The 69623-nt window shown below is 54.1% G+C and overlaps 1 protein-coding gene across 1 annotated transcript; it reads left to right on the top strand.

Annotated features, from left to right (window-relative positions):
- The first annotated feature begins 1250 nt into the window (after positions 1 to 1250).
- AJAP1 (adherens junctions associated protein 1) lies at positions 1251 to 40048 on the top strand. The gene is made up of 6 exons (XM_069874615.1): positions 1251 to 1360; positions 19218 to 19882; positions 30087 to 30174; positions 32564 to 32806; positions 34158 to 34288; positions 39078 to 40048. The coding sequence occupies exons 1-5, from the start codon at positions 1332 to 1334 to the stop codon at positions 34228 to 34230; spliced, it is 1098 nt and encodes a 365-aa protein (XP_069730716.1). The 5' UTR covers positions 1251 to 1331; the 3' UTR covers positions 34231 to 34288; positions 39078 to 40048.
- The last annotated feature ends 29575 nt before the right edge of the window (positions 40049 to 69623 follow it).

Genomic DNA, 69623 nt, shown 5'->3' on the forward strand with positions numbered 1-69623 from the left:
AAGACCAGCACACTCGCTTGGTTGGCATTTTCCCTGCAGAAGAGACATGCGGGATGAGGAGTGGAAACCTGTATTTTTGGGGTGGGGAGCAGGATACCAGCGGCGAGGGGGCTCTCCGGGTAGCGGGGATGAGGCTCCTGAGCTCCCTCACCTCAAGACCAGGGTGTCTGTACCTCGGGACCAGGGCTCCCACAGCTCCCACACCCCGGGATGGAGCTCTGGCTGCTCCCACACCCCGGTTTGGGGCTCCTGTACCCCGGGATGTTGCTCCAGCAGCTCCCTCACCCCAGGATGGGGCTCTTACACCCCGGGCCGGGGCTTCTACACCTCGGGATGGAGCTCCCGCAGCATCCACACCCCGGACCGGGGCTCCCGCACCTTTCCCGCAGCAGAGGGGTGCGGGGCTGGGGGGGCTGCGCCTTTCCAAGCACAGAGTAAAGCTGCATCCTATTCCCGGGGCTCTTGAGGAGCTCGGTCCTGGTCTCGGCAGGCGCTGAGCGGTGCGGGAGCCGCCGCTCCCGGGATGCGGGGAGGAGCGGGGAGTCGCCGGTTAAACGCGGTGTCCTGGGCAGCCAAAAAAGCCCCGCGCGGAGCGGATCCATCCCCATCCCCTGCGCCTATCGCTGCGCGGAGCGGAGGAGCCGCGCTCCGCTCCATCTCCATCCCCATCTCCATCCTCTACCCCAGCACGGAGCTGGGGTCCCCGCACATCCCCACCCTTGCCCCCATCGCTGCGCGGAGCGGAGGAGCCGCGCTCAGTCCCTGTCGCTGCGCGAAGCGGACCATCCCCTGCTCCTAACGCTGCGCGGAGCGGAGGAGCCGCGCTCCGCTCCATCCCCATTTCCATCCCCATCCCCTACCCCAGCGCGGAGCTGGGGTCCCCGCACATCCCCACCCTTGCTCCCATCGCTGCGCGGAGCGGAGGAGCCGCGCTCAGCCCCATCCTTTGCCCCCATCACTGCGCGGAGCGGAGGAGCCGCGCTCCGCTCCATCCCCATCCGCTGCCCCATCGCGGAGCGGGGGCGCCCCGCAGCTCCCCCCTCCCCGCGGAGGAGCCGCCCCCCGCCCGGGGCCGCGCTCCGCCCCCGCCTCCTCCCCTCGCAACTTCTCGGATCTGCCCCCCCCCCCCCCCCCCCCCCCTTTCCGCCCCCGCCCCGCGGGTGCGCGCGGAGCCGCGGAGCGCGCCAGCCCAGCGCAGCCCGAGCGCAGCGCTCGCCCCGCTCCCCCCGCTCCGTCCCCCCCGCGTGGGGCCCGCGGGGCAGCGCCGGCATGGAGCGCTGAGGCGCTGAGCCCCGCGCCGCGCCGGGACGGGCGGGCCGGGAGTCGGGACGATGTGGATGCGGCGGCTCCCGGGAAGCAGGTAGGGCCGGGGCGGCGACCCCCGCGGGGCCGGGGGGGTCAGCTTGGGGTGGGGGTGGGGGGCAGCGACGGTCCCTGCTCCGCGCTGCCTCCTCCCCTGCCCGGGGAGAGAGGACTGGGGCTGCTCCCCCTGAGCCCGGTGCCTCCGTCCCTTGCCGGGTGCCTCCATCCCTGCCCGGGGCTGCTTCCTACTCGCCGGGTGCCTCCATCCCTGCCCGGGGCTGCTCTCCCTTCGCCCGGTGCCTCCATCCCTGTCTGAGGATGCTCCCCCCTCGCCCCAGAGCTGCTCCCCGCCTCGCCCGGTGCCTCCATCGCTCGCCCGGGGCTGCTCCCTCCTCGCCGGGTGCCTCCATCGCTCGCCCGGGGCTGCTCCCTCCTCGCCGGGTGCCTCCATCCCTGTCTGGGGCCGCTCCCCCCTCGCCCCAGAGCTGCTCCCCTCCTCGCCCGGTGCCTCCATCGCTCTCCTGGGGCTGCTCCCCTCCTCGCCCGGTGCCTCCATCCCTGTCTGGGGCTGCTCCCCCCTCGCCCGGTGCCTCCATCCCTGCCCGGTGCCTCCATCCCTGCCCGGTGCCTCCATCCCTGCCCGGTGCCGCTCCCCTCGCTCGGTTCTCCCCGCACGACGCCGGGAAGGGTCCCCCCCGCGCCGCCCCGGGGTGCTGGGGGGATGGGGGGGTGTCCGGGACCGGGGAAAGGAGGGGCGGGCAGGCAGAAGGATGGATGGATGGATGGATGTGGTTTGGGAGCTTAATCCAGGATCGTAAAGCGGAGGAGAGGGAGGCAAAGTGTTATGTAACGCGTTTTCATTACCGCTGCGAAGTCATCGGAGCCCGAATCTTGTTATTTCCACGGCTCCGTGTGCGGAGAACCCCCCTTCCCCACCCGCTGTCCGCCGGCCCCGAGAGCCACGGGGGAATATCTCGTTTTCCATCTTTTGTTCCTATCTTGCTGGAATGCATTTAAAGTAGCAGCGTGCGAAGCAAGCGAGACCATAGGGAAAAACTACCCTGCCGTGCGGTGCGTGAGCCCTTCCCCTGCCCCCCAACCCGTCTAGGGGTTTGCAAAGTCCTGGCTCGGGTCTGGGAGCGGTTTGTGTGGGGCAGGGGCCAGAGCCTGCTGCTTGCCCCCCGCCTCCATCCCCGCGTCCTGCTCTGGGGGTTCTGTCCTGGTGCTGCAGTCAGGGGGTCCCCAGGGGATGGTCTCGCACCCCCAGCTCACACCAAGCCCTGTGGCTGCTCCATGGGGAGCAGGGAGGGGTGTTCTGGAAGCTGCGGGGCGAGTGGGTGGATGCAGCCCCTCTGCCAACCCCCCCGGCGGCTGGGGGGCCATGAGCCCCCTCTGCGCCCCACACGGTGCACCCACCATTCTTGGGGTGCTTCAGGCAGGGCCCCCCAAACACTGTGGGAGCTGCACGCAGGATGCGAGCGAAGCAAGAGGCCTTTGTCCATCGCCCTTCGGAGTCGCTGGAGGCTTCGTCTCTGTGCCTGAGCTCTGGATGGAGTCCTGGAGGGTGAAACTTGAATGGAGGTTTTGTCTGTGCTCGGCTCCTGTTTGACACTCGTGTGTGCAGCGGGTTCCAGGTGCACGTGGCGAGCGAGGTCCCGGTGTCCCCTGGCCTTGTCTGCTGCCCCCAGCCCCGACACACGCGCCTTGGTGCTGTCGCCTGCGACGCCCGTCGAGCCGCCGAGGATGCTCTGCTGCGCGCTGGGACCAACGGCATCTTGGGGAGCCTGCAGGGTGTAGTGACCTCAGGGATTACTCCTAGGGAAAGCACCCGAGATGTTTTTCAGGGTGCCTGGTGTCTGGATCTGTTCCGTGGCGGCTAAGAAGCCCGGTGGAGCCCGAGGGCCGTTTCCCGAGGCTGGAGGCAGCTGGAGCCAGTAATCTTGGAAACGGAGGACGCCCTCTGCTTTTTTATTTTTGAGAAGAGTATAGCAATGAAAACAGGAGCCTTCCAGTCGCTTCTTGCCTCGGTTCGCCTTGCAAATTTCTTTGCTGTGTCTCCTGGATCCTCAGCGTCGAGCTGTCCTCTCTGCTCCCTTGTCAGCTTCCAGTCCCTCCCTGTTTTATTTTTAATAAGAGATAACTTTACTGCTAACCTTGCCTGCTGCTCTCGCTTCTCTCTACCTCTGATTGCTTCTGGCTTTATTTCTGACATTTCCCATGTCATTTCCCCTCGTTTTCTTGAAGACTGCTAGAAAAATAGCTCCAAGAGAAGCAACAGACCTTTCCAGCGCCCGCTTCACCCCGCGCAGTCGCTGCCTGGAGCTGCTGCCTGGCACGGGGAGATGGTACCTTATTGCACCTTTCAACTCCGATTCCTTTCGCCCGGAGTGGCAGCAGCTTCGTGACCTTGCAGACGAGCTTTGCTCTGAAGCCGAGGAGGGCAAGACCTGCAAACCCGCATCGCTCTGAATTACTCTGCTTTTGCTACTGTGAAGGGGAGCTTGCTGCTCCCCGGGTTCTGAGCGTGGCCGGGTGTGCGGCGCGGGCTCTCGGAGCCCCTGTGAGGTCTCAGGGATGCTCCAGATCCAGCCCCTGTGAGGTCCCAGGGATGCTCCAGATCCAGCCCCTGTGAGGTCCCAGGGATGCTCCAGATCCAGCCCCTGTGAGGTCCCAGGGATGCTCCAGATCCGTGCGGTGAAGGGCAAAGGGGATTTGGGAGTGGACGGCAGCTACTCTGTGAGTGTGCACCCACATACGTGTGCGTGCGCGTGCGTCAGTGCCGGTACGCCAGCAGCGAGCCGTCTGCCTCGCTCTGGCTGAGGACTTCCCTTCCATAGCCACAAATAGAACATTTTAAACTGTATGCCACGTTTTTTTTACAGCGTTAAGCGCCGGCGTGATTTGCAGTATGAGTAAAAAAACAGTTTGCGATTTCTTCTCGATTGTATAAAACAACTCATTAAAAGCATACGTCCCTGCGCATTGGCACCGAGGAAACTTTATGGGCCTTGCAGTCACTGCCAAAGCAAACATCTTCCATGAATTTTGCTCATCAAGTTCACGCTGTCAAATGTAGATTCAGCCGCTCGTCAAAGATGCAAGCCTTGCAGTCTGGGACGTAATGAGAGCAGCGAGCGGTGGGAGTTAATGGCCTCCACCGAGGTCCTTACTCATCCCGCATCCGCGCAGGGGCTGAGCTGGCTGCTCCCAGGTGGATTGATTGCCGCCGAAATTCATCTGGTGTCACCGGGGATGATACTTAACGGCTACAATAATGCTCGAATAAACTGCGCTTTGATGCAGCGGTTCGTACTGTCTAACGGGCAGCAATTTCGCAGATGAGGCAGGGAGCGGTGCTGGTCTTTAGCAGCCCCACAGCATCAATAATTGTTGGAATAACGCTGGAGCTGTTGTGGGATGATGGATGGGAGCTGTGGCAGTGGTGGAGCTTGCCCGGGATGCTTTGGGGGTCACCTCGTGTCACCGGCTGCCCCCTCACCTTCGGCACGCGGGATGTGGGAGCTGCCAGCTCCAGGTGTTGGAGCGCAGCAGCCTGGGTTTGCTTTATGTAACCGTCATCTGCTGGGAATAAGGAGCTGCTAATGCCCCTTCAAAGCCCAGCCTGTAAATGGGAATAGTGGCCAGGTGGAGGCCAGCTCTGCTGGTGGCCCGATAACCTTGTTCCTGCCTCTCCTCGGTCCAGCCCGTGCAGTGAGTTCTTGCTTATTTACATTTGTACCTGCGTGTGTGCACACAGGGCAGCGGTGAGCTCCGAGAGCCGCTCTGTAGGGTGTGAATAATCCATATGACATCCGACAGGTCTGAGGTTCATTATGGAAATGTATGCATGCTTAAGCCTTTAAATATAGCTAATAGGAGAAGGGCTGGGAGGGAAGATTATGGGAATCAATATGCGGAACCCGAGGAGCGGGAGCTGCTTCGCCCCAGGTTGCAGTACCTGTTATTCTTGTTGAGGGCTGGTGATGGCGAGGTGGGTTATAGTAGTTCGAGCCCAATGGAGTCTGGGTTTGAGATCAAAACTCTTCCGGTGGGATAATTCCCAGAAGCCTAGTGTGTTGGGTGGGATCAGTGGGGAGGATGGAGCAGCTTTGTTGTTTTTTTCACCCCCTTGATGAAAATAAGGGGGTTTCCTTCCATCTGTCTGTCCTGCCATCCATCCTTTCTTCCCACACTGGATGGTGCTGCTGGGAGGGGGCTCCACAGCCAAGCCCAGAGGCCCAGTGGCCGCCACGGCTCTTCTGGGGATGCTCTTGCTGCTGCAGCTCGGGCCCTTCTTCCCATGGGTACCCGGCTTTCATCAGAGAGAATTCTTTCACTGTGATAATGTAAAATTCTGGACCTGACCTGCCTCCTTAAAGATGGAATTTGAGATGATATGAATATTTCCTGTGGCTCTTTTTACCAGGACCCGCACCTACAGACTTTGATAGCTTACATAATTTCCTGTGATGGAGATGTACTTCATCTAATTTCACTTTGAAATGCATTGATTAAATCAGAACTGCTGGGAGATTTAAACTGAGTCTCTGTGGCCTGAACTTAACTGTGGGAGGTTTACCTGCCTTCATCCTTCAACATTAATTTGGTTTTATGAGGATTCCTCACGAAATGAGGTTTTGCCTGCCACTGAATTGCTGCAGCTTTCTGGGTTTATCGGCTCCTTTCTCTGGCCTCGGTGGCTCTGCGAGTAGAAGCGGCTCTAAAGCCCTTTTTCAGGGCTGTGTTGGGTGCCTCTGCGTGGAGCCACGTGGGGACCGATGTGCGTTGCTGACGAGGCTTTGTGTCTCTGCGGTTGTGGGTGGCAGGGCTGGGCGATGCTGCAGTCCGGGGCTGGGGTGCAGGATGGAGACCTGCAGCCGTAACCCTGAGTGCAGGAGGATGTGTCCTCTCATCAGTGCTGAGTGATTCAGCCTTTCTGGTACCAAGCAACAGTGATAAAAGGAAAAAAAAAATCTGGCTTGGCTGGAGATGGATGAGCAGTTGCATGGAAATAAGCAGGGATGGGAACAGCGAGCACTGAGCACCCCAGTGCAGAAGGCTGAAGCACCCACCAGGGACTCACCTGAGGGTGTGTGTCCCCAGCAAAGCCTTTGAGTGTTGCACTGGTTTTCTGTCCCAGACCCCTGTCTGTCCTTGGGCCAGCATCCCACCAACATTCAAGAGCAGAGGCTCCCCCAGCCCTCAGCCTTTGCTGGTTCTCCTGGTGAAACCAAATGGACTTCAAACCCTCCAAAACATATTACAAATAGGCCAAGTTGGAGGGGGCTTAGAGCCCCCTGATCCACTGGGAGGCATCCCTGTCCATGGCAAGGGGTTGGAGCTGGATGGGCTTTAAGGTCCCTTCTAACTCAAATCGTTCTAGTGTTCTGTGATTCTACAAAATAAATCATTCATAAAGTGTTCATTTTCAGCTCTGATCTGCAAAATGTCTCATTGTGACTTGGAAATGACGCGTAGGTAGGAGGTATGCTCTAACATGTGATGATTTTTGTTTAAATTTGCTCTGAAGGTCTTTCTCAGCAGCTCCTCTTTTCTGGGAGTGGTGTTGCGTCCCCAGTGGTGCTGTGTCCCTTGTGCCGGTGCCTGCTGGTGCATCCCAGGGACTGATGCTGCTGTGCACTCCAGCAGCATCCAGGCTGCTCAGTCCTGCCTGGTGCAGAAGCTGCTCCTGGTGCTGCATCTCGCAGGAAGCCCTGGCTGGAGCGGGTAACGAAAGCACCTTGCTGGTTCCTGCTGGCAGTGAGGAGAAGCAGAGCCTCAGCTGCAAATCTGCTCTTAGGCCCAGGTGAAGCTGTTGGTGGGATGGAGGTTCCGAGGTGGGATTGATGAAGGTTTCCTCTGCCTGGCTGGGTTGCAAGTGCTGCAAACTCTGCCGGCGTCTGAATAAAGGCTGAGTAAAAGCTGCTTCAAGAGCTACCCCCACTCTGGGAGCAGCGACATATGTCCTGCAAGAGAAATGCAAGTCTGGACCCTTGTGGTGGGACAACTGGAGCTTGCTGGAGTGTGAGACGGTGGGGACAGGCGGAGAGGGGTGACCGTGTGCCTCAGGACACCGGCAGAGCAGCAGGCACCGTGCAAGAGACTGCGCTGTTCCACAGAGGAAAGAGAATTTGTGGAGTTAAGCTGCGACCTCACTGGGATTGGACACTCTCATCCATAAGGGACTTGTGACACCCACTCCAGCCATAGATGTTCAAGAGAATCCCCTTGTGATACCTGCTCCAGCTGCGGATGTTCAGGAGAATCTTCTTGCGATGCCCACTCCAGCCATGGGATGGATGCTCCAGAGAATTGCCCTTGTGATGCTCACTCCAGCTGTGGGATATCTGGGACAATCTCCTTGCGATGCCCACTCCAGCCGTGGTTTACGGTCCTACAAATAGGAAATGTGGCCGTGGAATGCTGTCTCGGTATCTGTGTGAAGCTTTAGTGGCTCGGTGTGCTCGTTGCTCAGGGCACGGCATTTGAGGCTCCGTCAATAAGAGCGTATGATGCTAATTGGTCATTCAGGTTAAAGACATGACAAGGTCAGAGCAGAGAGCCTGGGTTTCCCTTCCCCCTGGGACTTCCCTGCCTGGCGAGCCATCCCTGCCGCATGCGCAGCTTCCTCGGGGACACGTTCTGCTAATTGCTGGAGTCCCTTGCGTGACCCTAGCCCTGCTCCTGGTGCTTGCGATAGCATCTCTGCCTCCGTCTGCAGGACTCGAGTAATGAAGCGTCAGTTAATTGACATGGATTAGGACATCCACTCAAGTACCCACTGAAACGTGGGAGATTGATGCCAGGAGCCACGTGGCCACCGTTCACACCAGAAGTGTGGTCAGGCTCTGCCTCTCCCCAGCCGAGGCTGAAGCTTGGCTGAGCCCATGGTGTTATACAACGAGATGCTGCCATTTCGGATGCTGGCAAGTGTGGAGCTCCCGAGAAGCATAAACTAATTTTCTACTTCCATTGGTTTTCTTATTAAGTTTTCTTTGGGAGGATTGAGGGCTCATCTTCTTGTTTCCTGGCTTTGTTGGAGACTCTACTCCTTTAGCGTGTTCCAAAGCGAAATATTCAGACTCTTTTCTGGGTTCCCATCACAGCGACAGGAAAAATTGATGTTGGATGGATGAGGAAGGAAACGTTTCTTATGGGCAGTTCCTTGGGGATGTTCTGTTCAGGTGTCCAGTGGGCAGGGATGTGATGCCGTGTTCTTCCCTTTCATCCTTCCAGAGGTCTGGACGCGTGCAGCATGAGGCTGCTGCCGTGTGGACCCCGTGCCGAGGGCATTTGTGGGAAGCTGCGATACTGTGGGAGATGCTATATATTGCAGAGGCTCACAAAAAGCAGCGAGGGATGCGGGAGCTCTCCTTTTGCTGCCGATCGCCTCTGGAGATAACGCTCGGAAAAGTTTAATCGCTCCCGCAAAGGGGATTTGTTAATGAGATGCAAAGCCCAGTGGTATCTGACTCATTGGCAATTAGGCTCCGTTGGGTGTGTGCCCACAACGCGCGACGTGTTTTCCAGGCGCTCGGAGCCTCTGGTGACTCATGTTCACCTTGATCTGGCAGCGTTTCGCTCTCGCTGGAGCGGGAGAGCCTGCGAGCTGCCCCGATGCTCTCTGTGTGTGTGTGATGAGGTGGCCGTGGCGGGGAGAATCGCTCTCCTCCGTGGAAAATAAATTGTTCAGTGCTAAAAGGGGATTTAAACCTCTGTAGGAAAGGATCAAGAGGCTGTGCCCCAGATTTCATTTTGGCTATTTTGGTTTGTCTTTTTTCTCCCTCGCTTTGGGCTGTTCTCTTTTCTCCGTGCGGCGTGTCCCGCCGTGGGGTGTCCGTCCCCTGGGAGCGCAGGGGCTGCAGCCTCGGCCGGGCGATGCCGTGCCCTGCCTGTGCTCCCCTCCCTCGTGCCCCAGCTCCGCTGCCTTTCCTTTCTCCAGGCATTTCTATTGATGTTTCACACTTCCAAAGAGCGCTCTGCTGCTTCTGTTTTTCTTTTGTATTGCATTTCTTGCTCCATAAAAGCCATCTGGCTGTCTGCTTTTAGAGCCTTTGCTTCTCTCATCTTCTCCATTTCTGTAGGAGTTACTGGATCTGTTTAAACCCCTCACGCTTTCCCCGTGTTCGTTCCCGTGTGCAGCCGCTGTGGTTCCAGGGCAGGGAGTGCATCCTGTGCTGCAGGGATTTCCCAGGCAAGAGCCAGGTTTACATCTCTGTTACTCCAGTGGAATCAAGACCTGGGATGGTGGGGTGCCCCGGGGGACCACAGGGATGGTTCAGTAGTGGACAAGTATGGTTGGACCCGATGATCTCAAAGATCTTTTCCAACCAAACGACTCTACGAGTCTATGATTTTCCTGTTGAGTGTTTTCCCCAGTGTAGTATTTCTCATTGGTGCGGATGCCACTGTGGACTCCAATGTGCAGCTCCTGTGAAGCTGTGTTGCAATGGACCCATTTTAATTATTTCGTTTCAAAGCTCATTAAGCTGCTACTTTATACGTACTGAGCTAACTTATCTTATTTTTTTGATCAAAGCATTTCCTTTGTACGTTGTAATGACACACTTGAGCACGTTAATTTAGAAAATAAGATAAGCGCTTGGGTTATTCACCAGTGGAGCGGTGAGGTTAAAGGGCGATGCAAGCAGCAGCTCGTACCGTGGTCTTCCTCAGGGTTGAAATGATCGCTGTCTCTTAAAATCACCTTGCCCTCGTGGATATGGGCTTCAGAGAGAGGAGGAAAATCCCTCCTAAGGCTCTTGCTCCAGCCTGGGATCAGGTGGGATTATCACAATCCTGGTGTTTGCTTGGCTCCCGGTGGGGAGAGCCCCGTTCCTCCTGTCCCGTCCCGCGGTGCTTGGGCTTTGATCCCACTCGTTCTCCCTGGTCCCAGCGTTTGGTCAGAGCCTTCAGAAACCTTTGTCCACACTGCGATTTACAGGGGCTGGGCATGTGGCAAAGGAATAAAATCCATGAGCAAAGCAGGGAAAGGAGCAACTCCTTCATTTGTGGCTGCGGGGGAAGCGCTGCTCTGCCTGTATCCGTGTCAGGGAGCTGCTAAACCCAACGGCTGTCCTTGCTTGTCCGTACGGCTTTAGGGATGATCTCTAAGCTCCTGGGTTTAGGGCCCTCGTACGTCTGGGGCCGAACCTTCCCTTCTGCAAACTGGTTTTACACGTCTTTGGTACAAGGGGGAGGTGTTCCCCACTTTGAAGTGGTGATGGGAGAAGCAGCGCAGTCCCACAGAGACCTCCCAGGAGGTCTGAGGCGGTAAAGACTGAGATGTGGTGCACATAAGGTGATGGAACACGTGCGGAGGTTTGGATAGAAGCTAAAATAAGGGAGAAAACCACAAATTTCCTTAGGTTTATGGGATTTTTGAAAAATATCACCAAGAATGTAGCTTGAAGCCATGACTCTTTGACAAGATTTTTGGTGGATTTGGAAGTCTGAGAGAAACTTCCCAGTAAGTTGTGTCTGAACTGAAGCTCTGGCTGCTGCCTGGTCCTCAGCGCTGGCGCAGAGTTCGGGGGGGACAAGTGAAATAAGTGGGCGACAGGTGCAGGTTTGGGCTGGGAAGCCAGCGCTTACAAACCCCCTTTATCCAGCGGGACAAAAGCCGAGTGTTATTTCCGACGGTTTGATGAAATGCCCCACTGTCCGGCCCTGCCACGCTAAATGCACACAGTGTTTGCCGGCTGGGTTGGCGGGGCGCTGGCGGCGGGGGAGGCCATGCTGTGCCTGCTGGGGAGGATGCTCCAGTGGTACCCGGGGCTGCAGGGGCTCAGCCTTCTCCCCTGGCGAGGGAGGATGCTCCAGTGGTACCCGGGGCTGCAGGGGCTCAGCCTTCTCCCCTGGCCAGGAAGGATGATCCGGTGGTACCTGGAGCTGCAGGGGCTCAGCTTTCTCCCTTGGCAAGGGAGGATACTCCAACAGTACCCAGGGCTGCAGAGTCTGAGTCTTTCTCCCCAGACAGGCAGGATGCTCTAGCGGTACCCAAGGCTGGAGGGGCTGAGCCATCCCCTCTCGCTGCGGTGTATGCTCTAGTGGTACCTGGGGTTTCAGGGACTAAGCTGTGCCCCCTGGCCAGGGAGGATGCTCTAGTGGCACCCGGGGCTGCAGGGGCCAAGTCGTCCCTCCCTTTCAAGTGCATAGGTTGGTTTGTTGCCCGGTGGGGGCAGGAGGCAGCGTGACTGCCGTGTCCTGCCTGCAGCACATGGATGAGCAGCGCAGGCAGCTCGCGACATCTGGCAGGTGAAACCACAGCCTGCTGGGTCTTCCTGGGAGTGCTAGACCATGCATGGAGCTCCTTCTGCCAGAGCAGCGGTGGGGGAATCGCCGATCACCCGTTCTGCACAAGAATTTGCTGAAGGCATTTGTCTTTAGGTGCACGCTGACTTCTGGGCTTCCCGCTCCTGGTGCTTTTCAAGTTCTTTCTGAAAAAATCCCACAGGATCAGGGAAAATGCTCCACAGCAGATGGGCCCTTTCAGAGCAAGTTGAACTAGGCTGGCAATCCTGGATGATGTTTGCCAGCTCGCTGTGTTAGCTGAGCTCCTGCAGTCATCCTCAGGCCAGCTGCAGGTGCTGAGCACCCCTTAGTCCTGTTGGCATCCTTTAGAATCTCTGGATTTCATTTGGGACTGAACTTGAAACCCAGGGTTAAGGGTTGACTTGGCTTTGACAGTGATCAGGCACGTGGAGCAACCCTGCGTTTGCCTTTGGAGCAACCCCACCTGAGCACTTTCTGTCTGTTTTCTCCTTTCCCTTTCCCACATTCCTCTACAAAACCATGGGATGTGCCGGAGGGTCCTGTGCTGGTGGGCTCCAGCCCTGGGCTGCTGCCCTTGGGGCTTTGCCCTTTCTCTGCCTCTAGCGAAGGACGGGACCGAAGGCGCCAGCAGCCGGGGCCGCGGCTCTTCTGCACCAGAGCTGCTCCCTGACAGCCTTGGCAGGGTCTGCGCCTACCGCATCAGCATATTGGCGGTACCGCTGGGTATTAATTATGCCTTCCGCACTCGCGGCTATTCAAATGTTAAAATTGTTTAGTTGCAGCTGGGTGAGCTCGAGACAGAAGCAGAAAAGCCGTGTGCGAGCAGCTCCCCTCCACCGTGGCCGCTCCCTTCGTCTCTGTGGGATGTGACTCCCCAAGACAGGGACCAGTCCGGCTGCCTTCGCCCTGGGGAGGAACCGCTGCTCCCCAGCCCCAGACAAGCTCTTTCTGCCCCATTTTGCCAGGGAAATGGGTGCTGATTGCCTGGCCGCGAAAGCGCGGTGGTGAGGATTGAGCCTATTTCACCCTCTGCTGATTCCCCTCCATGATAAATCCCGGCCCCGGTGCTGCGGGAAGCAGTATCGGTTTAATTACTTGTGGGGAGAAGGGGAAGAGCAGAGGAACTTAGGACTTGTTTTAAATATCACTTTTATTAGCAGGTAATCCTGAAGCTCAGTTCTGTAATATAGACAGGTAGTGATGTGGCACATTTAATTTACCCATGTGCTACTGTGTGTCAGCTTTTGTGCCTTAATTCCCAGTCCCGGCTTTAAAGAGCTTGGCCAGCCGTGTTTTCTCAGTTTTATAATCATCTTTGAAGGAGTTGTGGCTGCAGACAGCACAGGGAATAGTTTATTCCCAGTTCCTGTTGGGTCTGGATACATAGGAACTGGTCCTGGAGCAAAGGAACTGATTCTGGAGCAAAATGTGGCTTAGGAGAGAGGTGCCTGGATCAACAGTGCCCATGGTCCTGTGCCTGCGCTGCCTGGGGGAGCAGGCACAGGGTGGGATGTGGTGGGCGGTGTGCTGGGTGGCCCACGGGGTCTTCTGATCCCACAGCGTAACTTGCCATATGCTTTTTGGCACTGCTCGGTGCCACCTTTCCCTGGGAATGTGCCGCTTCCTCCCAGCCCCGGCAAGCATCCTGTCCTGGCCCAGAGTGTGGTGGTGATGCTCTTATTTCCATGGCGATGGCTGGTGGTGTCACAGCAGAGGACAGCTGCGGCGCTGCAGGGATAGGGAGGGAGCGGGGCAGGCGCCGGGTCTGCAGTCCCCACCTTGGCAAGGACATGCGATTGTGGGCCAAGTATCTGCCACCGCTGCCGGAACGTTCCCCTCTTTCCCTTGCTCCAGCGTGAAAGTCACCCACCAGGATGCAGCGGCCTCGTTCTTTCTCCGCATGGAGCCAGAGAGTTCCTGCAAACACTCTTGTAGCGTGTCACGCACCGAACGCCTTTGTAGGACACGCAGCCGCGCGGCCAAGGATGCTTTCCTAGAGGATGGTACCCGCTTTCCTGCCGTGCCCTGCAACGGGCAAGCAAACATCACCTCAGCCCTCCTGCCACGGCTCCCGCGTGCACTCCAGGTGTTTGCCAGGATGTTTTTGTCTCTGTCTCGCTCGGTGGCTGGATATGAAATGCTCAGAGTTCGTAAATCATCACAACAAGGACATAACCTTGATTCCCCATGCACTACCAATAGATTACCTAACAGGAGGCATGAAATGGAAGAATGGCTCCATTTGTATAATTCTGCATTAAAAATCAGCCTATTCTGCATTTAGTGCTGCTTGTGAAGTGCCTCCACAGTCAGAGGAGAAAGGGGCCGATGCTGGAGAGCCAACGAGTACTGTATGAAAGGGCTGCAAATAGGCATCCCTGGCTGGGGCTCACGCTGGAACGAGCCTTTGGAGGCTGCGGGGAAGCGGGTTCTTTGCAAACGGTTTGCAAGCTGCTGACGGTTTGTGTTTTGCAGTTTGTCAGAGCCGCTCGGTGGCCGTGATCGCAGTTAATTGCTTGGACAGATTATGAACTCGAGGATTTCTGGGGGCACAGCGGTCGCCTGGGTTTGCAGCCGCTGGATTAACCCGCATCCCGCCTGCAGCATCTGGGCTTGTTGGTGCTGCCGCCTTCCTCCAAAGGTCCCTGGGACAGGGATGGAGGCATTTCCCTCCTGCTCCATGCACCTCCTCTTGTGCCTCGCCATGCTGGGTGTTCCTGCTTTCCCTTCCTGCATGTGTGCAAGTGCCAGTGGCCGATTTACGAGGCAACATTGCAAAGTGGCATTGGTTTTTGCAGCCTTCAGAGCTCCATGAATTAAAACCCCAGGCATTGTAGCGAGGCGACAGCTTCTCTGGAAGCTCTCGTTCTCACTGGGGCATGGCAGGCTGGGCGTGAGAAGTAGCCTGGCACAGGGGTGAAGTGGCACTGAGCCGAGGACCCAGCACTGATGCGCTGCCAGACCTGGGCTCGGGGCATCTCGCTCCCATTGTGCTGCCAGACCTCGCACACCCACAGCCGCCTCCACCCTGAGAGGGCTCACGCGGCTGCCTCTGTGGACAGAAATGCAAAATAACGTGTGTGGGAGGTGAGGGAACAGGGGTTTTACTCCATTTGTCCTGAGTGCTCTCCTCTTTTGTCTGTGCATTGTTTTTCCTGTGGGTTTCTGACCCACTCCCATCCTGTATTGCTGCGCCCACACATGCAGCTCTGTTTCAAAAGCACTAAGAAACCCTCAGTACTCCTTATTGATTTGGAAACACCGTGTAATTGAGGCTTCTTGCACGTGCTTGAGTCGCAGCGGCGATGCGGGAGCCGTGGCTGCGGAACGGCAGCCCTGGGGCCAGGGGCTGATGCCGAAGGGGCTGCGGTTTTGGGTTCTTGGCCAGGATGCAGTCAAGGGGGATCAGGGCTGCCATTCCAAGCCTGGTACTTACCATGGTTATAAAGCAATCCCGGAGCAGAGATAATCTTGCATTTTCAGCTCTGCCGTAATCCAAGAGCACTAATTGCAAAGCGTTTCTCTCATGCGTGCGTGCTCCTCAGAACACTTGCGTGCTTCAACATGAGCCAGCAACATGTGCTCACAGCCCAGAAAGCCAACCGTGTCCTGGGATGCATCAAAAAGCAGAAAGAGGGAGGGTTCTGCCCCTCTGCTCCACTCTGGTGAGACCCCACCTGGACCCTGTGTCCAGTTCTGGAGTCCTCAGCACAGGAAGGACATGGAGCTTTTGGAGAGAGTCCAGAGGAGGCCATGGAGATGATCCCAGGGCTGGAGCACCTCCCGTATGAGGACAGGCTGAGAGTTGGGGTTGTTCAGCCTGGAGAGGAGAATGCTCTGGGGAGAACTTAGAGCAGCTTCCAGTATGGAAAGGGGCTCCAGGAAAACTGAGGAGGAGCTCTTCATCAGGGAGTGCAGGGATGAGACGAGGGGAACGCTTTTGAGCTGAAAGAGGGGAGATTGAGCTGAGATCTTAAGAAGAAATACTTTGTTGTGCAGGTGGTGAGGTCCTGGCCCAGGTTGCCCAGAGCAGGGGTGGCTGCCCCATCCCTGGAGGGGTTCAAGGCCAGGTTGGATGGGGCTTGGAGCCCCTGATCCCGTGGGAGGTGTCCCTGCCCGTGGCAGGGGAGGGACTGCATGGGCTGTGAGGTCCCTTCTGACTTAAACCATTCTGTGTTTCTATTCTTTGATTCTGGCTGCATGTGAAGCTTTTTTTGGAGTGGGAGGGAATCAGTCAGCCCAACTTTCTTGGTGGGGAAGGAGCTGAAGGCACATGCAGTTGGTGGGAAGAGCTGTTTTGCCGCTGCCCATGTGTGTGGTGAGGCCGGAGGATCTGGGCAACATCACCACGCCAGCCCTGGACATGAAAGTGCTCCAGCAGCCTCTTCCCAGCCAGTGAAGACGTAGGAGCTCGAGCTCCAGCCTCCTTGAAATTAATCTCTCTCTTAAGTGCCAGCTTCCCTCCTCTTCAAAGCAAAGGGCTGCATCTGAAAGGATTTGAGGAGAGTTTTTCACACTGCAGAGAATTCTGAAACGCTGCGATGGCTCCATTTGAGGCACCTTCAGTGCCCACAGGTCCATCACCTTCAAACCAGGGACTGGTTCGGTTGGGCATAGCATAGCAACCCTGGAGCTCTTAACCTGCTTAATCCCTGTAATTACCCGAGTGGTTTCCTTGCAATCTGCTCCCATCCTCCTAACGAAGCGCAGGTAAATATTTGTAGGAGTTTCCCTTGCTGTGTGAGAACGTGCCCGCCTCTCCCTCCATTAAAGCTGTGGGAGTGGATTTGTGGTTGATGGGAGCAACGGCTTTGGATGAGGAGGGCAAAGAAACGATTTCATCTTCTCAAATATCTCCATTGCTCATTTCTTTTTTTAACCTAATTTCAGAGTTTGTTTGAATTTTCCCTTAAACTTGGGAAGTATTTGGGATAAAGCTCCTGTTCTGCCCCAAGGGGGGAAAATGGCCCACACTTGCCCTATCTCTTTGCAATGGAAAAAGGTTCTGTGTGTCGAGGCCAGATCCTGAATCATTAAAACTCTGGTTTCCAGAGGGTTCGGCAGGCGCTGTGATCACAGCCCTGCCTGGTGCATCCCTCCAGCCACCACGTAACCCCAGCTGGGGTTGGGGTTGTGTCCCCAGACTAAGGCAGATGGGTGCTAGCTGCATGGCCAACTGATTTATCCTCTTCCTTACAACAGAACCCTCCCTTGGAGTGCAGCTGGTGAGTTATTCCCTGTCCTGAGAGCCGTGAAGGTTCCTCTTCCCTGCTTTCTGGCTGGTGATGTGCAGCTCGTGTGGCTGGAGGAGGTTTTGTGCCGCTTGTGTGGTTGGAGGAGGTTTTATGCTGTTTGATGTCTCAGCAAAGCTCAAACATCCTCCCGGGCTCTGAGCCGTGGTGACCTTCTGCTCGCACCTCCCGAGAGGCGAGCGGATGCTCTCCTGCCTCTTTTGGCACTGGGGAGGTGGGGGCGTGGAGTCTCCCTGGGGATGACGGCGTGTTGGGAGCTGCAGGTTTTTGTGGGACAGCACAGGCTTTCAGGGGGCGAATGCAAGGTGGCAGGACCTCGGGGCTGGACGTGTCCCCGCTCCCTGGGCTGCTGTTGGGATGCTTCTCTTTCGCTGCCTCCTTCATCTGGGTGGTCGGGTGGGACTAGGGGAGCAGGAGGGGAGGGAAGGGTGGTCCTGCTTGGAGCCCGGGGTCCCTGGCTGCCACCGGCCCCGCCATGCGCTGCTGCATCCCCACCGCCACGCAGAGCACATCGCGCTGCGTTGCCTAGACAACGGCAACTCCTACATGCTGCTATTTATTCTGAAGGACACTTGCTCTTATCTGTTGTTGCAAAGCCCTTAAAAGATTGCATGCCACGCAAAATTCCTCCGAGGTAACCGGACTCATCGCTCCTGTCCCAGAAGCCTCCTGCTGGGAATGTGCCAGCCTCAGGGTGGCTGGGGGATGCTCCCTGGGTGACAGCGCCTTGGCCAGCATCCCTTGAAGGGACACAGGTGGGAGGGTGGCTGGTGCTGGCCCTGGGGGAGGACGGGGGCTGCTGGGAGCTCCGTCTGCCTTGCGCTGCCCCATATGAGCCCCAGCATCTCCCACCGTGTCCCTCCCTGTCCCCAGTGGCTCTGTCCTGGGAAGTGATGCTGAGAGCAAGGGACACTCCTGGGTTTGGGTGTCACCTGCTGCTGCCAGACCAGGCTTGGGCACAGCATTTCTGGCCTGCGTGAAGCCAGCGTTTTCACGTTGCATTTTCCGCATGTCCCCATGCTGCGGGGAGCATTGCAGCGATGCTCAGGCAGGTCCTGCTTGGGACCAAACCCCTGCGAGCCCAGGGCTGCAAGTCCCTGCTGCTTGAGAAGGTCACAAGCAAGCAGGAGGAATTGGGAAGAGGGGAAGAATTCTCTTTTTCCTCCGAGCTGCCTATCCTGAGGACCAAGGGCTGGCATTTTGTCTTTCCGAAGCTTCCTCACGGCAGCTGGGATTGAGTGAGCACCAAGTTTGGGCTGGGTACATCTTCCTTCTCCTCGTCCAGTGGCTGCTGGAAACACCCACCATGTGCGCTCCGTGCTCGTGGAGGGCAGGGAAAGGGTGCAAGGGGTGGTACCAGCGTGAGCGTGGTGCCAGGGATGTGCTGGCATCCCTCCTTCCTTGCGAGGAGACATCAGGGAGCCAGGCAGAGGCTGAAATTGAGCCTGCTGGTGCTGCTGGAGTGAATGTGAGTGTTGCGAAGGTGAATCTGTGCTCGGTGCTCCAAGCTCCTGCCTCCTCGCCGGGGGAGCTGGGGTTGCCTGTGGCCCCGCCGATGCGTGGCACGCGGGGGATGCTCTTCGTGCTGCCCCCTCTGCGCTGCCACCACTCTGCCAGCCTCTAAAAAAAGCCACCGGCAACGTGTTTGGGGTGGTTTGGGTTTTTTTTGAAGGTTTGAAATCCTTCCTCCCCCGGCCTGAACTATTTTGGTTTTTGTTGTCTGTTTCTGGCTCTTCCCTTTCTCCTTCTGCGCTCATTCCCTGCTTCGCCTTATTCTTCCCCAAAATAAATGTTGTTACGCTTTGAAAAAAACCACCCAATTAGGGAAAAAGGAAAAAAAAAGCAGAAAAAGGCTGTTCTTGAGTATCCAGGTCAGCTCCTTTAGCTTAATTTGCTCACGCATGGAGGGAGGGTACAAATGCTTCTGTCAACCAGATGCACATTTTGTCTTGCTACCAAGGACTTTACGGGGCGCAGCGCTGCGGAGAATTAGGCTGTTTAGCCACGGAAAGCTCTCATTAACTCCTGCTGAGTTCGACAAAAGTCTTTCTTGTGTAAAAGCGGAATAAAATGGAGTAAAGATTTTTGGGCTTTGGCCTAATGATTTTTTTTTCTAGGGGAAAGAAACCCAGAACAAGGCAAATGTTTGTGCTGGGCGTTTTCTTATGGCCAAACGCCGTGCCTCGCGTGGGGTGGTGGGGTGTGCGATGAGAGGAGGCGCAGGGGATTCCGTTCTGATGCTTCAGGGGTGCTGCTGGAGCATGGGGAGGGGGTGGCACCGCTTCCCTGTTCTCCCAGGGGGAAATCTGGGGATCTGGGCTGCTCTGGGCAGGGAGGGAGCACTGGGTTGCTCCCCCACCTTTCTAACGTGGTCATGTCTGTCTGCAGGTCAAGTTGCCCGCTGGGAAGCCATGCTTGGATTTTAATAGCCATGTTCCACCTAGCCATGGACCTTGCCAGCTGCCAGCCCGCGGCCGGCGGTGCTGGGGGAAGGCTCTCGCCACGGCCGGCACTCCGGCACAGACTGTCCCGCGGATCGTTATGGGGCGCGGGGAGCGGGGAGGAGCTGAGGCGCCCCGGACCCCCTTGGACCTGCACCCCTGTGCCCCTCCTGCCGCGACCCCGCTCCCGCCGGCCGCCCTCCACCGCCCCGCTGCCCGCCGGCCGCCCCCAGCGCCGAACCCGCTCCCGGAGAGGCCGGCGGCACCTGCGTGGCCGCGGCTTTGCCCCGCGGGATGGGCGCCCCACGGCGCTGCCCGAGGTCATTGTCTGGGGCCCCACGGGCGAGGAGGACTCCTTGGAGAGCAGCACGCTGCCCAGCGCCTTCACCACCGCCGCCACCACCACCGCTGCCGCCACTACCACCACCACCACCACCGCCGTGGCCACTGCCGCCACGCCGCCCCACGTGCCCCCCAGCACCCCGGCCCCCGTGCCTGGTGGGGACACGTCCCGCAGCAGCCCCGGCCGCACCAGCACCGCCGAGCCGGCTGCCGGCCACAGCAGCAGCGGCAAGGATGCTCGCCCGCCGCGCGGGCTGGGAGAGAGCACAGGTAGGGGACGTCACGGGGCTGGGGCAGCGACAGGTGGATCGGGAGGGATGGGGTGTCCTGGAGCAGGGGGGTCACCGAGCACGGGTTTCCTGGTGTCACCGTTGGGCTGGATGGGCACCAGTGTGCGATGTTAAACAAGAGCACTCGGGAGGTGAGCGGCAGCTCTGATTCATCGCTTTTATCTGAGGCGTTTTCCAGCAGCTTGCTGTGTTTTTCCCATTAGCGGGATCCATCCCCAGCCCATCTCCTGTAATCGTGTTTAGCACAGCGCGCGGGCACGGCGATGTGTTCCCCTGCGCTCTCTGCTGCGCGGACATGGATGGGAAAGCTGTTTCCCATTTATTTCAAATTATATTTGTTATTGCTGGTGTTAAACTGTGGGAAGTCGCTGGATAGCTTACAGAACTTGTTCACCGTGCGTCGACTGCTTTTAGCCCACGGTGCTGGTCTAGTCGAATTGAAGAAAAATTTTATGGCCTAATCTTAATCCCAATTAATTTGTCGAGCCTGCCCTGCTGGGCAGAGAGGGAACGGCCAAAGAGAACGTTGTTCCTGACCTGGAGGAGCTGCTTACAGCAGCAAAAAATCCCACACTTTTGAAAAACTGCTGGAATTGGCTGGGTAAAGGAGCAAAGGGCTGTCGATGGGGCTGTGAGCTGGGTGATGAGATCTTCACCTCATCTCCAGGCTCAGTGGTTTGTCCGGTCAGGGTGCATGGGGTCCGGTGGGCTCGTGTCCCTCGGCCGGCTGTGGCAGCCTGTCCACCCACTGCTTGCAGCACGTGGGAGGGAGGCTCTGGGCACGTGCTGGGGCTCAGCAATTTATTGGAGTCTCATTTGGGTGAGGATGAGGCAGTGGTGCTGTCTGTATTCCTTGCCGGTGCCACCGCCGCTGCCCTCCCTGGCCGAGGATCAGCACAGAGCTGCCGGGCAGCCTCCTGAGGGGCCAGTGGCTCTAATCTGACGGCTCTTAGCTCTCATTAGGGGCTTTTTCTGGGATCAGACTTTTTGTTCATTAATGTATTTCTGCCACATGAATACGATCAGCTCCTTCCCGGGAGTAAAGGACCTTTCTGATCCCAGCCCGGCCACCCTAGATTGCAAAGCGCCTGAGCTCCAGGGCTGCTTGTTCCACGGCCGCTGTTGAGCACCCCGGAGAGCCCTGGCAGCTCCTGGTGGGGAGTGCTGAGCCCCTCTGGCACCTGGGGCCAGCGTTTGGGGAGCCAGTGGCCAGCGCCAGCCGTGCTGTTGTGTTTTTCGGGCGATGAGCTGTGTGAGGCCGAGCATTTGTCAAGCCCGGCTCCTCTCTGTTACATAAGCTTCAGCGGCTGGAAGTGTTTGTTCTCTGCTGGGAAAAACATATGGCTACAAATTAGGATTAGGTAACTCATCTGATAGATATTAGGGAGAAACGTTTTGCTGTGAGGATGGGGAGGCCCTGGCCCAGGTTGCCCAGAGAAATTGTGGCTGCTCCATCCCTGGAGGGGTTCAAGGCCAGGTTCGATGGGGCTTGGAGCCCCTGATCCAGTGGGAGGTGTCCCTGCCCATGGCAGGGATGGGACTGGATGGGCTTTGAGGTCCCTTCCAACCCAAACCATTCTGTGATTGCCGGGAAGGGATTTGCTGCTGGGTGATGGGTGATGCTGGTGGGGCTGTGGGATCCGTGGGGTGCAGCCAGTTCAGCGAAGGCAGCAGAACACACTCAGATGAGCTGTTAAAGCCATCGTGCTCAGCGAGATTGTCAGCTCCTCGCTGAAGAAGCAAGGGAAAACAAGCCCAAAACAACATCTCTGTGAGTCACCGGCAGCAAAAACAACCTTAAAAAAATTCCCCTGGAAAAGCGAGGAGTGCTGCACTCGTGGGTAGGAGAGGAGGCAGACGAAGGATCGCGTGTAATGCCTGGAGAGAAAGGAGAGGCTGGTGCGTGCGGCTCTGGGTCGAGGTGCCGTGGCTCAGGTGCGCGTGTCCCGGTGCCACCCCGGCTGTGCCGATGGCAGTTAGATGTGTGCACCCAGGCGTGGGTTATGCTTATGCTTCTCAAAATTCGCTTCCTTTTTTCGGGGGCTGTCATAATCGTTTCACGGTGGAGCACGGAAAGAGAGAAATAATTAAAATTCCAGCGTGCTGCAAGAGGCAAAGGCTGGAAAGAGCTTTCACCAGGGTGGCCGCGTAGGTGCTCTCCGTGTGGATGTTCTCCGCGCGGGCTGCCCTCAGAACATCCTCCTCTGCTGTGGGCTCAGCCAAATAAAAGAAGAAAAGAGAAGAATGAATCAGAGACTCGGAGCTAAGGCATGAATTGCATTGCTGGGTTGTCTGAGGCTCTCCTTTAAGTGTTGTTAGAATAAAGTTGTCTTTAATTAAATCTTTAAGTGCTTTATAAGGCAGAAGACTTTATGTGCCGTCTGCTGCTCTTAATGGTGTTGTGATCACCAGTACACAACGCGTTTGGCATCATGCTTGGCAAGCATCGTGCTCATGAAGGGTCGGTGCTGAGGAGCAACCCCATCCCGGGGCCGAGGCTGGGGCTGGGTTTGCCGTCCAGGCACCCTCCCCACCACTGCCCAGGAGCTTATTTGGAATAAATAATAATAATAATAGAGGCATTCGCTTTGCGACTGGGAGATGACCCTGCCTTAAAAACAAGGGTGCAGGAGACAGGGTGCTGGATGCGAGGAGGTAGCGGATGCAAAAGGCTTCAAAGGAATTAATTATAAAGATTAAATGTGTTTAAAAGAAGACCCTGGGCAGTCAGACTGGAGTCGCCTCTTTGATCTGGCGTGCACAGGCGTGGGGAGCCAGCGCAGACGGGGGCCAGGAGGAGGCGAGGGGCTGGTTGGTGTCTCCTGGGCCAGCACCCACCGTTCCTGGGAGGTTCCCAAAGGATCCTTTGTAAGGGCGTGCAGTTTTCCATAAGGATGGAGGATGAAGGCTGAAGCAAGAAGCGAGTGTGGCTGCAAGTTGAGCTCTCTGGCAAGAGAGAAGGGACTCTCTCTCTCCCTAGGATTAGCAGATGCTGTGCGTGTATGTGTGCCGTCACTCCTGTCTGTCTAAATGAGCCAGAAACTCTCCTCTGCTGCTCTCAGAAGTATTTATTGCTCGGTGATATTTGCTGTAACACCTGAGAAGATAAGTCCCAGTGTCTTTAGCATAAGCCTCTAGGATCTTCGTTCTTGGCAAGACTATTCCTCAGCAGCGGCAGCAGGATCTTCTCCTTCTTTCATCAGCCCAACCCGAAATACCAGGAGGTTTCCAGGAACCTTGGTGGGTTGTTTTTTTTTTTTCTGAAGAGCTGCGTTTTCACTTCAGGATGAGTAATGCTCACGGGGCTCGTTTTCCGAGCTGATCGCCCTGGTTTATGAGTGGAGTGGAAAACTGAGGGGCTTTGCCTGCCCAAACTCAGCTTTGAAGGCAAGGGGTGTGTGAAGGGGAGTGGCCCCAGGACAGTCGCCCAGCGCAGCCGCTTGGGCAGTGGATGGACTGGCTTTCTAAGAAGGCTCCTGCTGTATTTCTTCCCTTCTACCTAACCCTCCTGTTTATTGGAAATTATTTTCCATCCAAGCTGTTAACCGGCAGAGGGGTTTGTGTTCCGGCAAAGCCTGCCTGATCCCCCCTGGGAAAGACCGTTGCTGGCTGCGGTTGCTCCAGAACGGCCACACAACGCTCCTGATTGGATTTTTTATCCAAAAGCAGCTTTATGAGCTGGATGAGGTTTGGAGGGTCAGATGTGTTTTCTGATGGCTGGGGAAGCTTTAATGCCCCTCAAGTCCGGCTGGTTTTCCCCAACCTCCCTGCGATGCTTGGGAGGAGGTGGAGGTGTCCCAGTGACCCCAGACATGCAAGAACGGAGGAAGAAGACTCATGGTGGGGATGGGGAGGATGCTGAGTGCCTCGGGAGGTCCCTTCTTCAGGAGAGCCTCTCCTCGGGTAGCTGCTGGCACTGGTGTCCCTGCATCCAAAGGCAGCGGGGGACGATGCCCAGAGCAGGCAGAAGTGCTGGCCTCGCGTGCCTGGTTGACTGGGCTTGAGCAGAACGGATCCTTTCTGGTGGTTGTCATCTCACATTGCCCGTTCCGCTGCCTGGAGGTGCAGTACCCAATGCTCTGTAGAGCCTGCCAGCTTGGCCTTTCCCTGTTCCAGTATCGCTGGGCTATTCCAGGTGTGTTTTCCCTGCTGGGATGCCGGCAGGGAGCCCGGCACGCGCCGCGGGCCATTGCTGAGCCACCTGGGAGGAATCCTTTGCTGGTACGGTTGCTCGAGGCAGCGGGTACCGATGGGCTGGGGATGTGGCATGCCGGCTGCCCGGGGTGCAGCTGCGCTGTGAGCTCGGACAGGGCAGAGCAGAGGCGGCTGCGACAGCGCCGGTTGTTGGTTTCTGCCTGGGCTGTGATGCGCACAGCGGAAATTGCTTCCAAGGTTATTTTGGCCAGGAACAATTGCCACGGCACCGGTTCCATCTGCGTTTTCATCATTTCCCTCTCTGTAAGCTCTTCAGCCGCTTCCAGGGGCCAGTTTCTTTTCCATGCTCGTTACTGGGAGTCTGTTTAGGGTGGTCTCTTCCTTGCTAGATGCAATGTTTTGGTTGAGGAGCTGGAGGGTGAGGCTTTAAGACCTTCCTGTGCACGTAGAAATCCTGCTGCAATCAAGGACTCGCCTTTGGCTCACTCTGTGATACCAGGTGGAGCATCCCTGCTCCGTGCCATGTGCCACCAGCCCTTGCTTATTTAGATCTGCCTTCTTTCAGCTTTCGGACTCAAACTGGGAGTTGTGGTAAGGCTGAGGCAGAGGTGGGAGAAAGGAACAAGGAAGCAATCCATGTGGCACGTGTTCAGGAAGGACTGAGGTGCTCCTGCAGCCCTCCAGGCTGGGCTGTCGCAGGTATTTGGAGCAACTGTTGTTTGCCTTCCACTAATGATAACTCAAGATTCTGCTCTGCAAAATGAAATGGAGCTGTTTTCCCCCTTTCTAATTTTATGTAGATTAGGGGCCTTGATGAGGGTCTTCAAAGAGGTGCATCTTGGAGCTGTTTTTATTGAGAAAATGAAAAATATGGTCTCCCTCACCAGAGCTGTTGAAGTAAAGGCCCTGGGGGATAGAGGTTCTCTTTGTTTTTAATTAAGAGCTTATATCTCCTGTTTGCTGCCATTGTGCGCTTCTGCAGGAGAAAGACATTAGACTGCAATGGATTTTCTCATGGAATTAATTCCGTTGACGCAGGGGTGTCCGGGAGCCGTTTCAAAAGGTGGCCACAAAGGCCAAAACTCAGCACTTCCATCTTGGAGGCAAATATATGGTCTTTAAGCATATGAAAAGAAATCCCTGGTATTTGCTTGCTTTGAGAAGATTGTTTTTCCCTGGGTTGGGGAATGTGGAGCTGCATTTTGTGAGTTGGTGCTGGGGCTGCGTCTCCCACTGCGGCAGGGGATGAGAGTCATAGAATCACAGAACGGGTTGGGTTGGAAGGGACCTCAAAGCCATCCAGTTATACCCCCTGCCATGGGCAGAGACACCTCCCACTGGATCAGGGGCTCCAAGCCCCATCCAACCTGGCCTTGAACCCCTTCAGGGATGGGGCAGCCACCACTGCTCTGGGAAACCTGGTCCAGGGGCTCCCCACCTCACAGAAGTCCCAGCAAGAGCGGTGTGCGGTTGGGCAGTGCGGGAGTGGAAAAACCCAGCACTATTTTAGCATTTCCAAGGGTTCAAAGAGTGCCTTTGAAGAGCTTTCCCTCCTGGCAGGCAACACATTAAATTCTGCTGCACTAGCAGAAGCGCAGGGGTTTGGACACACTTTCAATTCCATTAAATACTTCTCCTGTAATTACCCTCCAGTTAAATGGTCACTGCGTCAAATTGCCTTGTAAAAGCCTTGTAAGAGGGAGCTGCTCGCCGTCCCCTCGCAGGGATGAGGCATTTCCAGCTGCCGGGGCGGCCGCTCGCCGGGCATCCCTCCCCGCTCCCCTGAGCCAGCTCTGCCCTTCCTGCACCTTCTTCCTTCACCAGTTATTAACGTGTAATTAAGTGACTGCTGGGCTCTGCCACTGGCTGGGATCAGAGCTTTGCTGTTTGAAATGTTTGCTGTAGAGATGAACAAACAAAACCGAGCCACCATAATTCCTGCGTCTAGGTTCTTTCCCGCGTTTTGGGGGTGCAGGCTTTCACTCTGAGTTACGCGTGCGCCAGAAGGCTTCCCGCGCCAGAGGAGGAGGGTAATTTTGCTTTATGAGCTATTGATTTTATCCTCTAGGTCCCTTTCCTCCAGACAGCTTGGGCTCCTAGGGCTGCGATTAATATAATGCTTCGCTCTTCGCAGCCATCTCTCTTTCATCTCGCCTGGCCCCCTGGGAGGTGGCTTTTACGGGATGTTCCCCTCTCCCAAGACGCTCCATCCATTAACACCTTCCTTGCAGACTGGATATTTCAGTTCGATTTTGCTATCTCTTTGAAGGCCTGGAGGAAGGGATCTGAAATATTTGTAAAGGAAGAATAAAGACCTATTAGTGTTCCTTGCAGTGGGCATTGCTGTAGGGATGCCCAGGGCATCATTCCCATTGCCCACCAGGTCCCTTCGCCCCTTTCCATCACTGATGTGGTTGGTGCTGCTGGGAAAAACATTTCCCATCCCCTTGCAATCCCTCCGGGCTCTGGTGCAGAATTAATATGCGAAGAACTTTCTTCTGTGCCGGTACATATGGCAACTTATGTATGTGATGGAGTCTAAAATTATCCAGCCCTTCTCAAAATCCATGTGTCCTGCTCGGAAGAGCTGCCATCCTTCCCAGTGCTCAGCCACCTGCAATCTGTTCTGCCTGCGCCTTTCCCATTATGTAAGTGCAAGGATTAATTGCATCGTTAGGTTCTCCCCTGGCCCTGCTGCCTCTGCCTTGGCTCCCATCTTTGCAGAAGGTCTCGTTTCCGACGCCGCTTCTGTTTTCAAAGGCATCGGGTGCTGGGCTCTTTTTTATTTTATTTTTAGAGTCTTCCCATTTCTCTTTTCCAGCAGTGCCCCACTGGGAGCTGCTCCAAGATTGCCGCCAAGGCTGTGGCCGTGCTGGCTGCACCGCGCTGCTGCCGGGTGGGTGTCGCTCCTGACCTCAGCACGCGCCGGAGCACCGAGGCAGCAGGGTGGGTGTGAGCTGGGAGCTGCTGCCTGCACTCCTCTGCTCCATTGGTATATGGATCCCATCACTACAGTCCTCTGGGGACCCGAAGTGTGGGGCCAGAAGCTTTTCTCCTTCCACCCTCAGCCAGTGGGGTTCTGGCAGGAGGTGGGGAGCCCTGATGCCTTCTCAAAATCCAGAGGCAGAGCAGCCAAGGAGGAAATAATTTGGCTCTGACTGCTGAGTCGCTCGTGGGAGGTGGCCGATCTCCTCAGCTGCAGCAAGGACCACTCTGCCAGCCCATGCAGCTCTGGGCTTGATGGGTCCGGAGCGATGCTGCCTGCCCTGGGTGTCCCAGTGGGTGCTGGCTGTGAGTTCAGAGCTGTAATGGGCTCTGCAAGGGGTTCTGTCCTCAAGGGCATGATGTATAGTGGCTGCTCCCCGGCATCAGACCCCTCTGGAGATGGAGCTGGTTGGAGGAGGAGGTGGGTGCTGGGTCCTCCCTGTCTGCCACCAGTGTCCCCAGCCCTTGCGTTTGGTTCCCCTGCCCTGCTCTTTGCGCTGGCAGCTGCTCCCTCCAGCATTCTCAGAGGAGCCTTGTCACAGCCTTGTCACCGTGTTTGAGCCAATTGAAGCGTAATTGGGAGTAAACGGAGGAAATGGGTCATTTGCAAAATAGGTGCTTGAGTCGAGGGAGAAAAATAACCCTGACACAGCAGGGTTGGGCTCTGCCAGGGCACAGGTCTGGTAAGCAGCTGTCCGTCTGTCTGTCTGATGGCTCCCTGGGGAGGTGTCGCAGCCCTGGGGAGCAGAGGAAGGACCCCAAATCTGTTTGGTTTGTGGAGTTCTGACTTTCCTGCGTTCTGGTGGGCTCTTGCCTTCTGCTGGCTCAGCACTGGGGCCGTGGCAGGATCTATAGGGTTGGCATTTTGGAAGCGTTTATCTTCGGGAAGTCATTTCTCTTTAATCCTGTCTCTCAAACCCTTTTGCTGGTGATGTCCGTGCACGGCTGAGCTCTGCCACCACCTCCCTATGGGGACCACGTCCTGTCCTTAAAATCGATCTGGATCTCTGCTCTTTTCTCCATCCCTCCTCCTAGATCCCCTCCATAGCAAAGCAGAATAAGCACTAGGAGATGCTGGGTGTGTACTTCCTTCCAGAAAACCTTTTGCTTTTCCTTTGGAGGTGATTGCTTTTCCATCGTTGTGTGCCAGGTCACCCGTCCTCCTGCAGCCTGGTGTCGGTTGCTGCAGCCACCCTGCGGCTCAGAGCTCCGGGGCAGGGAGCGCAGCCTTCCCGGCGAGTGATTGCTGCCCCGGTGCTTGGCACTGGGTGTGTTTTGGTGAATCAGACTCGCCAAAGGTCACCTTGGTTTTATTATATTAAACTGTCAAGGCTCGCATTTCTGAGCATTTGATTTACGCCTGGGATGCGTCCTGGCAGCCAAGTCTGCAGCGCTTTCTACAAAGATATCGCTGCTGGCTGTCCTCACTGCTCAAAATCTGGGGTTTTATGGGTCTCTGCATCCAGAGTGGGAATCTGTGCCTCATTCCCTTCGTGGCCAGTGGTGAAGCCTGTGTCCTGCAGCCTGGGCAGTGCAGTTAAGCTGACAAGGACGGGTTGATGGGGGGTCTTGTGCAAGGATGCTCTGGTGGCGAGGGGTGGTGCTGGGGCATGTGTGCTCGTGGGCAGGGCTAGGGGAAGCCGGGGCAGCCCCTCAAACCCCGTGGTGCGATGCACGCTTGTGTTGCCAAAAGCTGGGAAGCCGTGTTCTGGATATGGCCCTGGAAAGGTGACTTGTATCCCTTGGTGCACCCGCGCCGAGTGGTTTCCATCTCCCCTCAGGTGTCATCACGGGTCGTGGCAGCCTTGCACAGCTCTTCTCCCGCATTTTCCTTCATGTTTCTGGGGGATTAGTGGCTCTTTGGAGATGTGTGGGCTGGGGAGGCGTCAAACACTGCGTGCCCTGGGAGGTGGCAGCTCTGCCCTGGGAGTTGGGCTGGGCTTGAGCAGCTTTTCTCCCTTGATGAGTTGTGTTGGCAGCGTGGGCGTGTGGGCAGGGACCCGAAACCCCCAGGGCAGGGGGAGACGAGATAACGAATTTCAAGGGAATCCAAACTTTTGTCCTTTGAGAGAAGGCAGTGGAGCAGCAAGCGTGGTTTAAAATGCCACTGATAAAACTTGTCTGGTCTAATTATCCAGCCTGGTGCCCAGGCCACTGCTCGGAGTCTTGTGCGAGTCCGCTGTGGGAGCAGGGTCTGCTGTGCCCAGAGCAGGGGTGCCCTGATCCGCTGCTGAGGAGCGTGGGGAGCTTTGGGTGGCATCCCTGAGGGAGTGTTGGGGTGCTCTGCGCAGGGACACGCGCTCTTGTGGGGGACAAAGCAGCGATATCCTTGCCGTGCACACCCGCAGGAGCTGCATGTATCGCACAGCTGCACACACATATATATATTCAGATATATACATAAAATTGCTTGTTTTCCTGTCATACTCACATTTATTTATTAAAACTACCATCCATCAGGAGCTGCAACATCTGCTTGTGAAAATAGCACATCCTTGGGCTGCAGCCAGGAAAATCATTTCATTATGAAATTGCAACTGTAAAGCAGCACAAAATCGCAAACATACTGTACATCGAGATGCTTTTGTTTCCAAACTGCTCATTAGGAACGATGCACGAGCCAAAATTATACCCTGCGTAAGGTGAATTAGGAGAAAATGAGCCCACCCGACCTCCTAAGCGAGCGGCAGTTAGTGCGGTAATTATTATCTCTGGTTAATCCCGCACCCACTGCAAGGCTGCGCTCAAGTTTCCCTTTCCGTCCCGGAGGGGATACGTCTTAACATCTCTTCCGTTCTTCGTGCCTAATTCGGGCTGACAAGGAACATACTTGAGAGGATAGGAAATGAGAAGCCTGGCTTAAAGATTATTTGATGTAAGGCAGGAGAGAGGATTGTGTCGCCGCTGCCGGGGGCTGCGTGTGGCCCCGTGCGGGGAAGAGCTCGGGGGGAGAGGGGTTTGCGCGTGGTGGGGGCTTCGCTCACCACTGCCCGGGGTCCCCGTTGCCTCCTGTCCCCACTCTCTCTCGTTTCTTTTCTCCACAGGTCTGGCGGTTCATCAGATAATCACTATTACTGTGTCCCTCATCATGGTCATAGCTGCTCTGATAACAACTCTTGTCTTAAAAAATTGGTAAGGTCCCTCCTGGGTCTGGTTGGCTTGGGGGGTGGCGCCGGGATGGGGACAGGGTGGGAACGGAGACACCTTTCCAGCTGGGAGCACTAGAGCCCCCGGCATCCACAGGACAGCTTTGGCAAGGCAATGCAGGGGAAAATGGGTTCTTTTATACTGAAGGCTCTAGGGGAGCTTGAAGCACCTGGGTCCCTCTGTGCCCCTGCGGCTCCCCTGTCTCTCACGGTGTGGTGGGCGGCTTTGGGGACCAGCACGTGGCCGAGTCCCACACGGGGCACGTGCACATCGCTGCTCCGGGATTGCCTCGCTGCAACGTGAGGTCAAAGCCGTGTGTTTGGCCGCAGCAGGCGTCCCCACAAAGTACCAGGACCTGCCCTGTGCTGGGTGTCGTCTCCTGGGCCGCCTGCCTTAAGCAGCTTTGTGCTGCTCCTTAAACCAGCCCGGCTCGACGAGCAACGATTGCGTTTTCCGCCCTTCCCACACCTCCAGGGACCGAAGGGCACCTCCTGAGCCCCTCGGGTGCTGCTGGTTTGAAGCATGCCCCATCCTTTGGAGCACTTGTGTGCTCCTCCAGCTTAATTTGCTCCCATTTATTCTCTTGGCATGGCTGGGCGTGTGGCAAAATAGGTTAGCTTTTTGCTTCAGGCGCTCGTGACTTTACCTATTTTCCCAGGGAAACTGGCCTACTTTGAGGTCAGTGTTGCTGCTGTAGCGATGGGGCTGCAGCCCTAGGCCGGCAGGAGAGCTGCCATGCAGTGCGGCCGCGCTCAGCGGCGGCGATTCTCTCCTCTGGCCATCCCGAGCTCTCCCCAGCTGCCGCAGCAAATCGATTCCTGCACCCAGGAGGAAATTAGAAAACTGGGTTGATGAAGAAGCCTGCTCGCTCCCCGGGATTAGAGGAAAACCTATTTGCTGAGCTACAGAGGCATCTTAATCTCAGCAGAGTTGTAACGAAGCGTTGCAGCTGGCCGAGAGCGCAGAGTTAATCGCCCCACGGATGCATGAGGCTTTGCTGAGGGCAGACCCGTGGGACTGCAGCTGGTGATGCTGGGTTTGTACCTCAGACTGGATTTACTTTACTGAACTTCCCCAGTCGCAGCAGTATTTCAATGAAACAGTGGAAAATACTGTATAAAGCACCCGTGGGAGTTTTCTCTCACAGTGGTCGTAAGCAGGATGTATCCTTGATCCGGCAGAGCCCGGCGGAACAGCCCAGGTAACCTAATGCTGGAGCCAAAAAATGGGGAAAACAAACGCAGTAATCAGTGTGGAATAGAAATTGTGTACAATAAGTGGAGCTGGGAATTCCCTGGAGGATCCCTGCCGGTGAGGCTAGTGGTCAGACTTGTCACAAGCCAAAAAGCAGCACCCCAAGGAGTTTGCTCAGCTCTAGCATTTGCCCAGCTCTGCTCTGGTTTTTCATGCAGTTTTGGGCTCCCTGGGGCGCTGCGTGTGCAGCGAGGGTGGCCGTGTGCCAGCTGCGGGCGGCGTGGCAGAGCTGACCCAGGTCACCCTTAGTCCCCAGCCCCAGACGCAATCTCTACCCCTGTCCTTTCGCTTGTCCCCCTCGGGCGAGACGGGTGAGCGATGGCTGCGTGCCATGGACGTGTCCTTCTTGTCCTTACGCCGTCTGCGAGCGTGCCGCGCTGGAGCTGGCGTTTGTTTTGGTGGCTGTCCCTTTCGGTCATGTCAGCAGCGCTGGCAGATGCTGCTGCCCCGGCTGGTGCCGCTCCCGGAGGAGCTTCTGCTCCTGGCCCCGCGGATCTCCCTCCCGCCAGCACCTCTGCCCAAACCACCAGTTTTAGAGAAGGGGCTGTCAATCCTGTTTGGGAAAAAGTGACATCTTAATTAAATCAACATCAAGGACCAGCCCAGTCCAGGGCAGGTTCCTGCCAGCTGGAGTTCTCCTGGTTTCACACGTGCTGAACCAGAATTGCTGCCTGGCCACGAGATCCCTTTGGAGCTTCGGGGTCTGGTGGAGTCCTCGGGGAGCAACAACTGCCCTGTCAGAACATGTTCTGAGCTTATTTATCCTGAGCAGTTAGAACCTTTTGGTGCCTCCCAAACAGAAAGAATTTAACTTCATTGTTCTCACCTACATCTTTTCACTTAAAGATAGGCTTTCATTTCCTACAGGTATTAATGTATGTCTTGCTTAGTAATTCCTCTGGTACTAAAAAGCTTGTATCTAAAGTTTAAATTCGATCCTTAAGAAAAAAAAAAAGGCAAGGAAAATGACTGCTTGATTGCGGCTGATCTTCCCAAAGTGCCTGAATTCTAATCTAATGTTGAGCGATGTATAATTAACGGCCAATAATGCAAGTTCCCCTGCCGAGCGTCAGCGACGTGCAGTGCATCGTGTCCCTTCTTCTCTCCCCCACGGCCCCAGCTGCGCGCAGAGCGGGCGCCCGCGGCGCAACAGCCACCAGCGCAAGCTGGACCAGCAGGAGGAGAGCTGCCAGAACCTGACTGACTTTGCCCCCGCCCGCGTGCCCAGCGCCCTCGACATCTTCACCGCCTACAACGAGGCGCTGCCGTGCTCCCACGAGTGCGTCCGGACCCCCGTGCCCGTCTACGCGGAGGAGGTGTTGCACTCACCCGGGGATTATAAAACCACCTTCAATGGAAACAGGTGAGGTTGGCGGCACGGTTGCCCTGTGGGTTGGGGAGCGCTGGCCCATTCTGGGGGTCTGCTGGCCCCTCCTTTCCCTGGGAGCACACGGCAGAGCTGCTGTACTCTGGCTCTCCAAGCCACCGTGATGCTCACCCGCCCCATAGCTCGGTGTGGACACGGACACGGCACCTCTCCTCGTGCTGGTGAGGATGGGCAGCCGGCTCAGCACGCCCTGGTATTCAGCACCGCACGTTTTTCAGTTCCCGGCTGCTGCCGCCAGCACATAAATGCTGCTGGATCCATCTTCCAGTGTTCGTGCTGTCTCCTAAGTGGCATCGAAAGAGCTGCTGGGTTGCGAATGAGCGGGTGATTAATGGAGGAGCAGGCGGTGAGAGCCAAATAAACCGTTTGTCTGGCATGAAATAATGATGCGTTAACAAGGGGCCCTAATAGCAGCTGGCAGCATGGTGAAAGGGATGCGAGCCCACGCTCTGCACCCCTTGCCGGCATGGGGAATGGAGGTGGTCAGGGGCGACCTGTCCACACACCCTGAGCTGGTCCTAGAGCCCTGTCACTGGGCACTGGGGCAGTTTGACCAGACAGTAAATGCTCATCCCTCATTAAAGCTAGAGGAGAAGGAGCATTTGGAGGAAGAAAATGGGCAGCTGGAGCTGCGGATACCCAGCCTGGTGGGTGCCACCCGCACCTGATGTCCACCTGCATGAAGGACAGAAGCCTGGGAGGCAGCAGCTTGTGCGTGCACGTGGGGTTCTGCTGGTTCACATTTCTGGGAGGCTTTCCTCAGTCTTGGAAGGCAGAGAACTGGCAGGGGTATTTCAAACCATTTCATTGAACGTCCATGTGTGTTGGTTTGGTGTGAACCCCAGCCGAGCGAGGCGGGGTGTCCTCCTCTGGAAGGGATTCTTTGCTTTTCTGCCATCAGGTGATGCTTTCTGGTCCCTGCTGGCCTCGGTGCCCACCCAGCCCCTGCGCAGGCGACGGGCACGGCAGACCGTGTGGGACGTGGGGCAGTGCTGCTTTTCTGGGGTGGGGGACAGGGAGACAAGGACACGGCACAGAGGAGAGACCCTGCTGCTGTTCAGGGCTACGTAACCGCAGAGCAAGTAGCTGTGTTGAAAGGTGCTTATACATGGGGTAAAAACCTTTGGTATTGCAGTCCATCTTTTCTTGTCTCTGCTTTGCACCCCTCTGGTATCTGAGGCCAATGAGCCCATTCAAAGCATTACTTCAGAGACACATAATTGTTTTTTTACCTATAAATAAGCTGGTTTTTGCAGCAGGCCTCCTCGGCTTGCTCCTCAGGTGTTACATCCCAGCACATGCAAGCTCCTTTTTCTGCTCGCTGCAGACCCTCTTCTTCTGACCGGCATCTTATTCCCGTGGCCTTTGTGTCTGAGAAATGGTTTGAAATCTCCTGCTGACTGGCCGAAGCCTGTTTGACTCCTGGGGGCAGGGCAGACGCCATCGGGCTGTTTCCTGGTACGTAATCGCGCTCCCCCGCGCCCACCCCCATCCACCCCGTGCCCATCATCCCCTGCCTGGTACCATCCTCCTGCTCGCGCTTCTTCTGGGACGTTGGACCCAAGCGGGGTGGCTCCTGCCGAGGATGGGATGCTGGGTACCCAAATGGCTTTTCCAGGGAGGTGAATTACAGACAGGCCTGAGCTAAAAGGCAGGGACTGGGATGGATGTGGACTTGAGAGCAAAGGGTCTCTGGGGGAGCCTTGAACTTCAGCTGATCTTGTGCTTCCAGCCCCTCTTTAAAACCCTGACAAGTGGCAGTAATTTTGCAGTGAACTCACCTGCTCTGTAATTAACCTCTTGTTGCATGCTGGGCAGCCCGCCCTGTTCAGGAGTGATGCACCCAGCGTGCACGCTCCATCGGTACCCAACATCTCGCTTGGTGATGTTTGCTGTCACAAACACCTCCATGCCCCCGCTGCGAGGGTGTCGGGGACCTCCTCGTCCTCCTGCTCCCTCGCTCTGTGGGATGCTGAGCCCGCAAGCCCGTGTGCGCAGTCCCCAGCAGCCGGGCTCATGCCTCGGGCACTGCTGCAGCCGTCTCGCGATGTTGTCCTGCTTTCAAAAGAAGGTTGTTCGGGGATTTTTTTTCTCTTTTTTTCGAGTTGGCTTGAGCCGTTTGCACCTCCTTGTGTTGCTCCTGAAGGTGTTGTGGCCGATATTGGTGGCAGGAAAAGCAATTAGGGTTCATTGCGTGCCAGCTCACTGTTGGGCAGCAGTGCCCGCCCGAGCCGCGCGCTCAGGTGAATTAATTGGTCTGTCCCAAGTCCCTGCTGTAATGAATCATATATTCAGTGTAAATGAAATTTCCAGCCTTCCCTGACTGCTGCTTACTCGGAATAGCCTGTTTAACATTGTGCTCAGCAAGTGAACACAGAAATATAATTAGATTAGAATGGAAGGGAATAAAAAGTTAATGGTCTCAGCTGTGCTCGGGGCTGGCTGTGTCTGGACAGGCCGGGCGAGGGGCGCTGCTCGCGGAGGGCAGAAAGCAGCAGGGAAGGGTTCAGCTGTCTGCCTGCTGGTGTCTTTGCCCACAGGGTCCTGCTGGCACAGCCTCACAGCTCAGCCAGAGCAGCTCTGCCCCCCGAGAGCCTCTCCAGGCTGGGAGGGCTCTGTGGTTACATTGAAAAGGCTCTCAATCCCCATCTATTGATGTTTGCTCATCGTTTCTCTGACCCTTTTGTTGTGGTCGCTGTCTCGGAGTGACAAAGTGTGAAGGGACATGGCCAGAGAGCTGGTGTGAGTGAGCAAGGGCAGCTGGAGGACAAGCAGAGAGGTTCTGCAGGGGCTTCCTCAACAGCCCATGTGAACACAAGCTTCAGAAAGCCAACAGCAATAGTCCACCATCCCTTTTCCACCGTGAGCTTTACCGGTGGTGCCTCTCCATTGGCTTAAAATGACTTCTTAAAAACAAACCAACTCAAATCCCAAGCCACTCATACTTGGATGCCACCAGCAGCTCTGGTGCCTGAATTAGAGGGAAGGAGAATGAGCAGCTCTGAGCTGCTGCCTGCTATGGGACGCCTGTGGAATTCCCACCGCTCCTGCCTGAGGTCCTCTGAAACTCTGGGCCAAAGACCGTGCCCTGATCATCTCCATGGATTTCTTTAAATGGCCCAAAGCCGGTTCGTTGTGTGTTATTAAATCCTTGAAATTCTCATTGAGCCATTTTCCTGGAATCCATAAAAATCTTATTGATGCGCTCGGGAAAAATCTATCCGAGTCATACCTGCAGCATTAGCTCTGTAATAGCATTTCAATTATTTATACAGTTCTGGAATGTTTGGTTTTATTAATGTTAACAAAATGAGATCAATCCAGAAACTGTCTCTGGAATGTGTGCATTTGCCCCAGGGTATTTGTGGAACACATGGTGCATCATGGTAAAAACCAGTGACTGCCATAGATCCCTAGGGAATGTCACCACGGCACAGGTAACAGGAGAAGTTGCCCTCGTCCCATAGCGGTGGGACTGAGGATCCCTTTCCATCTCTCATTTCTAGAGGAGAGGCTGATGGAAAAGGAGCTGCGGCTGCTTTGAGCTGCTTGTATTCTGGAGAGATGGCTGTTTTCCTGGATTTTACAGCAGCAGCAACGTAGCCAGAAGGTGACAGCTGATGTTCACCCGCTGCATCTCGGCAGAAGTGGAAAGATGCTCTAGAGCATGCCGAGCTTCTGGCTGGAGTTCTGTGCCGCTTTCTCCTCCCAGCCCCTTTCTCTCAGGAAATTCAGGGGACAGCGGGCAGCACAAGGGGGGCACCCCCACAGCCGGGGCGAGTGGGGCACAGGGGGCTCTCCCCTCTCCACCCAGAGCCAGCCACGCAGCGGAGGGTCAGACGCTGCACCGGTTTCTGCGCCAGAAACCTCTCTCCTTGGAAAGGCTCAAAGCACTTTACAACTTTTAATTGATGACACTTCACAGCTCTTAGCTGTCTAATAAGCAAATTAGTATGAATGAATCTGTAGAGTCAGAGCTGGAGGCACAAGGCGGACGGTGCGGACAGGGACAGGGATGGCAGCGCAGACATTTTGACTAAATGAGCACTGGGAGGCTGGTTGGTGCTTAATGTGGACTTTCCGTGTTGCAGTCCCTCAGTACTCTGCGAGTAGCGAACGTCGCGCTGCCTAAATGGCAGCCTGGCATTTGACGATGCCGCGGGCGCCACAAGGCTGGGCCGAGCGGTTGCAGGGAACAGATGCGAGGGCCGGCGCCGCAGAGCAGCCTCCAGCCTGGAGAGCTGCAGGCAGCGCTGAGGTTGTGTCAGGAAACCTGGTGCAGCTCAGATTGACACGGCAAGCAGATGTTCAAGTTATTTCCTGGGGTCAAGCTCATCCTGTGCCAAGAGGAGGGATGGGGAGTGTTCCTGTGCTGGGGTGCTGGCCCTCAGAGGTGCCTCTGGTGAGCAGCTGTTGGAGCTTTCCCACAATTTCTGCTCCTCCAGCAGCCAGATCCCGCGGGAACGCTGCCCTGGAGATGGAGCCCGCTGGCTGTCCCTGCAGACCCAGGGCTTGGCTCACCCGGGCAGCCAGCGTGCAGGTGCCACGGTGGGTTTAGGTGAAGAGAAAAGCGTTTGTGCCAGGCAACTCACTGAGGAATAATCTGCACGGGGGTGTGAGAAGCCAAGCTCTCTGTGCTTCCATCCATGAGGGAGGCAACGCGGTGCCAAGGCCGCTGGAATAGCCGCCTGTTTGCAAACCCAAAGGTGAGATTTGCTGAAGACTTAAGTGGCTTTGGGCCCCACAGCTAACTGTGGCTGGTTTGGTGGGATTTCATAGCAGCTCTGGGGCTTTCTGCAATGAAGTTTGAGATTTTGCATTATTCTTGTCCTTAATCCCACTCTCTTTGACTGAAAAACCCCATGGAATGAGATTATACAAAAATCTGTGAGGTTGATCAAGCGCTGACCTACTTCGCACAAAGAATCTATTTGGAATACAATATAAATTTTACATCCTGCAATGCGTGCATTAAACAGTATTCATCCAGAACTATGTAAATGTTCAGCATCGCTGTTCGGGAAGTGGCGATTTGAGACCTGAGAATCGTGCTGGTACGGCAACATTGAGCTGACCCTCGCTTTTGCACAATTCAGTTAAAATTTAAAGCATTGTATGGTAATGCCGCGCTGTGAACATAGTGAGCAGCTGCTGTGATGGCCCCGTTCTGCCTAACAACAGCAAATGGGTTGTATTAACATTAACAGATAATGAGTCATCATAAAACACCCAGGCTTGTCTTCAGAGGAATAACAGCAGTCCCAACACAGCCCCCGTGCAGGAGATTAGGGACTCTGTAAAATCTGTCTTGCTAATTAAGGCTTCAGCGTTGGGTCTCGGAGATGGTGGATATTGAGCATCTTGCTTAAAAATAACATTGAACGCAAACGGCGTTGCGTTTCTAGACGCAAACAATGAGCTCATCAGGGGTCACAGCATGGACTGGGGCATGGATGCTGTGAGCTCGCTGCTGTCAGAGCTGCTGCATGTGCCGGGTACGGATCCCGCACGCGGGCGGCTCTCGGGAGCGCCGGGTGGTGTCAGAGTGAGCATCGTGCTACGTGAAGTCACACAGAAAACAAGTGGCTGCACGGTAATGATGGGGAGTAATTGTCTTTGCATAAAAGCTTAAAGATTACGTAGGGAGAAATATTTCAGAAGGCAGCAAATAAATAGCTTAAGAAGAACTTCAATAGCATCCGTGGTTTTGATGCTTAACCAATTCTCCATTGATTTCTTTAGGGTGTTTAACTTTAGAAAATCTTGTTAGTCCTCATCATCATCTTCTCATCTGCCAGAGCACTCGTTGCTCTGAGCCCAGGCAGGAAAAGCTCCAGAATGCAAGGATGCTCAGAAATAAATCATGCTTTGCAGAACGCCCTGGAAAGATGAAAGTGTGCAGAGAGGCTTGCCACAGCCTCTGAGCCGCTCCCGCCACCTCCCCATCCCAACACCCCCATCCCTCATCCAAAGGCTCCCGCAAAACAGGGCTGGAAAGGAGCTGGGCAAGGCTGGGACTCCCCAGGCAGGCAGGAATTGTGATGCCAGTTCCGAACACAGGGAGTGGGGAGCTCACCGACACCCTGCTTCCTCCGTACCCTGCTCCCCGGGATGCTTACCCGCTGCTGTCGGCTTTTCCCCCTGCTGGGAGGAGGGGGAACCCTTGGGGCTGCCGGGCGGCATCAAAGCAGCAGGATGAGCTTCCCTGTTGTGATTTAATCTTTGTTTTTCTTCTCGTCCTTGACAGGATTCCATTGGTGAACCTGTAAAAAATATAAAAAATACTGGGTTACCTGTACCTACCATTTCTGTTTACCAGTAGGAGACTCAGAGCAGCGTTCTATGGGCCAAATCTATTTTTATATAAATGAACACGCCTATAGGGAACTGCGTTTTACAAAGAGCTCGTTTTTTTGGAGAAGAGAAAGACAAAACGTGCGAGCGAAGAATCCTGTGGAGGAAGAGGAACCGGCGAGGGGTTGTGAGGGAGGGACCGAGCGCCTGGAGCCTGGACGGGGACTGTGACTCTGAACCTGTGCCAATAATACCATTATGTGCCATGTACCGATGCGAAGACTTCACGAGAGGCCGAAGCGGAGTCGCTAACGCCTGGAACCGTTGTGGAGGACGAGTGGGGCGTCTCTTCTGGTGGGGTCATTCATTCCGGTCCATACGCATCCATACATACAGTATATGTAGAGAGAACAAATATATATATATATACACACACAAACACTTTTTGTACTGTAGCAATTTTTGAAGATCTTAAATACTCATTTTTAAAGAAGATGTCATGGGCTAAAAGTCTAATTTCTTTAACATGCATAATGCGAACTAGGTGAACCGATGTTTTCTACTTTGGCAGCTTGCCTTTCCAACCTATATGTGTATATATAGGTAGACATATATACATATATATACGTGTGTGTGTATGTATAAGCATATATATGTATGTATACATATATATATAGTTTTGGTTCTTTTTGGAAATGCTTTCCCAGTGGTGCCGATGTGACCGCAGCAGTGGGGGTGGCCGGGGTGCTCCCAGCAGGGAGGGGGTGAGAGGCTTCCCAAAAACCAGCCGGAGCTCTGGAAGGGATGGCAGAGAGCTCCGGAGGCTGGTCTGGAACAAAAGGAGAACAGAAACAGGGATTATAGCTGGAAGGATGCGTCTGGGCCAAATTCACAAAGTGCATTCTTGCTGCAGGAGGTGCTGCAATCCCCGATGTGGGATGCTGTGTGCGCGGGGTGGATCCTGCTCCCGCTCCCCATGGACCTCGTGCCTGAGATGTTGTTCATGCACTGTTGCGTTCTCAGGAGCAGGGCAGAGGGGCAGGATGAGCGGAAAGTGGGTCCCCTGGCTCCTGGCAGCTTGCGAAAGCTCAAGGCAGTGGTGAAGGGCATTTCCAGCCTCTTGCAGCCCAATGCATCATCATAGTAGATGGGGAGAAGCCCAAAAGCCCACATTGCTTCCAGCGACACAGTCCCCGCTGCGTTAGGTGTGATGCCTCGGGGCTGGGCAGGGACAGGTTTGAGGCATGGGCTTTTGAAGGATGGGCCTCTCTTGGCACAAGAGACAAATTTCAGGTGTGAAATGTGGAAGTTTTTTTTGAAAAATGGCTTCTAAATTGGCCAAAACACCAAAGCTTGCTCAGCCCCTTGTGAGAAACAAGAGGGGAATGAGCCCCTTGCCTCCTGACCCAGCCCGAGGCCAGAGAGCGCCAGGGAGCTGCTTTGCTCTCATGGTCTTGGCTGGGTCTGCGGTGGCAGGAGAAGATGCAGCCCGCTGTCCACAATCACGGGAATCTTTTAATAGCAGCAAAAAGGGAATTTTGCCTAATGATTTGCCAAGAAAGTACAGTTCAACTGGCTCTGGCTTGGTGTGTTGCTCTAGAAACATCCTATTGCCCATGGGTGGTTTTGGTGGATGCTGATGAGCATGATAGATTACCTGCAAGTCCCCCCATCCAAATCTTTTTGGAGTCAGGTGCAGCAGTCCGTGCCATGCTGTGTCCCTCCAAACCAGCGGGAGGGCATGGTGACAGTGGGATGGGGTCTCCCGACCTGCGTGGGGTCTCACCATGGTTTGATCTGCTCTTTACCATGTGCCCTGCTCCAAACCCAGGCTTTCAACACAGATCGTGCCCAGGCAAAGCTTGCAGAGGGCTCCCGGGAAGCTGCACCGAATGGGTTTGTGCCAGGGTCTGCTTCACATCGACCAGCGAGGTGGGTCGCGGTTGGGTTGCTTCAGTGTTTCGTGGGTGGGAACGACAACAGCGTTCAGACCAAAGTCCTCCAGTTCCTTTTGTAAACTGCCCTTCATAACTATTAGTGCTTTTTTAGAGTTGTCCAGAAACATGTTTCTATTCATCCGCTAACTACTCAGCTCCATTTCTTTCTTATAATGAACGTGTAGTTAAAAAAACAAAAGTAGGACCTTCTGGTATTGCGCATAGCTACGCGTGCAGTCTCTTGTTCCGGTACCTTTTCTGTCTTTTCCTGATGGAATTGCTCAGTCTGGTTGATTTTTTTCCTGAATTTTTGGAAGCTGTCCCAGGAAGAAGTCTTCCTTGCCGGACCTGACAATTGCCTGTAGACTTGAACCAAACATCTCTGAATCACTGGCAACGTTCCCTGCAACTCCGATGATCCTCAAGCGTCACCTCAGGTGTGTTCTGCACCGGGGTCGCTGCTGAGCGGCAGCCAGAGAGGAGGAGGGGGTTCCTGTTGCTCCTGGACAGGTTTTAATTCACATCCGAATGCGTTCCTTCCACAGAGGTGGTTTCTCATGGGTGCTGAGCTGGGTGACTGTAGGCACCAGCATGAGATGCACATCCCCAGGGCTGGGTTTTTGTGTTGGGGGCATTGCACAGGGATGGGTCTCCTTGCACTTGTGAAGCAGAGTGGAGCGATGCTTTTTTTGTGTTCCACAAGAGCAAACCTTTCCATGGTGAGGCTGGGCACCGGGCAGAGGGGTGTCTGCTGCACAGCTCCGTGTCTGGCTCCCCAGGGTGCTGCGGGAGATGTCTCTGGAGGGGTTGGTGTCTCGCTGGAGGGGTTGGTGTCTCGCTGGAGGAGCAGCAAGCTTTAGCTTTCCCTGGGAAATGCAGGGTGTCTTTGCCCTTGCAGTGTCCCAGGGGTCTGCCCCGACATGGGGAGGCGCGGCTGGGCTGCATGAGGTCCTGGTGGTCTCAGATGGGCACCGAGGGGCTGTGGGTGCTGTGGGGTGTGGTTAAAGGCACAACGTGCCACCTTGTCTGGGTTAGCGATGCCCCTGCTCCACGGGTGCGCAGAGCAGCTCTGCTGGAGCATGGATTCTGAGCAACTACTCCAGAGCAATCCATCACCTCATAACGGGGCTTTTGTGTTCTAGTGATGTAAATGGAGCAGCCCCTGCAAATCACCCTCGCTGGCACAGTTTTTGAATTCTCCTTTGTTTGACTTCACTGGCACCAATCCATGCCAGCTCGGGAGCCGCCTCTGTTGTGCTTCACCCATTGATCTTCCGATTTATTTGTACGTGCTGGCTGCGCCCAGCAGCTCTTGTGGGTATTCCGGTGTGATCTCAACAGTAATTTGACATCATAAAATATATCTCGGCTCCCTTTGTTCCCAAGCGTTGGAAGCGTTGTTCTGTATTTATGCATGTATGGAACCTGCTGCCTGAAGGAGAATTGTCAGGACGGGCTGGGGGCTGGGGGAGCGGTGCTGGTGATGGTGATGATGATGATGATGGTGATGGAGAGGCTCCCTGCCCCAAGCCCAGCACCCAGCTCCCAGGAAATCCCCTGTGGAGCTGTGGGCAAGGAAGGGGAAATTGTGTTTGTGTGCCAGGGAGAGAGAATGAAGGCAAATAGCTTTGACCTTGGATAGGGGACCAGATTTCTGACAGCAGGACTCGCATGAGCTTTCCACGTAGTCTGCAGAAGGACACGTCCTGGTCACCGGGAGACGAGCGGTGAGCCGGGAAATAAAAGTAGATGCACAATCTTCCCTTATTTATAAGGACCAACAGCACTTGCACTTTATCAGAGAAACCCTCCCATCCGTATGCATGCCAAGCACACCGACAAGGGACAACTGCCGGGAGGAGGGGAAGGAGAGCAGGAGGGAGGGAAGGGCCAGAGCTGCACGTGATTTCCAAGGCAGGATCCTAGCATCCCAATGTCTTTTAGAGTGAAGAGAAATGAACTGTGGTTATTCCGTTCCCTACCAGCCATGAAAGCATCCCCGCTGTGTTCAGGGCGGTCACCGTGCTGGGAGCTGTGGGAACGCGTGTTGTGGCGCCGGGTGGGTGCGATCAGTTCAGTGGTGCAGCATCCATCACAGCCTAGAAAAACTATGGTTCCAGTGTGCTTTTTCCTTGGAAAAACAGAGTTTTTCTACTGTGTTTTGTTTCATCGTGGATCTGGCAGCTTGGGAGAAACAAAAGGTTGCTCCTTGCTTTGCCGTCGACTTCCAGCTAGCTGCTGCTTGTTCCTTTTGGGTTCATTTTACAGATTCTGTAGCCCCTCAGTAGTCCCTAAGAAATGCGTCACAGCTGTGGAAAGGCTGCCAGACCCCGAGATGTGCAGTGGTGTGTGGCTGCGTGTGGCTTGTGGCTCTGCCTTAGAGAGAAAATGGCTTGGGATGAGCTCTGCTCACTGCCAGCATCTGCTGAAGGTGGCAAAGACGGCTGCTCCCATCCCGGGCTAGTGGCTGCTTTGGCTCTCCCTGGGGTTCTGCAGCAGCCCAGAGCTCCTGGGGCTGTGTGGGACCTCTCCTCACCCAAAACTCCTTGCAAAAGTGATGCCAGCAGGGCTTTCTGTGCCAAACTAAACTGCTTTGGGGCTGCTGGTCCGAGCTGCCATGTTGCAGCACCTCCGCGTGCAGCGGGGATGGGTTTGGTACCCAAGTCTTGCTTTTTGCAGATGGGTGTCCTGTAGCTTCCCTGGGTGCAGAGCGGATCCTGGGCGGCTGCCCATCTCCCCAAATCCGATTGTTTATACCTTCACTTTGTCTTCCCAGCAAGGGGAATGGGCAGAGGGGCTGTGTGGGATGCTGTGCACAGTGAGGTCCAGAGGTTGGAGCAGCAGCGCAACCAGCACGGAAGAGTGTGCAGGGGTGGGTTTGGGGTTCCCTCCTCTCCACTGGCAGCTCGGTGCGAAGGAAGGTAGTTCAGCTAAACTGGTAGTGAAATAGTAGATATTCTACACATATTATATATTTTGTAAAAAAAAAGATTAAAATAAAATAGAACAAAAAATATCTATATAGCCTATTGCAGCCCCCCATTTCAGGATGAGTGTGGCTGGAATTTTCATCCAGCCAGGTACAAAATCTGTAAGTGAAGTTTTCAAAACCAGCAAGAAATCCCTCCCCATTTCTGAGTCCGTGGGTTTGGTCCCCATCCCATCTAACGCTTCTCACACATTTTTAAGAGCTGTTCCCAGCGTTTGTAGGTACATTTTTAATAGTATCACAAGTGAAGATAATATTTACTTTGAGAAAAAGTATATGTTGCACAAAAACGTACACTAAGGGCACAGATTTCTGACCCAGATTCTTCTATTTTAGGTTCTGAGGGGTTTATTTTTCTGTTTGATAGGACATGTACAGTGAAGTTTACACTTTATTTTTATTTTGCCAAAAAAACCCGTTTTCTAACATGAGCCAGCTTTTCCTTTGTAACTGGTTTGACATCACTGAGTACTTCTTTATTTTCCTGGGAGAATCCCTTACCGCGAGGCACCTCGGTGTGCGATGCTCTCGCGCTGTCCGGCCAGCCCAGCGCTCCAGGCTGTCCCGGTGGAAGCGGCCGTCACCTTGCGGCATCGTGGTTCCCCTGGTGCCGGGGAGCCGGCGAGAACTGTTTTCTTCCCGAGTGGTTTTTAATTTGTCTCTGTACTTGGAAGCTGTGTATTTGGAAGCACTGTAAATGCCACCCTATACCGAGTTCCCTGTGTATATTTAGTACTCTGATGTTGCTATTAAAACTGATATGAGAACCGCGCAGCCGGGTGGTGATTGGGTTCCTCGGCGGCTGTGGACCCTGGGGAGAGGATGGGGGTGTTTTGGGGAGCATGGGGGTGACTTCTTGGTGTGAGGGAGCCCAAGAGCTTTGCTGGAGAAATCTCCCTGGCTGCACATGCCTTGGGCGAGCTCTGCCTTCATCCTGGGGAAAGGGATCCCCTTGGGTCCCCGCTCTGGACCCCACGGCGGAGGCACAGCACAGAGCAGGGGTGTCTGCCCCATCCCTGGAGGGGGTCAAGGCCAGGTTGGATGGGGCTTGGAGCCCCTGATCCACTGGGAGGTATCCCCAGGGCAGGGGTGGGACAGGATGGGCTTTGAGGTCCCTTTCGACCCAAACCATTCATGATCCTATGAAAGAGGGAAGCCTTTTAACGGCACATTTAGGGGGAGTCCATTAAATGCCACTAATGATGTTTATGCAGTAAGGTAAGCCAGTGATAGGGAATTTCTTAATCTACATCCATTTTTTACAGGAAGATATATTGCTGTGAGCAGATGCATGTTAAAATGATGGTACTTCTGTGCAAATCTGGGTTGAAATGGATGATGCTGGTTGACATCGGGGCTATCGTGCTCACAGGAGGGGCTGGCCCTGATCTCCCACAGCTGCGCTTTGCTCACTGGACAGACAGACAGACGTGAGGACACGGGAACTGCACAGAGGCTCTTGCAGGGCTTGCCAGGCAGCAGGGACAGAGCCCTGTGCTGCCCCGCCGGCGTCCTCCCTGCCCCTGGGCACCACGGGATGGCGTGGCTGCGGTTCTTCGAAACGCCATCTGACCTAGAAAGGAGGGAAAAAAGCCTTTTTCCATGTCTGTGTCAGCTTTGAAGAGGGATGGATGACCTGAGAAGACAGAGCTCGGCACAGCCGCCTGCTGCTTTCATTTCCAGGCTGTGGCAGGAGCCGGGACCCTTTGCCGTTCTCCGTGCCGTGCCAGCCGCCTGGCAGCATGTGGGAACGAGGAACAGAGATGCCACCCGTCCCCTGACGGCCAAACCCTCCCCAAAAGCTGCCTGCTGCGGGGAAATATATAGGAAAATAGGGAGGGACAAAGTGAGATGCTCTTCATTTTAGGGCCAAATTGCCAGCTTAAATCACCGTGACAACGTGTACAAGCTAACAGGATGCGAATGGCCCCGGAGCTGCATATATCAGCCCAAGAGCTGGGTTCATTTCCAGATACAAGTGGGATTTCAGGGCATGAAATACAGTGTTGGGATCTCATTCCTTTCCCTGCTATTTATCACAGCCGGAAACGTACTCGCCCGCTTGAATTGCTGCAAGCGTCGCTGCTGGGAGCACGGAGGAGAAATATTGTGCTGAGCTGTGCGGCGTGGGAGAGGGGACGTGGGGGACGAGGGGGAGCCGAGCGGCTCAGGTGGGTGGGTGCTGCAGGGGTTTGTTGGTTCACTCACACGATCGCAGCCTCACGGCCACGGGGCAGCGCACTCCAGCTCTGCTCTTTGGGTGACTTCTCACGCTTCAAGAAGCTGCTGCCCAGCCCAGCAAGCTCAGCTTTCTGCACCGCAGCCAAAGGGGAGAGCGGACCAGAGCAGCAACCCTGCAGAGCCACCCCAAGAGCGTCCTGTCCCAGCCACCCTCCAGCTCCGATCGCCCCCGGCACAGAGCCAGGAGCATCCCCTCCTGCTGCTCACCCCAACCTGGGATGAGGACCAGGGCACAGCCACCGCATGCCATGTTAAATGGGTTAAACAGTGCCTTGAGCAGTCGTTGGGGCTTTGGTTGGGTCACCATCCCCTTTCCAGCGCTGGAGGCAACGATCTCCGCATCCCTTCAGGGCTGCCTCAGCCCAGCAGCGGGGCGAGACTGGAATATGAGGCTGGAAACAAAACACGAGCGTGCTGGTGCTGCAGCACACAGTTCTGTTAAAAAGTAGGACTAAGCATTATCCAAGTTTAATTATTATAATTATACCGGGGCGAAGTAATTGCTGGAGATATTTTAAGCATCAATCAACATGCTATTTTGAAAAACGAAGCCCTGATTTTTTTCCAGGACTAGGTAGTAACCATCAACACCCAACAATGCTGCCTGCAGGAGGAGGAGCCACCACAGAAGGGTTTTTGAACTGGTCTTGTTGTCTTCTTTGCAAACAGGGATTTTTGAGGGGGATGGAGAGAGAGAGAGGAGAAGAGGGGAGATGGAAATCGGTCCCCTCACCATGGGGAACTGGTTGTGCCAGTGTCCACGTGGAAGATGTGTGCTAGGAGCTGGACTCCTGGCGCCAGGCTGGGCTGCAGGAGGAGCATCGGCTTTGGGAAGAGGAGACGTGTGACATGGTAACCCCGCTTTGGTGGTGGCTTTGAGGGGGATTGGCTGGGGCTGGATGATTTAGTGATGCTGAAATCATTTAAGCTTGTTATTGTGGTTTCTATGGCTCTCCGACTGGATATAACAAATTGTCTGCATCATTTTCCAGATGGATCATTCTTAAATCATCCCAGACAGGCTTCAGGGCTCAGCACTGAAGCAATAGAAGGCACTTCAGTTCAATAAATGCTGGAAATGTGCTATATTGAGTGCTATTTCTTATTAATACTTTAAGTACATCATCTGAGCTGATGGGTCTCACAGACAGGATCTCCATGCATCACACCTCTTCTGAGTGCTGTTAGGTCCCCGTGGGGATGGGGACAGGGAGGAGACTGTGTCTGGATGACGAGGCTGGAGAGGATGCTGGCAGGTGGGTACCAGACCTGGCATGTGCCCAGCTCCAGGTGGGTGCTAAGGCCCAAACGTGTCTGGACTTTGGGCTGAACAAAAACTTTTATTGTCATTGGAATTATATGATACATCAAAATGTTCTATTACCAAACAGAGGGTTTATCCCACTGTTATCAGTCATGAAGCAGACGATGGGTCACCCACCCCAGCCCTGCAGCCGGCTCTGCTGCGTCTCAGCATTTGGCCATGGATGCGCTCGCCCAATAAATGACGAGCGCTGAGAGAGCGTTTTATCACTGCCAGGCAATTTGTGCTAATAAGCAGTTCAAAGCAGCAGAGCCTCTCGACAGAGATGAATTATGGCAGAAGGGCGTTGGAAAGGAAGAGCCCCAAGGATGCTGCAGCAGAGGAGACCTGCACGGGAAGTGCCAGAGCAGCCCACGGTGAGGTCTGTCCACGGTGGGATCACCCCGGGGTTGGGGTCAGCCCATGGGTCTCCTCCCATGCCCACCTGGGATGGGGAGCTGCCCACGGCTCATGCTGGGGACCCACTCCCTGATGGGACTCGTGTCTTCTCCTGAGAACTCTGGAAGCCCATGTGGCTGCAATTCACAGGATTCAAATGCCAGGCTGGTGTTAGATCTAATCTCAGGTTCTATTGGCACTGATAGGACCCGAGCCCTGGGACTCCGAGACCCGTTCAGCTCTGCCAGCAGTGGCACGGCAGATGTTTTTAATAAACCTGCCAGAGTGAAATCCTGGCTGTTCCTGTAGCTCTGTTCATCTTCCGAGCATGATATTAACTGAAATCTCACATTTATCTTAGTTCCTTGGCAGGCCAAAACGGGGATGGACTTTCTTCGCGGCTGTTGTTATGTTTCCCTTGCAGATTTGCACGTGTGAATAAGTGATGTGACTGGAGCAGAGGACGGGAGGCAGGAGCCACCATGCAAAGCCCAGGGGAGCAGCATATTGGAGCACACAGCACAGTGTCCATCCCCGGCACCCACCCGAGCAGCGTCACTCATCAGCAACCCCAGGAGAAGCACATCCCCCTTCCCCAGGCGAGCGGTGTCCTCTCAGGTGCAGTATTTATTGACCTGTCAAAGGGCTTAGACACAGCTGACTGCGCTTCCCCCTGCAGCAATTGATTTCAGTTGGCTTAGATCAGGGAACGGTTGATTTCTTTGTCTGATACTCGCTCTGGCCTTCAATCGCGTGTGTGTTTAGGAATACATCACCCGGTCTCACCAACTGAGAGCATCACCTCATTTCCCGTGGGTGACACTAATACGGATCGGCCTTGGGGCTCTTGTTTCCCAGAAAAAGCCCTAGTTAAGGAATGCTCACTCAGCCTCTGGTTCACTCTTTCCAAGTTCCCCACTAACCCAGAGAACTTCTCCACTCATGACAGGAATGGAGGCCAACCCTCATCCCAGTTTTGTCTGAAAAGCAGGATCAGCTCCATGGCAGCTCGGTGCTTTCCTTCAAGTCTCCTCTGTCCGACCTTGCTGGATCTGTGACCATGCCCCATCTGTGCTGTGAGGACACAGACCCTCTGACCTCAATCGAGAGGAGCCCAGTGCGGGGAGCTGGAGCTGAGCATCCCGGTCCGGGGCCGGCTGGGCAGGTGTCCTGGTTGCCGGGTGGTACGGGGAGCCAGGCTGCCAAACTCCCCCGGGCGTGTGTTTCCAATTACCGGCACATCTTTTGCTACTTCTCCATGTTTAAAAGGCTGGCCAGCACTTTGCCCTCAGTCTATAAAAAGCACAGCTTGACATTTGTTTTTCCCTATCGGTTTCTCATTTCTGTTTTCCTTCTCCTTGCTGCAGACTCTGCACCGACGTCCAGACCAACAGCTCTACCCAGAGCAGTGGATCACAGCCAGCACCATCTATAAAATGGTTTTGTGAAGCCATGAGAAGAGCAATATCCATGTAACAGTCCATAAACCTGTACATCAAAGCAATTAGCCATGATCACCGTCTTTGGTAAAGAAAAGCCCCACATTCACCAATTTACTTTCAATCAGCCCAGAGAGCTGCTCAGCTGGGAACCATCCTGCAGCTGGCGACGTCCATCGCCACCTCAGTGCTTCGGGCTGGTAGATTCACAGTTATTCTCCTGAGGTTTTGGAAGGCAGGAACCTTCAAAATGTGTCCCTTGCTGGCAGATCAGTGGGGACGCCCGGGCTCTCCTGTGGCGGGGCAGGAGCTGCCGTGTGTGTGCTCAGAGACGCTGCTCTTATCTCACCAACATCCTCACAAGTCAGGTGGAGCATGTGGCTGAAAGTCAGGAGCCGGGGCTAATATTTAAAATGCAAATAAAACATTTTCCCTCAGGGTTGGCAGGTTTTAGCACTGTCTGGCTTCAAATAATCGACTTCCAAAGCTGCGGAGCAGTACCCACCTGCACTGAGCTGTTTACACCACTCAGGGAGCGACTCACCAGGATATCAGGGAAGAAGCAACCAAGAGCACCCAAAAAGCCTCTCCTGATCCTGCATCCCTGCACGGTGCTGGGAACAGCCTGTGGGTTGCTTGTACCAGGGAGACTTTGGAGAGGACCCCGTCCGAGGACACGACGTGCTGGCAGGGACAGAGCCCTGTGACAGATGAGTGACGCTGAGCGGTGGCCGCCGGAGCCCAGGAGCATCCTTCCTCCTCTCTCCAGGGCTGGGAAGAGGCTGGACAGTGCAGCCAGCCCAGGGCAGGCAGCCAAAAGCGCTCAGCGCATTGAAAGAGCAAAAAAAGTGATGGGACAAAAGGCCCAAAAGCTTTGGTGCTCACTGGAGGATTTTGAATCCTCTGAATTGATTTGGGATGCTTTTCTGGCCAAGGGCAGGGTCTGAGGGCTGGGAAGAAAGAGAAGAAAAGAACAAGTAAAGGTCCACAAGCTCTGTGAAATTCCTTCCCAGCGCCCAGCTGAGGCTCCCTGTGAGGGAGCTGAGTGGGGAAACAGTGGAGCCGGCGCCACGATTCCCAGGGTAGTGAGGGAACAGGGGCTGTTTGCAGGGAGAAGGGGATGGGAAAAGGGAAAGGACGTGGAGAAAGGCAGGTGAGGTGTCTAGGATGCGGCAGGAGCAGGACCGAACAGGCATTTCTCAACTTAAGCAAAGTTTGGGAGAGCTATTAAAGCAGGAGATCAGTGAAGGGGGAAATTAAAATGTTAGGGGCCGGAACAGAAAATTAGGCACAGATAATGGCACAACAGCAGCAGGGCGTAAAGCACCCTCTGATAATCTGTTGTGAGGAGCTGTAAAACACTCCCGTGAGGGATTGTCTCTGTACCCAGCCACCCAGCGAGCAGAATCCCAAACACAGCGGCGTGACGGACACGGCTGCCCTGGGTTATGAGCTCCTGCCGCTGCTGCCCAGCGTTACCGATCGGCGCTGTCGACAGTGGGATGAAACCCTTAGATGCTCGGGTGAAGCCGCAGCAGCAAGACCTGAGGGAGCTGATTTCTGCAGCCCTTTCTGAAAGCAGCAGGAGATGGCCTGGCTGCCCCAGGCTCTCTGGACTCTTCCTCTCTTGCAGCAGCTCTGCCAGAAGAGATGGGATGGGGCACCTGCAGCATCACACTCGGCACCGCCGGCAGGGATTAGGGATCTGCCTGGAAAGCCAAGCGATTGGGCTGGGGATATGAGAAGGTGCTTTGAAATTAGTCAAAGTCGAATGCCTTTTGATCTAAAGAGGATTTGGAGGGGAGTCAGATGCATTCATTCCCCCACACTTTCCCTGCCAGAAGCAGTTAGCGTGGCTGGCATCCCTCTCCCACCGGCGCTCCCGCCCGGGCCGGGGCTGTTCCAGCAGCGAGTCCTGGAGCCAATACATGGTTCGGGAGCTCTCAGGGCACCATTCCCGAGGTGTTTGAAAGCCTAAAATCGCTCCGGCAGCCTTGTCGGGGGTTACACCCTCTATGAGTTCTCTCCCGTCAAATGCAAATGCACATGAAGTGCAGTCATTAACACAGAAAGCTGCCTTAGACCTGTTTCCCTGCATGCACAGGCTATGGGAAGTGATGGGAATTGTGAATATAATGCATATAATGTGCCAAAGGCTGAGCGAGCTGTGAGAGTGGATGGAGCAGCCGTGTGCAGCGGGGCGGAAACCGTGGCGGAGTGGATGGAGAGCCTATTCGTCACACTTGCTAGCAAGAAGGGCTTTGCCATGGCTCCTAGGGCTTGAAACGCCACTCGGTCCTTGAAGCAAGAAAATCCCTGCATAGAAAACTGTCTGGAGCAGCCAAACACAGCTACGTCCGGATGCACCTCGGCCAAAGCAGGGCTCTCCGAAGCAGCGGCTCCTGGCAGCCCAAGCCCCCGTGCAGCCTCACCAGCACCCAGGACACAATCGTATCAGAAATAGAAGCTTCTGCTGCCAGCCTGTCACACATTGAGCAGGTCGCTGTGGTGCTGGGGACAACCAGCAGCCTCAGTCACCTCAGCTGGGTGGGCTGGGTGCAAGTCAGACCCCGTCACAGGTGGAAGGAGGGTGGGCAGGTGAAGCCTCCCAGGCTTGATTGGCCTGGGGAAGAGGTTATAAAACAGGCAAGTGAGGGTCCAGTGCTGCCTGCAGCTCAGCCCTATCCCATCCCCAGTGGGTAGGTGGTTCTGTGGGGAATTGCCCTGGTTTTGCACACTTTTCCTGCCACCCTGCAGCTCGCAGTGATAAGCCTGGCTTGGGGAGATGTGCTAATCTGGCAGTTGCTATGAGACCCGCTTGATGTTTTTGATGCAGTGTGGAGGCAGGTGAGTCATTAAGAGGTATATCGTGGTTTCTGGCGTCCTTGGAGGAGGCACAGAAATTTCCTGGTGGTCAGTGAGCTGCGGGTGCCCAGAGCCTCCGCTCCCCCTCTGCAGCCAAGGGCATGTGCTGCCTGGAGAAACTTCTTCCCATCACCGTCTCGCTTTCCTTTGTGGCTTTCCAGAGTGTCGGTCTCCAGCAGCTGCTTGCGACTTCCAAGAGAACATTTCCCAGGATTAATGCTGAGGAGGAGAGAGCTTAATATGTGCTTCACTCTAATTGCGGTGCGGTCTTTGCCAGCAGAGCCTGTGCTCCTGGGCGGCCGCCCGGCAGCTCCCACTCTCTGTCAGTACTTGCAGCTCCTTCAAAACAAGCACAGATGGAGAGTCAGTGTGGCCCTCGGGAACGCCGCGGTGGTGCTGGTGGGATGCTGGGATGAGGGGGCACCTGTGTCCCCTGGCAGCGGGCATTGGGGTCCCTTCCTCAGGTCCCATGAGCAGGACACGGCTTCTTCCTCGCATTTCCCAGAATGGGAATCATCCAAATGGGGTTTCAGGCTGTGGTGCTTGCACCGTGTGCGGTAACTTATGTAACGGCGGAAGGAACCAGCGCAGCAGAAATTTTTAATTATGTGTTTGACTGTAATATTCTCCGTTTGAGCTCATGCGATGTTGGTTAGTTACCTCAGTTAATTAGAAATTTTACAGATGGATGAAAAGTTTATAAGGCACCGAAAAGAGCAGGGCATTCGAGATGTCAGCGCTCACTCTCTCTGTTTGTTCTGGAGAAGTGAATGGTTTCGGAGGAGCCATGTCTGCAGAGGAGCCCAAATCCCTGCTGCGCCCCTGGGTGGTTTTGCTGGTGGATGCAAACCTGCTTCCTCCCAGCGTGAGGGTTTGAGGCAGCTCAGATGATGCTGGAGGGAGTAGGGCGCAGCACAAACTGCTGAGCATCCACTCATGGGACCGTTAAATGAAACATAATCCAGTGGTAATTTGAGGTCACATGAAACATGATGGATGGGTCCCAGAGGTGGGGACGGGGCAGATGCTGTGGCAGCTCTGATTTAAGAGCAGTCCAAGGCCAGGAGGTGGTTGATTTGGAGATCTCCTTGCGTGGGTCCCCTGGCTCTGATCGACACACCCTGAACCGCTAATTCAGGCTTTCCTAATGAGGCTTAACCTTCCTCCCTGGCATCCTTTTTATTGGAGGCTGATAGAGCAGAGGTTCAGGGAGAGTATTTATACTTGTTTTGACATTATCAGTGTCCTGGAGATATGAGTGTTTGTTCCCTCACTGCCTGGGAAGCGTGGCTCGATGAAAGTCGGTCTCTGGAGATGCTGAGCCCACAGTGCCGGCATCAGCAGCAGGTGTTGCCCTGCCAAGGGGTTTCTGAGGCTATAACACATCAGCCTGGAGCATTTCAATCCTTGGGGGAAGCAGGATTCAAGGAGGGAACCATTAAAATATTACCTACTGTAAAGGAGTGTAACAGCGCAGGCCATTATTTACATTTGAAGTAATAGCTCAGTGCTGCGGCGGCTCACGGCAGCGAGAGAGGTGTCTGAGGGCTGCACGCAAGGAATAAAACTGATGGATGCCCGCTCTATCCTTACGTGTAAGGCTCGTGATGGAGGGTGCTCCTGTGATTCAGCCGAGGCTGTTGCTTTCTATGGCTGGAAACCTGGTGGGAAATGCCCTGGAGACACAAGCTGAGAGTTCAGCCCCGTTCGACCCTGCAGCTGCCAGGTCTGGGGCGTACTCGCCTGCGTAATTTTCAGATTTGATGCTATTAATTTACAGAAGCAGTTACAGATCTTAGAATCATGGAATAACTTGCATTGGAAGGGATCTCAAAGCCCATCCAGTCCCACTCCTGCTATGGGCAGGGACACCTCCCACTGGAGCAGGGGCTCCAAGCCCCATCCAACCTGGCCTTGGACACCTCCAGGGATGGGGCTTTTCCCACCTCTCTGGGCAACCCATATCTCACCAGACAAAGGTTTTGAAATGGCTGATGGTTCACACTGCTGCTGAAGCACTCCTGAAGGTTTCAGCCTTGCAGATTGGATAAAAGTGTTTCTTCTTAAAGTATTTGAAGTCAGTTTTATTTATATAATCTGACAAGTTATTATGCGCCGTCCTTATCTGACTTCATGATTTATGGGCTAGATCCTCAAATCTATATTTATAATTATTATTAAACAGAAATTTTTGCCTCTTCAACTGAGATAGAAACGCCATTAACAGTTGTTGCCCTAGAGCTCGAGTACTTCATTAGTTTAGGAAAATTAATTTTTCTCTATTAAATCTTCCTAGGACTCTGATGCTGTTTTGCTTGTAAAGTTTTGATAATAATAATAATTAAAAAAAAAAGTTCTGCTTGTTGTGATCTTTGGTTTCCTTCTCTCTTGAAGATCTTGGGTAGGTGCAACCTGTGTCTGCAGTGTTGGGTTCTGAGCGCCTGGAAACTCAGTGCTGTTGGTGTCTTGGCAGATTCAGACTTTGTAGTTGAGGAGGGGAGAGAAAACCACTCCCTGATTTAGTGAAGCTCATCTCGTACTGCTTCTTGGTTAGATTATTGTAAGGCTTTTTCTAAAGCATTCCTGGAAACGCATTTCTGTGGCCAGGCTCAGAATTCAGTCTAAGAAGCCGAAGGAGTCTCATTACCCAGGTCTGCTGCTGAAAGGCGCTTTGGTGCTTGTACTTGGTGGCATCACCCAAGGACGCAGCGGCTGAGCAAGGCAATTGTTCCCATCACAGCCCCCCTGAGAGCATGGGTGCCTGTGGGGTCTCCCCTCTGTTTCCGTGCCTCCCTGGAGAGGCAGGAGCTGCAGTGCCACATAACACTGGGCTCTCTGCTCTCCGCTGCATCGGCCCGTTTCTTCTGGGCCGTAGGGATTTTGTGGCTGGAATTCAAGTGCTGTCACAAAGCAGGAACACCAGAAATGAGAGGAGCCTCCCGAAACCCATGGATGGAGGGCAGGGGCGTTCCAGCCTCCCCCCAGCTCTTGGTGTGGCTGCAGCAGGGCAGGGGCTGCCGCTGCTCCAGCATCGTGCGAGGAGGTTGGGCAGGGATCGGGACCAGGTACTCGAGCCCCTTGTACCAGCTCCAGCGTCTTTCTGTTTCCCAGCCCTCACCGTGAGCAAAACCCCAGATTCGTAACAGATCGCACATCCCCATTGCTGTTAACAGGGCTGCTGTGCAGAGATAACGGGTTTTATTTAACGCGGAACTGTAAACAAATCCCAGACTGAAGGTGGGTCAGATAAGAGGCGTTTGCTGTTTGAGATGAGCCCATTGTCCTGGTGGCGGGTGCTCCCTTCCTGCGCGATAACGCGCGCTGGCAGGGCACTAGGAACCCAACGCGCTGGTTATGCCCTTTACCAGCTCTCCTTGTAAGAGCAAAAAGGAGGCAGCTTTTAATCTTCTGCTTGACATGGGGAGAGAAGCAGAGCAAGGAGCAAGGCTGGGGTGCTGTGTCCTCAGGGTGTGGGGGCAGAGATGCTGCACATCGTGGGGTGCAGCGTCCCAGCTCTGCGGTGCGATCGTATGGGGATGCTCTGCCGAGAGTCAGGAGGTCACTGCTGATAACCAAAGCTGATTGTCCACAGTGAAAGACGGCAGCACTGTGGGATCAGGGAGGTACAGTGAGGTTCCTGCCTCCAGGGACTTGTAAATATCCACCTCCAGTACACACAGTTCAAATGAAACTCATTTGTTCAGAGCTGGGGAGCTGACAGAGGAGTCAGATGGGATCTTGCCACCACAGGGCACCTGCCAGCCCGTTGCCAGCAGTGGAGCAGCGTTCACGTCGCACTGTGATGCCCAAGTGGTAGGAGATGCTCCAGGAGCACTCTGGAAGTGCACAGTGCTCCTCTTCTCCATCCATCTGCCTTCAAAGCCTGCAGAGAGGTAGCTTTTCAAGTGAAGATTAATCTGAATTAATTTGGCTTTCTCTTCATGAGCCCAGAGAAAGTGCCAAAGACTCCTCTCATGTATCCAGCTACTTCTGGCAGGTTTGAGGACTTGTTAGAACACTCGTTACTGTTTTTCATGCTCCTCCAGCTTGGTAACAAAAGAGCTGATAGCAATCGTGCATATATACACGTCTATTATTCCTAGCCTGGAATACTAATTTATATTGAATTCTATCATATTTTCTTACATCTTTCTAGTTAAACTTTTGTCTTCTTACTTAGACAATATTCCTACATTTTGATCCAAAAGTTGATTGAGATGGAGTGCTGGTCCCCTCCAGATGCTTGCATCATACCCAGGGATGCCTCGGGTGTTTTATTTGTCATTGCATAAGGACTGGGGCAGTGAGAACCTCTGGAAAGGAGCTGAAAGGGGAGGCAATGGTTGTGTTTTTGGAGAGCCAACTCGTGCAGCAGGGTTTGTGGAGATGTTTAATACTTCATGGACAGCACAGTGAATTGCTCTTTAATAGAAACTGAAATATCTGTATCTGGATTAATCCGTGTGTGTTTCCACCTTCCCTCAGCCCAGCTGGCAGCCAAATGCCGGTTCAAAGGAATATTGTGTGTGCTAATTAGCTACTGAGCCTGAGCAATCAAACGCACGACTGATAAAAATCAATCAATGCCCCCGATAAACAGTTCTCCTCATCCAGTTCACTGGAGTTGTTTGTGCTGGCAAGGGAACACAGGCTTGCTCGTCCTCCTTCGCTTGGGCAGTGAGGCATTCCCAGCAGTTACCCTCATACTGCGAGAGCTCAGGTGGCTGTTGTGGGGAGTTAGGCATCGTGAAGGTGTTTCTGGGGCCAGTTTATTTGGTTTCCCGTTTTATAACCTTCCCCAGCATCTCTGGCCAGTGTCAGACTCCCTGTCACCGCACCGAGTTCTGCTGGAGCACCGCGCTCAGGGCTGTAGAGGCTGCTGTTTGTTCTCTATCTGATGTATAAAGTTTAATCTCCTTTCAGAGTCCTGCTTGAGTCCCCTGAGCAGGCAGGCTTTCCCTATGCCTGCTCCAGGAAGAGCCTGCTTCCCATCTAGGAGGAGATGGAGGAGACTGGATTGCCAAATGCCTCTCAAATTCAGCATTAGGACAGCGTTTAACCCTGGTTAAACGGAATACAAGGATCAGAAGGGCCTGACTCCTTCCCCTCTTTCAGCATCTCAGCTGGCTGTGTGTGGGAAGACGCTAATTTGAGCTGGCAGCAATTCATGTTCACTTTTCAGGACAACAAGGCATCGGAGAATAGGCAGGAGCGGAGCTGGGCTGAGGAGCAGCTGAGAGGCACAGGGGAGGGAGGCGCGGGGAGCTGCTCACAATGGAGGCAGATGAAAAAAGGAAGAATTAGGCTGCTGGTCTTTACCTAACAGGGCTCCTGGGATCACAGATGCTTTTGCAAGGGGTTTCATGATGCTGCTTTTCGTTTTCCTGGAGGGAAGGGCAGGAGTTGGACACTGATGTTGGCGAGGGCAGCGTTTCATCCGCAGCCTCCGAGTTGTGCAGGTGGCTGAGCAAAGCAGAGAGCAGGGGCCGCTCGCAGGCCCCAGGGGCAACCTGCTGGCAGCAGCAACACCAACCTCTTTTCCCCTTCCTTTCAGCTTATAAAATGGGAAAATGTCTCTTGGAACCATGAAGAGATAATAAATATGGATCGTGTTGCTTTATGAGTTTCCAGCATGGAACAGCACTTTAAATTAAGCACCGTAAAGCGCCACTGAATGTAATGGGAGAACAATTCTGGGTTGAACAGAATGCATAATCGCCTTTCCTTTTCCTTTGTGTCCTTGACTTCCTTCCCCAGTCCCATTGAAGCCTGGACCCCTTCCCTATTCCTGCTGAGCTGGAAACTGCTGACTCTGGGGTCTCACCGTGACATGCATAGTTTCTCTATTTCCTTGACTCTCTGAGTTAAGACTCTGGAATCTCAACCATATGGTCGCAGAGCTCAGCCTGCTGTAGGCTTTCTGGGTTGCCAGCCTGCGGTCCCTCGAGTGAGTGACATCTCGCTGTGGAAGGTGGCGACGCACCAGCCTCACCGTTCCCGCAGCACCAGCGCATCGCCCATCAATTATTCATGGGGCACAGCAAAGCCCAGCTTTGCCTTTCCATCCAAACCCTCATCCTGCAGGACTTGCACTTCTGGTTAGAAATATTCGATGGTGGCTGGGCTTGCAGTGCACAGTGAGCTGCGGGGCAGTCAGTCGTCATCCCCCCCCTCCCGTGCGATGCTCCCCACGGGGCTGGGTTGAGGCAGTTGGGAGCAGAGCTCAGCCACAGCCGCTCACCTGAAATGATTGCTTGGAGTTTTACACAGTGGCTCAGACCCAAATCTGCCCGGTGAGAGTGATTTCAACAACTCTGCCCTGCCTCCAAATACACAGAAGTTTATGGAATTAAACCCGGCTCTGGTGCTGATTTGCAATGGCTTCAATGAGCAGCCCTGCTTCTCCGAGCCAGCGATGTTTTGTTTGAAACCTCTCCAGCTTGGTGAACTTCTGCCTCCCAGGCTGGGGTCTGGGCCTGGCAAGCTGCCCTGCAGCCAGGGACTCGCTTTGGAACAAGCCCAGATTCAGAGAAAGATGTGGCTTCCTACTCAGACAAGCGTTGTTCTCCTTCAGTCTGTGGCCCTGTGAGCTCTGATTCCAGCCGGCGATGCCCTGGCACGACTCATCTGCAGCTCTTTGCCCTTTGGAGAAAGGCTCTTGCCTCGAGGTTGCTCCCTTGAGCCCGTCCTGGCGATGGGGCAGAAACCATCCTGGCGTTTCTCAGAGCTGTGGTGATGCTGCGCGGGGCTGTGCTGCTGCGGGTGCTGGGGCAGCAGCAGGTGGACATCAGGATTTATCTCCATTCACGGAGTCCCAGAGCACTTTAGTTTTCATATTCTCTGCTGGACCAGTCCCGTGGCAGAGGTGAGGGCAGCGGGTACCCAGCAGCTTTCCCCACGTCCGCTGCTGGGACTTGTTCGTTTCCGAGATCCCGGCTTTCCAGCCCGGTGTCTGCTCCGCACCAAGGCTCGTTTTCATCCCTGGCGTAAGCAAACAGCGCTCCATAGAAACCGTATTTCTCCTGGGCTGTCAAATATTGTTTTGCTTGTGCTCCCGGAGGAGAGAAATGAAAAAAATCAAAGTAAACACTTGGGAATAGGTGTAGGTAGAGGAATGGCGATGTGCAGGATATTCCCCCTTTCTGCCAAGACTATACACGCTCCTTTTAATTTCAGGAGGTATTTATAGGTCCTTCCTTCCTTTCCAATTATCACCATGAGAAGGCAGTGGAAAGGAAGAGGAAAGCAGGAGGAAACCAGCTCTGAAGCCCATGGGTGGGAGCTGGGTCTGCCTGGAGTTTCCTCCCTGCCTTGACTGCTCTGGGCACACCTGCAGGTGTCCAAGCTGGACCCTGTGGGGCTGGGGAGGGTGTCCTCGTGCCGCACAGTCGAGAAGATCCTGCAAGGTGCTGGCTCAGGCACTACCTTGTCTCCTTGAAAGCAAGAGGAGTCGGGGGAGGAAAGCAAAAGCTAGAAAACAAGCAGCAATTTCAACTTGTAATTTTATTTGCGATGTAATAGCTGATGCAATAATTGTATTTGTGGAGCCAAAAAGTGAAAGGAGATAAATGGTTTAATTTGAATCAATATTAATTTTATGCAATTTAACTTTTTACCACAGCAAATACAATTATCGTACTTGGGATCCATCAAGAAAGAAAGAAAAAAAGAAAAAAGTCCTTTTAGCTCAGAAAAAGCTTAGCTAACCAGGCAGGGTGTTTGTGGGCTGAGAGAATTGTTTATTACTTCAATTTTTATTTTCTACACCATTCTGTTCTACCAGAGCTGGTCCCTGTGGGAGCAGCCAGGGCTCCCCTTGGGTTTTGCTGCAGAAAGCATGGATTGGCAAAGCCTGAGCTTCCCTGCCTCCCTTCCCCGGCACTTTAGGGAACGTCTGCAAACAAGGATGTTTCCCCTTATCCGTGCTTAGGTCAGGGGTTGCGTTCAAGGCTAAACAGCCTTCTCGTTGAGCAGGAGCATGGTGGGAGAGGTGCCGAGTGGGGCTCGCTGCTGTGTGGAGACCGTGGGGTGTGTGGTTGACCAGGTCAGAGCCAGAATCACCGCTTTGACCCAGCGCTGGCGGCCGCTGAGAGCAGCCAGGGGTTAGAATGTGCTTCTGGTTATGCCCTAATGAACAATGTTTGAGAATCACGGAGCTGGAACCGAGCACAGCACTGTGGCTCCGCTGCGAGACTTTCATGTCTTGTGAGCATCTTTTATAATTATCAAAAGACTGCGTTGGAGAAGAATTATCTTTTCCTTGCAAGTCAGAGCTCTGTGCTGCCTTTCTTCTGAGTTTAAGGAGATGAGGAGGTCACCAGAACTGGCCGCGCTTGGCTTCAGCAGCGTCCCAGGGGGTACAAGTGCTGTGCTGGCCCTGGCACGGCTCCTCTGATGCGATGGGAGAGACGGAGAGACAGGCAGTGCGTGCTTGGCACGTCCTCGGGGACCAGCTGGCTCAGTTCAGCATGGGACCCCGGTTTGTAGGCACCTCCTGCTCCTCCCTTCATCCACCCTGGAGAAACACGGGTTTACAAACCCGGAGTGCCAGCTGCCAGGTGAAGTGTTGGCATCCTTTAAAGCATCAGTGTAAACCATTTTAAAGTGAGTCGTGTTTTATCTCTTTCTGAAGTATCTCTCAAGCCATGCACCAGTCAAGGGGCTGCGTTACTGATGCACAGGCATTAATTGGGAAGTGCTAGTGCTGTCTCATATACACCAAGGATGGCTTCTTGAACAATCATCTCTGCAAAGTATTAAACACAGCATTTATCTTTCTGAAAATTGGTACAGGCTTTGAACATTGATTTTTACCTTAGGGCTAACGTGTTTCTTTGGGGAAATGGCTGTAGAATAAAGGATGTTTTGATCTGTTTTGCTTTAACCTTTTTAAATACATCTCGAGCACAAATGCTGACTGCTCGTTCATTACCCACTTTTGATCGCCTGCAACATTGGGAGGAGGAGAGGAGGGGGGATCAGAGGACAGAGCGGTTATTGCTGCTGACAGCGGTGCGCGTCTGTGGGCTGCGGCACAGCGTGCCGCTCGCTTTGGGATGCTGCTGCTCGGATGTGTGCTCTGCGGGGATGGGTGCTGGGCAGATGCTCAGCCCGTGACCAGAGGCTGGTGGGACCAGCTGTGGCATCTGCACACAGCTCTGTGTGCTGACTCGGGATCGGTCTCCTCTAACTTTAGGTAGCCAGAAACTTGGTGCATTGCTCAGGCTTGGCTCCCTCAGCGTCCCACGTGAAAAGAGAAGCGCTGCAGGGATTCTGGGATGCCGCAAAGGGCACTTCTTGCCTTGCTGACACAGAGATGCTCGGGCACTGATGCAGCCAAGGATTTTTGGCAGTAAGAGCGGGACAGCCAGAATAACGCGTTCTTTCTGCACAGGCCTGGGGGAGCTCTGTCTCTGTTACTTCTTTCTGAGAGCCAAAGAAAAACCCACCAGAGATGGATGTCCAAATTTTAAGGTCATTTTTTTCCCTTTTCTATGACAGTGTATTAGCCGAGCTGAAGGAATTCTCAGCGAGTGCCTTGGATCAGAGGAGATGGTTTGGGGAATGGGCTGGCAGATTCTATTTTTCACTTAAAGTGCAAAAAATAAACATACTTTCCTCCTCAAAAAACGTGAGGAAGCTATGCCATGAATCTTCTAGAAAGTTAGAAGATCTTTGAAGCGTTTGGTTTTAGGCATCATCAGTCACGTTATGCATTTAAAAAGCAAACAAACTTGGAAAGCAAACTGCAAACCTCTCTTTAATGTGCAGAAATTTGGGGAAGTTCCATTTTTCCTGGTGACTGATGGATGAGCAGGCACAGCTGCTTGCTGAGATCTGCATAAAGGTGGCATTATGGTAAAATTTAGGATTTCGTAGCATGTTTTTCACATGCTCCACTAAATTCCTCATGTTTTACACGCCTTCTTATCAGTGCCAGGCAGGTATTGTAGAACACCAAGGCTCCACAATGCTAACAGGTGACTGGATGAGCTTCCACACTGTGAGGGTTTGGTGCTGCGAGAGTGATGTGTGGCTGCATCCAGCACAGTCCTCCCTCATCCCATGGGAAAGGGGTTTTTGCTGCTGTGCTGGTGTGGGAGTCGTGCTGAGAGGAGTCTGCAGTGACATCTTCCAGCACAGGCTCTTGCAGTCCAAGTTAACTCCTCACTGCCAGTGAAATGGTTATTCAGTTTAAATGACATCTTATTGCGATGCTTTCTCTCCTGTTAGGATTCAGGTGCAGAAACCATCTGTAGTTTAAATGATGTTCAGTGTTAAGAGGTGCTGGCTGCTGGATGGGCTCTTGAACAGGGAAGGCTGGAGGAACCCACAGTGGTTCAGCAGTGGTGCGGGGCTGGCAGTGAGACCAGAGCATCGCTCGTCCCTGTGAACCCGGCCAGAACACAGGCAGGGGCAGGCGTGGGGTTGAGACCATCGGCACGGAGCCAGGGCCACGATGGAGGCGATTTTACTCGCTTAGAATGCTACAGGCTCCAGCTGGAGCATTTCATGGGTGCAATTTTCTTATGAGGAGGTCATGACATTGTTACTGAAAGTCGAGGCAGCCCAGCACCCAGCTACTCTGTAAGATTTCCTTCCAGGACCTGGGAGGAGCCTTGTGAAGGGTGCTGGTCTTTTGGCCCCTTTCTAAATGACTGCATTCATCAGCAAACACAAAACAAGGCAGCAGAACCAACCAAGAGTCTTTCAGGACAAAGCAAGCGCATATAAAAGACCATTTGGAAAGAAAACTTATTTGGGATTCATTGTTCCCTTGGAGCAAATCTCACTTTTAAGCTAGAAAAGCCTTTTGACTAAGTGCAAAAGCATGTCTTGTGTTCTGGACAGAAAAAATGTGTGATTCGCATCGCTCTCGGTGCCAAACCCTCCCATACCGGTGGAGAAAGGCTGCAGCAGCCGTTCCGCTTGCAGAGGTCCCTGGGACAGCTGTGGCCCTCGTCTCACCCAGGGATGCAGAGTAGGATGGAGAGCACAGTATCTGCCCATAAAACTCTAAAAAATTCTACTGGGGGAGACCAAGCAACCCTGCTCCATGTCTCAGCAGCCTGACTGAGACGGGGGATCAAAAAAAGTGCTTTCCTTCATCTCCAGGGTTTCTCCTCAGTCTAATCACTAATTAGAGCATGTGTCTGCGTTCCTGCCACCGTGTTTTCACTTCAAATGCGGCAGAGGTCACAGATTCCAGAAGCAAGCACACTGGCATCTGTTTCACATGAAATCTCACCAAAAGGAGGGCAAAGCTTTTTAAAGATCTCCTCCTGTGGTCTGTCCTCTCCTGCTGTGCCTTTGACGGAGCCAACCTCCCCTTGGAATGGTGCTGCTTATGCCCCAGGGCTGGTGGAAGCTGTTCCTGGTTTTTAAGAAAGGTAATGAGAAAAGAAAAGGTGGTTTAAGGATGTTAGCTGAGGCCTCTGGTGCTGGAGGGAGCTGCCTGGGGTGGTGGCTTTGGCTGGGATGTCCTCAGGGTGATGGATCTGGGTGCCCAGCGCTGCCCTTCTCCACCCACCCGTCCTTGGCTGGGATGCGCGAGACAGGAGGCAAAGCCAGTGAGGACGTGGAGCGGGGAGGTGGGTTTGATGATGTCTGTGCTGGCCGCTGCCTCCCCTGACAGCATCCACACACCCAGCGAGCGGCTGCAGCGCATCCTCAGCTGCTGCCCTTGAAACTGCAATTAAAGCCAAGGGAAAAGGGACAGGAAACTTGATGTATAATAAACACAATCTTGCTCGGGTTGTTAACCGGCACTTCACCAGCAGCGATCCCTAGGCTTCCATCCACTACCCAGGATGGAAAAGCACAAGTGGGGATGAAGGATGCTCCTGGCTGGGAACGCAGCCCCTGCAGCGTGGGGAATTCGGTTCAAACCCCATCGACACTCAGGGAATCTCCAGCGGGGCTGGAATGATGTTGGTAGTTTGCAATAATGATGAAATATTTGTTGTGTCAAGAGCTGTTGCTCTGCTTGTTATTTGCTGTCCTAAGGCAACAGAGTGCACACAAACTCTGGAAGTTGAGTGGAGAGAGGTGAAACGGCTGCTTTTCCAGAGCTATAGCAAGTTTCCCTCGCTTCGATAATGTAAAACCACTCCAGTGCATTTCTGACATTTTCACATCAAAACATAATTATGTTTCACTATTCAAATATTTAGAAGAAAGTTCTCAACCAGTCCTTGCTACATTAATTATTCCTATTAATTATGTATACATTTATAAATAGCAATATAATTAATATTTAACAGTATTTTTATTAGAGAATTTCAAACGTGTATTAAAAATCTGCATTTCTGAAGCCCTACCTTTTAAGTCAAAGGACAGTTTTCCTCTTCATCTTCTTCCCACTCTGTCTTATCAGCTTAAACACTGTCCACGCTTGCCCCCAGGGAAGATATTTTTAGTTGGAGCTTTTTGTTTTTTAATCACCATTTGTGGCAGGTTGTATTAATTGGGTGCTGCTAATTAGAGCTGATCCCTTGCCTGCGTTCCTCCTGGGTGGGAAGCTGGATGAGGGCTCTGCCCCATCCCCAGGGATCGTTTCACCTGTGGCCATTGCAGGGTAATTAATCACCACAGGAAAACAAAGATGAGTCAGGATAGGGATAGAAAACCCCCAAATACACAGCCTGGTGCTCTGCTCCTTGTCCCTGGGCAGGTATTTCACTTTCCCAGTGGCATTTTTGGTCTCCAAGCATCATTGCGAAGGTTTCTCAGCGAGTGTGTTTGCTCTGGCTCAGAGGTGGGACCTTTCTTGTTTGACTCATCACTTTCTTGCTGTTGTCTTAAAAGACACTCCAGGTTTTGTGGCTGATTTTATGCAGAGTGCAGCATCCCAGGAGGAGTTGGTGTACCTGAAAAGGAACACAGCATCTGCCTAGATCGCTAAATGTTGGTGTTTTAAGTCCCTGCGATCGCCAGTCCCACCTGCTGCGGCTGCGCTCACTGCAGCAAGCGCCTCCCTGGCCAGGGCGTCTGGTGGGGTTGACACACTAAGAGGTGATTTTTGGTTAAACTGGTAAAGCTATGGGATGAAGGGGAATGGTTTTAAGCTGAAAGAGGGGAGATTGAGATGAGATCTTAGGGAGAAATGTTTTCCTGTGAGGGTGGGGAGGCCCTGGATGCCCAGAGCAGGGGTGGCTGCCCCCTCCCTGGAGGGGTTCAAGGCCAGGCTGGATGGAGTTGGAGCCCCTGATCCAGCAGGAGGTGTCCCTGCCCATGGCAGATACATGGAACTGGATGGGAATTGAGGTCCCTTGTGTCCCAAATCATTCTATGATTCTGTTTTCTTAAGAGAATCTGCCTCTATCAAAGGAGGAAATAATAATAGAATTTTCTCCTGGCCTGTTCTGCAGAGTAGAACAAAAGAAGTAAAAAAACCTAGAATGAACCAATGGAAAATTTCAGTACAGTTTTAAATCGAGGAGGTGGAACCAGAGCTGCTCTGTCAGTGTCCCTGACTGCTGGAAAGGCTGCTTTTCAAGCCTGCGTTCTCCTAGCACCAGTCCCCAGACCCCAGGAGCGATCCTTCGTGAGCGCATTGCTGCGCTCCTGCTTTGCGTCTTGAATTGTTTCCAGTCTTCCATCACCTTGAAAAAATCTGCATATGCTGATGACACTTGGGTCATCAAGATTAATAACGATAGACTTCTGCTGGTGTTTAGTCAGGGAAAAACACCTGGAGCTGCTCTTTTATGACTGATTAATTAGGGAGGGAAAAAAAAAACGTGGTTCTAATTGGCATTTGAGTTTTTTCTGAGTTTTAACATTCATGCTATGCAAATATATCAATTCCTAACAATGTCTAACAAGATCATTTGAAAATGAGTCTCCCTGGGGGACTGCAATCATGGCTTTGGGAAAGGCCTAAGACTGCTTGCCTTCTGTGTACTTACAGAAGTCAACACTGAAGTTGGTATCTCCTGTTGGGCAGCCAATGCGCATCCATCGGGCACTGCCCCGGGGTGAGGGGTGGCCCCGCTGGGCTATCACCTGCTCCTGAGCATTGGGAGAAGATGCTGCTCCTCTGGCGCTCGTTTCAGCATCCAAACATAAGAGAAAAAAATGAGCTCCTGGTCTTTTTCTCTCCATGTTGCCCCTTTGCTCATACGCTGCCAACGGGAGCAGGTGATGCTGTTCTTCCAGCCTGGGAAGAGGAGGCTGAGCTGTAACTCCAGCCCCTCTACTCCTTGCCTGGCACCAGATGTTTCACCAGAGGGAACAGAATCACCCATGATTAATTTATCCTCATGAAAAACCCATATCTGCCTCCGACTAATAGCTGGCTTTAAGGGTGTTGCGTAACTTGGCTCGGGAGAGGAGACCGCCGGTGCTGTCTTACACCATGTAAGGTGTTCCTGGAGGTCTTGTTTACACCGGAGTGATAAAACGAGTCCTCAACATATGTTAATGTGCTAATTGGGGGTTATTACGGCCCTTTTTATTTACGCTTATATTACGAATGTAATACTCCATCTCATTTTACTCTGCACTAAGAGCTCTGAAAGGATGATAATTACCTCTCATGTAAACCTATACTTATATAGAAAAAATGACGTGTGGAATGAAAGGCCTGAAGAAACGGCATAATCTGTGTTTGCTTTGCGGAGACGTGCAGGATCGGCGCCCGCTCCGCTCCTGGATGTGCAGGATTTACACGGAGCAGCTCGTTAGCATCGCAGCCGCACGCGGGCACTGAAGGGACCCGCGTCCCTGCCACCTCCCTGCTGTTTGCTTAATATTAAGGCAGCCCTCTGCATGAAAACGCTGGCTGGGAGGGGATGAATAATTCATTGTCGGCACATGGAGCGGGTGGATTTTGCCTTGTTTTCCTGCCCAGATGAAATCCTGCGTGCGAAGCGCGTCGCTGCCTGCCCCACAGCCCATCCCAGCCTCTGGAGGGGAGCTGAGGTGTCAGGGAGCATCGCCTCCTGCTTGTTCCCCGTGGGTTTGGGGCAGTGAATTTATCAGGTTAGGAGGGTTTGCTGGTGGTGGTTTGCACTGCTTTATGTTCAAGATTTCCTTCGGGTCTGTTGTCTCGCTATGCAGAGCGTGTCCTGCCGTGGCATGAGAGATCAGCCCTGGATTTGGGAAAAACAAAAGGTCCAAGTGCAAGGCTGTAAAAGCAACGGGTGGGCAGCAAAGGAAAAGGGAACCAGAGCACCTGCAGCTCCCTTCCTCGTAGTGCATCCCTGTCCCTGCGCCCGCAGGAAAACCGCACCAGCTCCCAGAGCTGGCGAGGGAACTCGTTGCTGCAGCTCTTCCCTTTTCTGTTCCTCTTCCTCTTTTTTATAGCTCCAAGGCCTCAGGGCGATAATTATTTTTTCACTGGAACAATAAGCCAAAGCTCCTCTGGCAGGGATAAGTTTGGATTGTTATTTATTTTCAATGACTAAGCTGATTTGCTTAATGCTCGTCTCGCAGTGGGGGATGCAGAAGGGGCAGCTCCGCTCACCCTCTCCCTTTGTCGCCACAGAAGAAAGGTAAATATTTCCCTGGGCAGAAAGTTTCTCCAAGCCTTGTGAGATGTGGCAGCTGCTGCCTTTCAGCACAGGATTCACAAGTAAATTTAGCAGGGACTCTGGCCTCGCTGCTACCCCAGGGTCCTTTTGAGAGGCCAGTGCGGTGTGAAAGCCTGAAGAGACTGGGATGATCCCAGGCAGAGACAGCCCTGAGCTCAGGGCTCCCCATGGCACCATTGTCACCCCTGGGAGCGAGGCCAGAGAAGAAGGAGGATGTGATGGGATGTGATAGGTCCTCTCCATCCCCAGTGCCATCATGCCAGCATCCCACAGGGGCCGTGAGGTTGGACCCCCAACACCCAAACCCACCTCTTTTGGCCGGGGCACATCTTGGTTCCATCAGGAAGGAAGTTCTAGATAGATTCGGATATATTTTCCCTTCTGTTCTTGAAGTTTGCCAGGAAACTTGCTAAGAAGGCTAATAGGGAGGTTTAAGCCTTTTCAGAGCAAAGCCAGCTGACCCAGTTAAGTCACCTGTCCCCCAGCGTTACAGAATATCTGTTAAAGCTTTCCCTGCCACCACAGAGCTGCTGAAAATCCTCCCTCTCGCTGCGCCGTGCCGTACCAGGAGCGGGGCAGAGCATCCCGCAGGGTCTGTGCTACCTTACACGGGGAACAGAGGATGGGGTAACACATCCCACAGTCTCCATGCTGCCTTACACCAGGGGCAGAGGATGAAATAATGGGGTAACGCATCCCTCCGGCTCTGTGCACAGCCGCATCCCTCCCTGCAAGGTTTATTTTGATGTCGGGAAGGACTGAGCTCAGCCCATTATCCTCAGGCTCACCCAGCGTGCTGGAAAGGGCTTGCTTTACAGTGGATGCCGCTCACAGCTCTGCTCTGCTGTCGCTCTGCTGCTCACTTGCCTCTTTTGTTTTCACTTTATTTTCCCAAAGCGTTCATAAATGAGCCCAATCTCTGCTTTACAACCCTGGCAGGCAACAGCTTTGCCGCACGGCTGGCTGCTGCTCCTCTGCGGGGCCTCCCGCGCCGGCACCCGGGTCCAGCGGACGCTTCAAGGGCACTTAATGAAAACCAACCAAACTCCTTCCAGCATCCGAGTGCGTTGCTGGGCTGCACTCAGGGTGCTGCAGCCGAGCGGCATCGCGCAGGGAGGGCCGTACGGGCACTAGTGCTGCATCCCACCAGCAGCCCAAGGAAGATGCTGATGAACCATGAGTGGATGTTTTACACGTGCACCCAGGCAAGCAAGCATCTTTGGTATGAGCTGCTGCAATCCTCCCAAATATTTGTGTTACAACAGATGTTGCTTTATACATTTTCTTTCCCTTAAGTCTGTGGTTATTACTGAGAGGCAGAGATGCCAGGTGGGACTCTAACTACCAAAATCAAGGCTCGTTCAGTACTTTGATGACATCAATTAGCTTCAGGGTGCAAGTGCCAAGATTTCTCCAATTATAGCAGGTAAATCTCTTGGTCTATAATAATCTCAGTTGAAGTGGTTCGAATTAGTTCAGTTTCTGTTACATGGAGACCTACATCCACGTGCACCCATCTATGTGTCGTATATGTATACGTTGCTGTGCTGTGACTTCTGTCTGCAAGGTCTTTATTTACATACGCACCAATTTTTCTGGAAACAAATCTCTTCTTTTGTTGCCAGCTGTGCGATGATTGAGGCCCCAGCAGGTCACTAGCCCAGGGAGTGTTCAGTAAGAAGAGAAATGCCTCCCTGGAGCAAGCTGAGACTTCCCAGATGGCCACTGAGAATTTGCTTCCAGAACCATGTGGGAAGATGAATTTTGGACTGAGGAGTCTGTTTCCAAGA

This window comes from Phaenicophaeus curvirostris, chromosome 22 (genome assembly GCF_032191515.1).
Source record: "Phaenicophaeus curvirostris isolate KB17595 chromosome 22, BPBGC_Pcur_1.0, whole genome shotgun sequence".
In the NCBI taxonomy this organism is placed as follows: Eukaryota; Metazoa; Chordata; class Aves; order Cuculiformes; family Cuculidae; genus Phaenicophaeus; species Phaenicophaeus curvirostris.

Excerpts from the sequence above, each read along its gene's own strand:
- AJAP1 (XM_069874615.1), top strand. The coding sequence starts at position 1,332 with ATGTGGATGCGGCGGCTCCCGGGAAGCAG. Across the intron at positions 30,175-32,563 it reads ACTCTTGTCTTAAAAAATTG|CTGCGCGCAGAGCGGGCGCC; the intron begins GTAAGGTCCCTC and ends CCACGGCCCCAG. Across the intron at positions 32,807-34,157 it reads ACCACCTTCAATGGAAACAG|ACCCTCTTCTTCTGACCGGC; the intron begins GTGAGGTTGGCG and ends TGCTCGCTGCAG.